General features: G+C 37.9%; 2 protein-coding genes across 5 annotated transcripts; one reads left to right on the top strand and one right to left on the bottom strand.

Moving 5' to 3' along the window:
- The first annotated feature begins 28,512 nt into the window (after window positions 1-28,512).
- LOC149823504 (ERBB-3 BINDING PROTEIN 1) lies at window positions 28,513-63,188 on the top strand. Of its 4 annotated transcripts, none has more exons than XM_090018890.1 (10): window positions 28,513-28,624; window positions 28,699-28,825; window positions 29,353-29,437; window positions 29,810-29,959; window positions 30,305-30,458; window positions 61,708-61,923; window positions 62,147-62,283; window positions 62,399-62,490; window positions 62,601-62,783; window positions 62,867-63,188. In XM_090018890.1, the coding sequence occupies exons 2-10, from the start codon at window positions 28,732-28,734 to the stop codon at window positions 62,950-62,952; spliced, it is 1,197 nt and encodes a 398-aa protein (XP_089875016.1). In that variant the 5' UTR covers window positions 28,513-28,624; window positions 28,699-28,731; the 3' UTR covers window positions 62,953-63,188. The 4 variants fall into 4 exon arrangements, with proteins under 4 accessions (XP_089875016.1, XP_089875018.1, XP_089875019.1 ...); XM_090018891.1 differs by having other exon boundaries at window positions 28,537-28,624; window positions 62,870-63,188; XM_090018892.1 differs by lacking the exon at window positions 28,699-28,825 and having other exon boundaries at window positions 28,531-28,624.
- Window positions 39,757-42,897, bottom strand: LOC149823505 (uncharacterized). Its single transcript, XM_090018889.1, has 2 exons — window positions 40,403-42,897; window positions 39,757-40,291 (listed from the first exon to the last, which is right to left on the bottom strand). Exons 1-2 carry the CDS (start codon window positions 42,165-42,167, stop codon window positions 39,903-39,905), a joined length of 2,154 nt encoding a protein of 717 aa, XP_089875015.1. The 5' UTR covers window positions 42,168-42,897; the 3' UTR covers window positions 39,757-39,902.
- Window positions 63,189-72,089: the final 8,901 nt, after the last annotated feature.

Genomic DNA, 72,089 nt, shown 5'->3' with positions numbered 1-72,089 from the left:
TAAAACACATAAACGAGAAATGAGGAAGGAATGAAAATGCTCAAATTGCAAGCCAAGGTAGAACCTTGCTTCAACGAAATCCACAATAGGCATAGGGAGGGAGGTGTCTCACCTTCGCAGCTTTGACTCAACTACAGAGATGGAGAAGAAGGTGCTCACGGCTGGAGCTGCACCACACTCACACTCACAAACTCGGTTTAGAAGAAGAAGAAAAGGGAGGAGAGAGAGGCTCCTCCAAGAAAATTGCCCAAGAGAGGGCTCTCTTCTCTCTCTTCAAGGGTTAAGTAGGTAGGGTTAAAAACATTGGATGGCTAGGATTTACCCAGCCTAGCTGGAGTGCTTCACGCCCCTCCCCTAGGAATCCACTTCCAATGCATGTCCATCTTTTGAAATCCCCAACTTTTCTTTCAAAAACGCCATTTAAGAAGACCTTTAATGTTTAAAAGTTTTACAAAAGAGCCACCCCAACTCACCCAATCAGCATTGGTTATTTGAATCACTTTGAAACAATTACAAAAGCACCATGGGGTGCCAACCCCATGGTCCCCTTTATGGAAAAACGCCTTTCATGATGAGTTTCAAGGCTCATCATGAATTTCAAAAAGAAGAAAGTGGTCAATCGTGGCCTATATTTTAAAACTCATGCAATTCTTTTAAAAAGTGCCACCCAGCTGGTCAAATCTTGACCAGCTGGTCAACCATGTCTAAAATGGTCCTCAAGAGGGGTCGCCCATAGGGTTTGGGTCCTCTAGTTGACCCGGATCCAAGATCCAAAATCGTCAATTTATAAGTTTCAAAACAATACTTATTTAATGCCTTAAAATATCAAATAAACTCTGATAAATCATTTAGTGCTATGCTAAACACCAATTAATACGAAATGCATGAAGCTTTATAAGAAAATTCTCATCCGATTGCGAGAATTTAGCGTATCACGATTCGGGTTCAAACTCGTAATTCACATGCACTGACGAGGTTTTTACATCGTATAAGTCCCAAATTCGGGGAAAAACCATAAAAATATATTATAAACTAAACCCTTAAATATTCAGAAGCTAATTCGTCCAGAATTCGATACTTCTTACTTGTATAATATATTTATGTGATCTTCGGGTCGCGCGTACAAGGCAGGAGTACAAAGCACACTAAAATCTCATCAAATCGTGTGCTACATCTCAAAAATACACACAAGCATACATTCGAACTCAAATCAAATAGTAAAGCACTCAGAAATTTGTAAGTTTTACAGTTATGGACTGTCGAGGAATTTGGAACTCGTGTAGTAGGCACTCATGCAGCCCCTAAGGCTGCAGTCCGGAGGTTCGCTAACAAGGCCTAGAGCGCGGCGATAAAGATGGAAAAATACATATAATGCAGCTGCTGTGATCACAGACCACCCGGTGCCATGTGGCACCCTGCGCACACATGCATGCCCGATTCGGGCAATGTTGCACAACCGAAGAGGCAGCACCAATCAGCGAGGTGACAGCAAGTTGCTTGCTGCTGGTGCTGAACCACTGGGACCAAAAGAGTTTGGTCAAGGGAAGACTACCCGCATGGGTTGCGGCCATCGTGAAGACCCAGGTCTGGACCGATTGGTCCAGACCCACAACGATTGCACTCAGTCTTGACAAGGTCTGGACCATGTGTCCAGACCCCACATGGTTTGGCTACCAACAAATGAAAGGTCGCAGGCCTATCAGCCTGCACTCGGAGGCGACCCCACCTGCTGCAACGCGGTTGTAGCAGGCCCACCAAACACGGTCCAGGTCTGAAGCAACTGGTCCAGACCCAAGTTGGCTTCAGCCAACGGTCAAGGAAGGTGTGCAGGCCCTCCAGCCTACACCTGGACGCAGCCCAGCTGCAGCAACAACCACAGCACGACCGAGAACCCAACTGGAAGACAAAAAAAAGGTTTGACGCCCAACTAATCCAAAGTGGGACAAACCTTTGACAGGTCTGGACCACATGCGGTCCAGACCCTGTCAGGTCAGGGAACGAAACAGACCACACCCACCCGGGTATTGGGTGCGGCCCTGGCTCACGCTGAACCGAAAAGAGAAGGACAAGGGGAGGTACCCACGCTGGGTGTAGGTCTAGGTCGACACTGCTGGACACGTCCAAGATGTCTGGACCGACTCAACTGAAATAAAACATTGGCCCAAACCTCTATGGTCAGACGAAAAAACGCAACAAAAAGGAAAAGAGATAACGGTGCTCTCCACCATTGGCTCGGCCTATTTGGTTCAAGCCAGCAGCACCCGGCAAGGGGCTAACCCGAATGAGCAGGGTTGCTGGACTTGTACCAAAAATGTGGCCTCTTTGCCAACCCAATGACTCCTTAGTGGCCTAGATTCGCTGCCATGGCTGGGCAGTAAATATAGGCTACATCGAGGCAGCAACAATAGCGGATAATGCATTGCAATGGAAAACAAGGCTTAATGCATGCAAACATTAAAATCCACCATCATAAAACGATCCTACCACTACTTTGCACAGCAAACATATATGCACGCATGCTTAAATAAAATCCGCAAATACCATGCATGCAAATGTACTTAATGAAATCAACAAACATGAGATAGAAACCGAAAAACAAATGCATGAAGACACCCTTAACTGAAAAATTATAGTCTTGCACATGTGTAATGGAAACTCACAAAATGCATGAACACAACGAACTTGCTCTAATCGAAATCCACGATAGGTGTAGGGAAAAGGTGTCTCATCTTCGAGGCTTTCACAACGGAGGAGGTGGAGGTGTTGCTCATGGTTGAGAAGCTCCACCCAATGTGCTGCTACACTCTCTAACTCTCTCTCACACTCTCTCACATTTTGGAGAAGGAAAGGGGGAAGGGGAGAGAGAAGCTCCATGGAAAAACGTCCAAGAGAGAGACCCCTTTCTCTCTCTTCAAGTCTTAAATAAGTAGGGTTTTTAAGTTGGACGGTTAGGATTAAGTGAGGATAGATGGAAGGCTGGGGTGCTCCACGCCCCCCCCCTCCCCCCCCCCCCCCCCATAGCCAATGCATGTTTAGCTTTTGAACTTTTTAGAAAACCTTTCAAAAACGCCCTTGAAAAAGGGTTTCAAGAAAGCCTTTAAAATTTGAACTTTTTACATGAGCTGCCGCCCAAGCTAGCCACTTGATTTCTAGCATTTGAAAACTTTCAAAATGTTTGCAAAAATGCCATGGGGCACCAGCCCCATGCCTCTCTTTTATGAAAAGACGCCCCTCATGATGGGCTCTAGGCTTCATCATGAGGTTTTGGAAAGAAACAATGGCCAATAGTGGCCTTCTTTTTCAAAACCATGCAAAATCTTTCAAAAATGCCACCCAGCTGGTCTACCCTTGACCAGCTGGTCAACCAAGGACAAAAACGTCCACTAGAGGGGTCGCCTAATGGGTTTGGGTCCTCCTCTAGTTAACCCGGATCCAAATCCAAAATCGCCTATTGTAATGTTTCAAAACAACGCTTATTTTATGCGTTTAAATATTAATTTAACGTCAACAAATCATTTAGTTCTTTTCATAATCTCAATTAACTTAGAATGTTCGATGCCTCTTTAGAAAATTCTCTTTCATTTGCAAGAATTAAGCGTATTACGATTTGTGTCCAATCGTAGAGCAAAACTCGTAATTCACATGCACTCACGAGGTTTTTAAGTCGTATAGGTCCCAAGTTCGGGGACAAGCTATACAAATATATTATAAATTAGCCCTTAAAGTTTTAAAAGCTAATTCGTCCAGAATTAGGCTCTTCTTACTTACATAGTGTATTTACGCAATTTTTGGGTCGCGCGCACAAAGCTAAAATACAAAGCATCATCAATTTAGAGCTAATTATGCGATATAACCTCGTATACACACGAAAGCATACATATCAACACTAAGTAAGCAGTAATTTCCTCAGAAAATTCACGAGTCTTACATCCTACCCTCCTTAAAAAGGATTTCGTCCGCGAAATCACAAAACAGCAGTCAACAACAAAATGGTTGGATCTCGTCTGACAGCGCCTAATCGGCCACAACTAAGTCTCTCGTAGACTTCTAAGTCATCTATCATGACAAAAAGACACAATAATCAATCGATAGGTCTGACAACCATACTTGCGAAACGATAATCGCAGCAATCAAACAAAAAAATCATGAGCACACAACACATAATTCAGACAAGAGCCATGTAACAACTCAATCATGCAGCAACAACACGACAAATAAGCACGTTCTACAAACGAACTCAAACGACACCATCCCAGGCCACTGTCGCTAGAAAGACAAACATATAGCATCATAACTGGCCATATCAATCAATATCAGAAGATCAATACTGCTCACCATAACTCTTTATGGAAATCAAAATCACACAAGCTCCCCGCTGGATCGCCTGATCTGAGAAACGTACGACCTCACTAGGATTTACCGCCCTAGATGGTATACCTGGTCTTGGACAGTATACTTCCTCACAGTTCACCGTCTTCGCGGCTACCCGGTCTTGGACAATGCATACCCTCACAGAGATTCTACCACTCTAGCCGGATTACCTGGTCTTGATCATACCTACCCTCATAGAGAATCCTTTGGGAAACCAATCCTCAACAAAGGCCATAATCAATGAAAATTACTATGATACTCATATCATCACAAATGACCGCTCACAGGGTCAATAGTCACTCATATGATTAACAAGATCCACGCCGGATCACTTGGTCTGAGAAACGTACGACCTCACGACGATTTGCCGCCCTAGATGGTTTACCTAGTCTTGGACAATACACTTCCTCACAGTTCACCATCTCCGCGGCTACCCGATCTTGGACAGTGTATATCTTCACAGAGATTCGCCACGCTAGTCGGGTTACCTAATCTTGGTCATACACCCCCTCGCAGATACTCTATTAGAGATCAAATCCTCAATCGATACTATACACAGTGATACATGCATCAACACAATCGACTGATCAAAACAATTGACCACACTCAGGGTCAGAAGCCACCAATATGGGCACAAACACGTATACCAGCAATGTGTATCGTATCACTTCACATGGCAAAACAAAACACAGAATCACACATTCTTCCAACAAGGTTTCACGAACCATAATCATATATCAAATCAAAACATTCATCGCATGCTCTCGATAATTCCATTCAGGAGACAAGACAATCACATCACATAAAAGATTTACGCTACGCAACTCATACATAATTCGATAATTTCACAAGATCCAAGTTATATGTGTCATTATCCAGATCATTGCATCATCATATGCATTCACAATTCTTACTTCAAAGCACATCACATTCAACCACTTCAGCATAAAACATACGCATATATCTACAAGACATTTTAGTCCAATACTCATGATATATCAATCGTCTCCAACTCTCACAGGAGTCTACTCGAATCGGCTTGGGAAACAAGATCCACAAGCGCGAACGAACTCTTAGGTTCCGACAATCAATACATCAAGCCAAAAGCACAAGGCTAAAACACAAAATTGTGTCTCATATCGGAAGACACCCGAAAAACACAATTCTTCCAAACATACAAGATAAGCAATTTAAACAACAAAACTGAATTAGGAATACTTACAGTGCGATGGTCGATGCGTGCAGAGACTTGAACTACACTTCTGTAACTCTTTTTAAAACACTGCTCTGATACCAATTGCGATGCCCCCGGAATTTTCGACTTGTAAAATCCTTTGAAATCCTTTAGATTTTTAGGTAATTTTTTTTTTTTTGAAAACAAGTGCGTAAGTGTTGAAGAACCGAAAAGGAAACATGCGGCGAACTCCAGAGTAGGTCGCAGGAGTGAAACAACAGGGTTTGAAACAGCTCTATTTAATACATTTATAAATAGTACGAATCATTTCCCTTATACAAAACCAACAAACTACCAAGATTTCAAAGTTTCCAGAAGTGTGGGTTTGCGTCCGCTGCCGCACATCGAGCTCCATCGCACACCTAAGTAGAACACCTGTATCCCTATAAAATGGGGTCAGTACTCTTTTGAGCTGGTGAGACAAACCAAAACACGATATACCGATGTGTGGAAATCGAAAGCAAGCTATACCGGACATACATAGCATGCTTATTTACAATAATTAAGAAGTTACCATATGAGCAAGTATTAAGCAGTGATAAAACTACACATGGAGCAATAAGTGATAACTGCTAACACTAACATGGTATGCATCACAGAACATATTAAACCAATAATATGCAAGACTGGTAAAGTATTGTGAGCTGAAAAGTAACATGTTGAAGTAACTGTAAAGCAAGTACTCAAAGTAGTGACAAGTGTTGTACAAGTAAAGTAACTAAAGTAACAGCTAAAACAAATAAAGTAACTGAAGTAAAGACTACAGAACCAGTAAAGTAGCACTATAGTAAGTCAGTTGTTTGGTCAGATCTTAAGTTCTTCTGATTACTCCTTCGGGTATGTGAAGGAACCTCGCATTTTGTGAGACATGCACCCGGCGTCTGTTATTCAATTCTAATGTGATAACCGGGGAAGCTACAGACCGAGTCAACCCCATGCGAGCAGCACGCGGCTGGAAGAAAACACTCGCATAGGCAAGGATTGCAATCCATACTACTGCAGTAGTGAGATCCTAAAAAGGCAACCTCAACCTCCCTGACTCTGAGTGACTGGAGGCCAAAGGACGCTACAGTTCCTGTCAAACACGTATCGTAGTAACGACAAGTCACTCAGGGTTGTACCATCCACCCTCTCCCAAGGTGAACCGTTTTGTGAATAGGGCGAAACAGGTTTATCTTTCTTAGGCTCATTGTTCAATCATACCTCTCAACGAGGGTTTTGCCTCGTGGTCTCCGCAGGGTATGCAAAATGAGGACTTGGCTTGCCCATTCACGTGCTCAGCCTCACGCGACCAACAAAGCACACTGCTCGTGAAAGCAGTCACAACACCAGATTATTTATTTCTGATTCAGGGTATATCACATAAGAGTTCGTTTACAACACAAGTGCCACTGCCCAAGGACTCCAACTGAGCCCACAACAAGTCATTTTCATTTATACTCTATGGTGTTCAGATTTTAGTCTTTTCATTTCATGAAGGAAGTGCATCTTGTGCACTTGCCAATGCCTCAAGCAATGTACCTCCTCAAGGTACGCACTACTCTGTGTCTGTGTCAGGATGTGCCACGTGCAAAGTATAAAAGTACCACATGTTTACTAATTTTTGCACAAATATAAGTAACAGAGGCATTGCATAATCACGAGTGCGTACGAAATAATCAAGCATGCTATATAGTTCAATGCAATGATACAAACTAAACAAGTAAAGCAAAAGTGTGAGCGATCATGCATGTGCGTTATGCGACAAGTACGTGAACAAGCTATTTTGACATTACAGAGCAAAGCGCCTCACGATGAGACAGTTAGAAACATATAGCCATGGTAAAGCGTGACTCACAAGTGGTGTAAAAGTGCATAAACCATGTATCTCAACCATAAGCGAGCTCGTCTCGCGAAGTGGGTCCATTGCCCACAACAAAACTCGCCCAGGAGTTGTATAGGTCTCAAAAGACTGCAATCTCAAACATGAATCTCGAGAATCCCTACGTACTTAGGGAAAATACATGAAATTTGCCAAAGTGGTCCATGCAATCAAATTTAACAAGCACTACCATGAGACTACGTTCATTTGATGACATGCATCTTAGGTTTCGTAGTTATGTAAAAACCTTATTTTATAAAAAGCATTAACAAGGCATTAATTGCAACATTTTGTGATCTATGCATAAGCGGTCATACCAGCAACGAGGGTGAATCTACACCACACAATTTGACAGTGTACTATATTTTTGTGCCAACATAACTACGTATACATTTGTTTAACATATGATATAGGGTTCTTAATTACGAAAACTCTTTATTTTGAAAGCACTCGATAAGGAGTCATTTACACAAACTTTGTGTTCTATGCTGAAACGAACACATGCATAGAGATATGCATTCGCATTGTCCACATCGAGAGTGAAACAATACTACACCAATTGCTGGGTTTTATTATTACTTGTGCATGCATAACTACGTATGCATATATATATATATATATATATATATATATATATATATATATATATATATATATATATATATATATACTTTGGAACGATCGCAAGCTCATCGTCTTCGTCAAGGCAAGTCACTATTATGGACTGTCGGGGCATTTGGAACCCGTGTAGTAGGCACTCATGCAGCCCCTAAGGTTGCAGTCCGGAGGTTCGCTAACAAGGCTTAAAGCGCGGCGATAAAGATGGAAAAATACATATAATGCAGTTGTTGCGACCACAGGCCACCCGGTGCCATGTGGCACTCTGCGCACACATGCAGGCCCGATTCGGGCAATGTTGCACAACCGAAGAGGCAGCACCAATCAGCGAGGTGACAGCAAGTTGCTTGCTGCTGGTGCTGAACCACTGGGACCAAAAGTGTTTGGTCAAGGGAAGACTACCCGCACGGGTTGCGGCCATCGTGAAGACCCAGGTCTAGACCGATTGGTCCAGACCCACAACGATTGCACTCAGTCTTGACAAGGTCTGGACCATGTGTCCAGACCCCACGTGGTTCGGCTACCAACAAACGAAAGGGCACTGGCCTATCAGCCTGCACCCGGAGGCGACCTTACCTGCTGCAACTCGGTTGCAGCAGGCCCACCAAACACGGTCCAGGTCTGGACCGACTGGTCCAGACCCAAGTTGGCTTCAGCCAACGGTCAAGGAAGGTGTGCAGGCCCTCCAGCCTGCACCTGGACGCAGCCCAGCTACTGCAACAACCACAGCACGACCGAGAACCCAAACTGGAAGACAAAAAAAAGGGCTAATGCCCAACTTATCCAAAGTGGGACAGGCCTTTGACAGGTTTGGACCACATGCGGTCCAGACCCTATCAGGTCAGGGAACAAAACAGCCCACACCCACCCGGGTATTGGTTGCGGCCCTGGCTCACGCTGAACCGAAAAGAGAAGGACAAGGGGAGGTACCCACGCTGGGGGTAGGTTTAGGTCGACACTGCTGAACACGTCCAAGATGTCTGGACCGACTCAGCTGAAATAAAACATTGGCCCAAACCTCTATGGCCGGACGAAAAACCGCAACAAAAAGGAAAAGAGGTAACGGTGCTCTCCATTATTGGCTCGGCCTATTTGGCCCAAGCCAGCGGCACCCGGCACGGGGCTAACTCGAATGAGCAGGGTTGTTGGACTTGTACCAAAAATGTGGCCTCCTTGCCAACCCAACGACTCCTTAGTGGCCTAGATTCGTAGCCATGGCTGGGCAGGAAACATAGGCTACATCGAGGCAACAACAATAGCGGATAATGCATTGGAATGGAAAACAAGGCTTAATGCGTGCAAACATTAAAATCCACCATCATAAAACGATCCTACCACTACTTTGCACAGCAAACATATATGCACGCATGCTTAAATAAAATCCGCAAATACCATGCATGCAAATGTACTTAATGAAATCAACAAACATGAGATAGAAACCGAAAAACAAATGCATGAAGACACCCTTAACTGAAAAATTATAGTCTTGCACATGTGTAATGGAAACTCACAAAATGCATGAACACAACGAACTTGCTCTAATCGAAATCCACGATAGGTGTAGGGAAAAGGTGTCTCATCTTCGAGGCTTTCACAACGGAGGAGGTGGAGGTGTTGCTCATGGTTGAGAAGCTCCACCCAATGTGCTGCTACACTCTCTAACTCTCTCTCACACTCTCTCACATTTTGGAGAAGGAAAGGGGGAAGGGGAGAGAGAAGCTCCATGGAAAAACGTCCAAGAGAGAGACCCCTTTCTCTCTCTTCAAGTCTTAAATAAGTAGGGTTTTTAAGTTGGACGGTTAGGATTAAGTGAGGATAGATGGAAGGCTGGGGTGCTCCACGCTCCCCCCCCCCCCCCCCCCCATAGCCAATGCATGTTTAGCTTTTAAATTTTTTAGAAAACCTTTCAAAAACGCCATTGAAAAAGGGTTTCAAGAAAGCCTTTAAAATTTGAACTTTTTACATGAGCTGTCCCTTGGCTGCCGCCCAAGCTAGCCACTCGATTTCTAGCATTTGAAAACTTTCAAAATGTTTGCAAAAATGCCATGGGGTGCCAGCCCCATTCCTCTCTTTTATGAAAAGACGCCCCTCATGATGGGTGTTAAGCTTCATCATGAGGTTTTGGAAAGAAACAATGGCCAATAGTGGCCTTCTTTTTCAAAACCATGCAAAATCTTTCAAAAATGCCACCCAGCTGGTTAACCAAGGACAAAAATGTACACTACAGGGGTCGCCCAATGGGTTTAGGTCCTCCTCTAGTTAACCCGGATCCAAATCCAAAATCGCCTATTGTAATGTTTCAAAACAACGCTTATTTTATGCATTTAAATATTAATTTAACTTCAACAAATCATTTAGTTCTTTTCATAATCTAAATTAACATAGAATGTTCGATGCCTCTTTAGAAAGTTCTTTTTCGTTTGCAAGAATTAAGCGTATTATGATTTGTACTGACGAGATTTTTACGTCGTATAGGTCTCAAATTCGGGGACAAGCTATACAAATATAATATAAATTAACCTTTAAAGTTTTAGAAGCTAATTCATCCGGAATTAGGGTCTTCTTACTTACACAGTGTATTTACACGATTTTCGGGTCGCGCGCACAAAGCTAAAATACAGAGCATCATCAATTTAGAGTTTATTATGCGATATAACCTCGTATACACATGAAAGCATACATATCAACACTAAGTAAGCAGTAAATTCCTTAGAAAATTTGCGGGTCTTACAACTGTCAAATGCATGTTCAAGTGGTTGAAATATAGACAATTTGTGAGTTACAATTAATTGTTCATCATCATCATTACGAGGTGGGCATGTGTAACGTATTAAAATATGAGGTTCAAAGTACATAGATGAGAAATTTGAAATCTCTTCCAAGGTGTACGCCTCACAAATAGAGCCCTCTACTTTTGCTTTATTCCAAACTTTTTTTTGAGGTCAAACATGCATCTGTCAACAATATACATCTTGGATTATAATAAATTTCTCAATAGTATTGAAAAGAAAATTTTAATTAAACATATATCTTTCAAATGGGTACATCCACCGATATTGCACAAGTCCACCAACCCTAAGTTCACATGGCAAATGTATGACCACATGTTCCATAACATCAAAAAATATTGGTGGAAATATCTTCTCTATACACTTCTTTTGATCTTGTGCTACCATTTCCCTTTGTCTTTGCCTTGAACCGAGGATGTCCACATGATGGACATGATCTATTTTTTGTTTGATCTTTAAAATACAATATGCAGCGATTGGGACAAGCATCTATCTTTTGATACCCCATACCTAGAGCATTGACCATAACCTTCGCACGATAGAGATTTTGTGGCAATTTCTCATCTTTGGGCAACATACTCTTCACAATAGAGTACAGACGGTCAAAACATGATTGACTCAAATTAAACTCGCACTTCAAATTCAGTAGTTGAAGAACTGCAGACAGGATAGTGTGACTCTCGCAATCATTCCGTAGTGGTTCATCAACATCTCTAAGTAAGTCATAGAATGTACTAACTGCATCGTTTATTGTTTCTTCCTCTACCTCAGTTGGTGCATCACTATATCCCAAAGCAGAACCCATTTTCAGTCCTGTGGCATCAAATATCAGGTTCACATATGAATTATCGTGCACCACATCCACCCTTGCATCATAATTATTCCAAAATTCTTCATCATGAAGCATCCAATTTTGATAACCACTAACAAAACCCTTCTTGTATAGGTTATGTCTAATGCCATGAGGTTCTACAAATCAATTGTTCTTACACATCGTGCAGAGGCATCTGATCCGACCGGTAGGATCAACTGTACTGACACTTGCTGTTGCGAATTCAATAAAGTTGTCAACACCATCCATATATTCATGCGACACCTCATTATCAACTATCCTAAGATACATTCATTCACGATTTGCAGTAATTTTGTCCTAAAATATTATAGATATTTTCATCACCAGTTAAAAAAAATCTTAATAATTCTATGATAACACAAATATATTCATTTGAACATAAAATTCATGATACAATTTCACATAGAAGGCATAATCAAATAGAAAATAACTTCATGTAAGCATGGATACAGAAACATCAAATATTGCAATACATTCAAATCATTCATATCAAAATAATATCAAATATGTACTTGCAGCAAACACACTCCAATATCCCGCTAACTACTACCATGCCTAGCATGGAATTCATACTCCAAAAATAAGAACACTTCTATTCTCATATATTAAAGTCATGCTCAACATGATCTCCAAACTCCATCAAAGCAGTCCTAGATATCCACAACTAAGTGAGTGTGTGAACAGAAAAGTGTTGCATCTAATAAATTAAATAACATGTGATGCGCTTGCATCACTTACTCACCACGGGTATTTACCTGATTTGAATTATTTTTGCCTTTGTATTTTTTTCTTATTTCTTTTTGCATTGCATTTTTAGTCACATGTGATGCTTAGCACTAAGCATCGTGCAATTAGCTTAGCAACGTACATGCAAAACACATATATACAAAACAAAACAGGGAGAGGGCTCGACCCCTCCCTGGCGAAAAAAAAAGAGAGGGGCTTGGCCCCTTCTTCTCATCTCGTAAGACAGGGGGCAAAAAAAAAGGGAGGGGGCTCTGCCCCTCTCTGGGGAAAAATAAGGCAAAAAAGGGGGGGGGGGGGTCGAGCCTCTCCCGCGACTTCCGTAAGATAGAGAGGGGGCTCAGCCCCTCTCTGACAAAAAAAAATGGGAGGGGGTTGAGCCCCTTCCGCGACTCTCTTAACATAGGGAGGGGGCTCGACCCCTCCTTGACAAAAAAAACATAGGGAGGGGGGCGAGCCCCTCCCGCGACTCCCGTAACACAGGGACGGGGCTCAGACCCTCCCTGACAAAATAAACATAAGAAGGGGGTTGAGCCCCTCCCGCGACTCCCGTAACATAGGGAGGGGGCTCAGCCCCTCCCCGACGAAAAATGTAATGGTCGGCCTGAGCATCGAGCGTCGGCGAAGGGGGAGGTTGGCGAAAAGAGACAGGGGAGTCGGGGGTTACCTGAGCGTCGGGCGTCGGTGAAGGGGGAGGTCAGCAGAAAGTGGGGGGAGGTCGACGAAGGGGGCGCGTCGGGCGACGGCCAAGGGGCGGCGGGCCGGGGGGGACGGGCGACGGACCAAGGGGGCACAGAAGGTAGGCCGGGGGCGACAGAAGGAAGGTCGGGGGGGCGACGGGAGGCGGGTTGGGGGGCGATGGGAGGCGGGTCGGGGCGATGGGAGGCAGACCGGGGGGCGATGGGAGGCGGGCAGGGGGGTGATGGGAGACGGGTCGGGGAAACGCGACGGAGACGAAACAAAAAAGAGAAAGAATGGAGAAAATTAGGGATTCACGAGAAAAATAGTGACGGATTCGCGATGGCCAAATTTTGTCGCTAAGTCATCACTATTTAGCGATGACTTAGCGTCGCAATAGTTCTGTCGCTGATTCATCGCTAAGTTGCAACGGATATGGCGACATAATAAAATTCATCGCTAATCCGTCGCAACGTAGCGACGGATTATCGACAAAATATTTTATGTCGATAAAATCGCAAATAAACAATATTTTAGCGACAAATATCTTTCTCTCGCTACTTTGTCGCCAATTTGCAAAGGATTTTATCTGGCGCAAATGTATGTCGCTAATTAGCATTTTTCTTGTAGTGCGTGCACCATTCTAATAAGAGGTAAATAAGCCTAACTAGATGATTCAGAGTTGTGGCCATAGTCAAAATGCGAACAATACTTAGGATTTTTATCTTTTATGAAATAAAATTTGACCTACACTTTGGGTTCTTTTTTTAAAAAACATCATATTTTCTTCTTTATCAGAATTTAAAATAAATTAATTTGAAATGTATTTGTGACCATAGTCATGAATGTATTAAAGATTAATTTTTGTTTTAAATTCTGCAAAAATACAAAAAAAAAATCTTTATTAAATGCATTCATCATAAAATCATATCATTCTCATTTTCAAAGTATTTCAAATTTCAAAATATTCCAAATGATTTTCAAAATTTATTTTCAAAATTACTTTTTAAAATAAATTTTAGTTTGTTTTCGAAAATCAATTCCCATTTCAAAGTATTTTAAAAGGCCAAGTTTCAAATTTTGAATTTCAAAATATTCCTAAATTCAAAATATTTTCAAGATATCTTTCAAGTTGATTTCAATTATTTTCAATTTCAAAATCCTGAATTTCAATTTTAAATTCCAATTTCAATTCAATTCCAATTTTAAATTTCAATTTCCAATTCTGATTTCAATTCCAATTTCAAATCTAAATTCAATTTTATTTCAATTTCCATTTCCGTTTTCCATTTCAAATTTTATTTCAAATAAATTTCTAAAGTTACTTCAAAACACTTTTCAAAGTGTATTTTCAAATCTAATTTTGAGATTCATTTCGATTATAATTTTGAAGTATTTTCTCAATATTTTCAAAATCAAAATGATTTTAAAGCATACATCATATTTTAAACCATAATTTTCAAAGTTCATAGTACAAGTATGGTTCAATATGCATTTAGGATTTTAAAATAATTCCTTAGTCAAATTTAGGCAAAGCAAAAGGCATTGATTTGATCCTTGGTTTGATTACCCCTAGTAAAGGCGCCAGGAACGGTTGAACCTCATATCGATGAGTGAGTCCCTATTTCTTATATTTTTCAAAAACAGAGGTGAGTTAATTTTTATTTTTCAAAAATAAAGAGAAATGTCTGAAATGTGAAAAGATCCTGCTTAAAGAGAAAATTTTACAGGGATAACAAAGGGCTACGGTCTCGAGTTATAACTAGCATGCCTCAGACTTTCCAAGCTGTTGTGGCGGTATCTTCAAAGATGTAAATCGATTGGGAGCAATCAAAGGTGATCGTAGCAAAAAGGCTCATAGCGGATAGTGGGAACCGTAAGAGGATGTTTGCAGGTGGGCAGGTCGTGAGGTCGTCACCAAGGCAAGATACAACTCAAAATAGTCAGCAGTCTAACTCTAACTGCCAAAAGTGTCGAATGAACCACCCCGAAAGATCATGTCCTTGCTACACAGGTGGTTGCCTTTATTGTGGCAAAATGGGGCACTATATGAGGGATTGTGCCAAGAAGGTTGTAGATGAGTAGAAGAGGAACATCATATCAGTCGGACTCTCTCGACAAGTACAACAACTCCCTCAATTCCAATGACAACCACCAAGAGTAAAACAAAGACTTGTGGCATGTCATGTATATGTTGTAATGACTAAATAAGTCAAAAATGGTAACTTGATTGAAGGCATCGTACCTGTGAATGGATATGTTGCTTACATCTTGTTTGATTGTGGTGCTACTCATACCTTTATCTCCAATGATTTCACGAAAAAACTCTACGCTTTGGTGCAATCGATTAATAAAATAATTGAAATATACAATCCTTTAGGTTCACGCACCAAATGTATCAAGTGTGTAAAGAACCTAGATATAGAGATAGCTGGACAGCATTTACCTATTAATATTGTCCTACTAGATATGGTGCAGTACGATGTCATTCTAGAAATGAATTGGTTAGCTCAGAACCATGCCAAGATTTTATGCCACGAGGGCAGGGTTTTACTATCTCGACCGGGTTTACCTAAGGTGGAATACCAGTTATCCAAACTTGTTCCGCAGAAATGACTCATTTTAGAGCTTAAGGCACAAAAATACCTTAGAAAGGGTTGTGTAGCCTTCCTAGTGAGTCTCTCGGCAAAAAGCTCAACTGCCAAGCCTCTTAAGAGTTTAGAAGTGGTGCAAGAGTTTACCGATGTGTTTTCTAACGAATTGTCAGGACTCCCTCCACTTTGTGAGGTTGAATTTAGAATTCAATTTTTACCTGAAACTGCATCAATATCAAATGCCCCTTATCGAATCGTGCCAAAAGAGCTCAGTTAGCTGAAACGTTAGTTGAAAGAACTGATGAAACATGGATTCATCCATTCGAGTGTGTCATCGTGGGGAGCACCGGTGCTATTTATAAAGAAGAATGATGAATCCATACGTTTATGCATCGATTATAGGATGCTAAACCAGACAACTATTAAGAACAAATATTTGTTGCCTCAGATTAAAGACTTATTCGATTAACTCAGAACAACGAGAGTATTCTCCAAGATTGACCTCAGGTCTGGGTATCATCAACTCAGAGTTAAGAAGGAGGATATACCCAAGACAGCCTTCAGAACGAGATATGGTCATTATGAGTTTGCAGTAATGCCATTCGGACTCACTAATGCGTCTGTAGTCTTTATGGACCTGATGAATCGAGTGTTCAGACACTATTTGGACACATTTGTCATTATCTTTATTGATGACATTCTTGTTTATTTAGATAACAAGGAACAACACAAGGAGCACTTGAGAATTTTTTTGAAGACCCTTCAAGATAATCAACTCTATGCTAAGTTTTCAAAATGTGAATTCTGGCTAAATAAAGTGATGCTCATTGGTCATGTAATCTCAAATAAGGGAATTGCAATAGATCCTGCGAAAGTCAAAGTTGTGATAGATTGAAAATAGCCAGAGAATATCATTGATGACCGCAACTTCTTGGGACTTGTCGAATACTACTGAAAGTTCATTCACGACTTCTCCTGAATCACCTTACTTTTGACCAAACTGTTGAAAAAGAGAGTTAGGTTCAAATGGAACGACTAGTGTAAGGAGTGCTTTGAGATTCTGAAACAGAGGCTTACTACGGCCCCTGTCCTTACCTTACCTTCTTGTCAAGGATGCTTTGTGACTTATATTGATACTTTAAGAACGGGTCTGGGTTGCGTGTTGATGCAACACGACAAAGTGATCACATGTGCATCATGACCAAGGTTGTTAAGTGTGATGAGGCGAAGCGAGGCGTAAGCCTCGAGGCGTTGGAGCGTAAGCTTTATGATCAAAATAATAAAATAAGCTTCAAGACCACTGTCCTCTCACACATACCGTCAAACACTTGGCGTGCGTGGCGTCAATAGCTCTGCGAGCTCGATTGGCGATCTATAAGGTCATTTGGCAAGAAGATTAAGTTGGCAATATTTTTTTGTTAAGTCCAGCTTTTTCAATCTTATCGACTTCCAATAATTAATAACATATTAATCAGACTCACATTTCTACGCACCACTCCATTCATGAGTAATTGGTTGTCCTTTCTGGGGTTTCTCATCATCCAGATTACTTATGGCTCTAATGTAGTGCTTTGATCAGAGTCCCAACAGAGAATCAGTTCGAATTATCTATTCTTTGTTTGATGGTTCAATGAAAACATTGAGATGATAAGAAACATTACGCCAACATGCAGGGTGGCCTTCTATTATAGGACATGAACTGTTAAGGTTGTATCTAGATAACTCATCCAAACCTCAAGAAATATGATTACAAGCACAAGCAGAGCATGTGAGTTGAAAAGAAAAACGATATACAAGGAAAAAAGCGGTCTATAACAGAAAGATGGCATTCACAATAAGTGATACTTGCGGACACCCATCCAATACTACAACAGATCCATGATAATACTGCATGGTTCTGAAGCAAATTGTCAATGCAACAAGGTGTATAATTTTAAATACAGTTAAAATCATTCAAACAACAAAGGTTATGGCAGAATTCTTAAAATATGGTTTGCTGCCAATAAAAAAGGTCACACCAATTTCACGATCATAGTACCACTACAAAGTGTAAAGAAAATAGCTGGAAAATTAAACTGAACTCACATGATTGTTGGTTGTAAGAACAGATGCAATACATAAATCATCTAGCTCGTGAATTTCCTCCATGTTATACTATTTCATCTTATTAGTACATCAGCAAGTGCATATCCCAAAAATATTTGCTTTAACAGGAAAATATGGATGATGCACGGATAATCTGAATGTTACAAAAAGCACAAAGTGGTAAACGCCTCACTGCAACGCCTCAGTACCTTGAGCATGCGCTTCGCCTCTGAGGCGTACGCTTCAGGTACTGAGGCATACGCCTCTCACAACACTGATCATGACAGTTCATGATACATGAAAAGAATTATCCAACCCACGACCTGGTGGTTGTTGCGGTAGTGTTTGCACTCAAAATTTGGCGACAATACCTGTATGCGAAAAAGTTTGAGGTCATGTCAGACCATAAAAGCTTGAAATACCTTTTCTCTCGAAAAGAGCTAAATATGTGCCAACGACGATGTTTGAAATTCCTCAAAGACTACGAATTCATATTTTTCTATTATCTTGGAAAGGCAAATGTTGTAGCTAATGCTCTTAGTCGCAAGACTATCGGCACTCTAGCTTGCCTCACAAGACAATGGAAGTTGATGGAAAATTCCATCAACTAGAAGTCATTTTTTACTGATCCAAGCAAGATTCGATTGTCAAGTCTGACAATGTAGCCTGAGATCCTTGATCGTATCGTAGCTGAGCAATTCAAAGACCACCAGTACGTTGAACTAAAAGCAAGGACCAAAAATGATGATGCCTTCTTCCACGCAAAAGAAGATGGAGGAATATGATTAAAGAAAGGATATGGGTTCCAAATAACCCTGAGCTAAGAGAAGAGATACTCCAGAAAGTGCATAATAGCAAGTACATGATCCACCCTTAAGGTACAAAAATGTTCTGAGATTTGCAGATAAAATACTGTTGGAGGGGCATGAAGTGAGATATGGCTATGTTTGTCTCAAAGTGTTTAACATGCCAGGAAGTCAAAATAGAACATCAGTGACCTGGAGGTAAAATGCAACAGATCAAAATTCCACAATGAAGATGGGAGGGTATTAGGATGAATTTTATTGTAGGATTAACTCAACCTAAGAGACGACACGATTCAATATGGGTGAGTGTGGACAGGCTTACCAAGTCTGCTCACTTCTTGCCAATCAACATTAGATATTCAACAGAAAGATTGGCAAAAATCTATGTTCGGGAAATCGTCAGACTCCATGAAGTATCGATATCTATCATATCTGGCCATGACCCGAAGTTTACCTCTCACTTCTGGGAGCAGATGCAGATAGCTCTGGGGACAAAACTCAAGTTCAGTATGGCATTTCATCCTTAAACTAATGGGCAATCTCAGCAAATCATACATACTCTTAAAGATATGCTAAGAGCTTGTATGTTGGAATGAAAAGGGGATTCGGATTCCTACTTAGCGTTGGTTGAATTCGCTTACAATAATAGTCATTATGATAGCATTGGAATGACACCGTATAAAGCCCTGTACGAAATACCTTGCCGATTATCAATCCATTGGGGTGAGGTGGGTGAGCAAACCTTAGACTCACTTATTATACTACAACATTACACTGAGCATGTCTATATGATCAGAAATAAGCTACTAACTGCTCAGAGCTGATAGAAGAGCTACGCAGATAAACGGTGTAGGTAGCTCACTTTTTTTATTAGAGACGGATTTCATAAAGGTCTCCCCAACCAAGAGTGTGTTTCATTTTGGAAACAAGGGGAAGCTTAGCCCTAGATTCCTTGGTCCCTTCAAGGTTTTGAACTGGATCAGAGAGACAACGTATAAAGTAGCATTGTCACCACAGTATACACAAATGCATAATGTATTCTATGTGTCAATGCTTAGAAAATACGTTCACGACCCTTACCACATCATTCAATATGAAGATATTGACATTCGAGAAGATATGACGGTAGAAGAAAGACCAGTTGAAATCATGGACCATCAGAAACACGTGCTAAAAACCAAGGTCATTCTACTTGTTAACGTGAGATGACAACATCACAACAACGATGATTGCACTTGGGAACCTGAATCCAACATGTAGGATAAGTATCCTGAGCTATTCACATAGTACTCTTAATGAAATTTTGGGGACAAAATTCTTTTAAGGGGGTAATGATGTAAGACTCACAATTTTTTAGCAAAAGTTTTGAATAAATTTATAAGACATTTTTATTTAAAAAATATCATATGAACCTGAAATGTGAATCAAATTGATTTCAATGAACCAGTTATACTTAGGTATACGTATCTTCGCGAATATATGCTCAAACAGTCAGGGAGACATAACTTCCTCCCTGAGTAAAATTAGGAGATTTGTACAAGATAACTTTCTTACTTTAGTCAATATAAAGAGAATGACGTACTAAAAAAATGTTGAACAAAAAATCAATGAAAACCCAAAATTTTTGCGAGACCCATAAAAATATTGGTGGGACCTACGAAAATATTTTTCAGAAAATATCTTATGGGACCCACATAATATTCCATGGAATATTCCATGTGGGCCCTACACCAAAGGAACCTCTTAGAATCTTTTTAAAGCCAAGGGCAAAAAAGGAAAATGATTTCCTAGAAATTTCTAGAAAAGCGGTGGCCTTTGGCTATAAATAGCCCTCCCCTCTCTCTCTCTTCTCATATTTTTGACCCCCTCTCTCTCTTGCTCTCCTTCTCTCTCTAGAACCTTCCCTACCTAGCTCACTTGGTTTGAGTCTGCCTGACCTAGTCTGAAACTACCTGACCTTGTCCAAACTCACTGGACTTGGCTTGAGCTCAGTTGAGTCCAGTTAAAGTCAGAGTCCCTTTTGGTCCTAAACCCAAGTTTGATTCACTTGACCTAGACCTAGCCTACTTGGGCTAAGTTTAAACCTACTTCACCCAGTTGACTTAGACCGAACTCAGTTTTGTCCAAAGTACTTAGGTTCAGCAGTTTGACCTGCTCTTCCTCTTTCTCAACTAAATCAAATTCATCTGACTGAATTTGACCTCTTAAAGAAAGGTTTGAACCCAGTTCAAAGCAGACAGAGCACACCAAAATCGTTCTTCACCAGTCAGAATGTAAGTTTGATTTGACGATCACTCTCTCTCAAGTATTTGTGTTGTGATACATATATCATATATGTTCTGATATCTGACCCTACTCCTTGATTTACACTCTCTAAGACACTTTGGTCTTCACGCACGTCTCCGTGCGACTATTGTTGGATATATTACGATAAAAGCAACTGCTTAAGGCAGTATATATGTATTTGAGATTGTCATTGCGTTGAATGATGCCAAGACTTCTGCTTTCTGTAATTTAAATTATGCTTTTAAGATTGCCATTGTGTTGAACGATGCTAAAACTCTTACTTTCTATAATTTAAATTATGCTTTTAAGATGGTCGCTGCGTCGAAGATATCAATGCTCTTAGTTTTTGCAATTTAAATTATACTTTTAAGATTGTCATCGCGCCGAATGATGCCAAGGCTCCTGCTTTATGCAATTTAAATGATGCATTTAAGATTGTCGTCGCGTAGAGACTCAATTCCATATTACAGACCCATATCTCACAAGGTGGAACCAAGCCTCATTTTACGGATGACAGTCACTAGGTTATTGAGAGTCTTTAGTAGGAATCCCTACGTGTGCTCAAATAGTCAGGGAGCCATAACTTCCTCCTTTCGTAAAATTAAGAGATTTGTACAAGCCAACTTTCTTAGTTTCGTTAATATGAAGAGAATGTCGTACTCAATTTTTTTTGAAAAAAAAAGAGCATCAAAAACCTAAAATTTTAGCGGGACCCACAAAAATGTTGGTGGGACCCACAAAAATATTCCTCAAAAAATATCTTGTGGGACCCACAGAATATTTCATGGAATATTCCATGTGGTCCCTACACCAAAGGAACCTCTTAGAAATTTTTTAAAGCCAAGAGCAAGAAAGAAAAAAGTTTTTTTAGAAATTTCTAGAAAAGAGGTGACCTTGGGCTATAAATAGCCCTCCTCTCTCTCTCACTTCTCATGTTTTTGACCCCCTCTCTCTCTTGCTCTCCTTCTCTCTCTAGAACCTCTCCTACCTAGCCCACTTGGTCTGAGCCTGCTTGACCTTGTGTGAGCTTGCCTGACCTAGTTTGAACCTACCTGACCTAGTCTAAACCCACTTGACTTAGCTTGAGCCAAGCTGGGTCTAGTTAAAGTCAAAGTCTATTTTGGTCCTAAACCCAGGTTTGATTCACTTGACCTAGACCTAGTCTACTTGGGCTAAGTCTGAACCTACCTGACCTAGTTGACTTGAACCAAACCTAGTTTTGTCCAAACCACTTGGGTTCAACAACTTGACCTGTTCTTCCTCTTTCTCAACTAGGTCAAACTCATCTAACCTAGGTTGACCTCTCAAAGAAAGGTTCGAACCAAGTTTGAAGCAAACAAATCTCACCAAAGGCGTTCTTCACCGATCAGAATGTAAGTTTGTTTCGTCGATCACTCTCTCTCAAGTATTTGTTGATTTGTGTTGTGATATATATATATATATATATATATATATCATATACATTCTGAAGTAATATTTGACCCTACTCTTTGATTTATGCTCTCTAGGACATTTTGGTGTTCACACGCATCTCCCTGCAACTACCGTTGGATATATTATGATAAAAGCAACTGCTTAAGGTAGTATATATGTACTTAAGATTGTCGTTGTGTCGAACAATGTCGAGGCTCCTACTTTCTGCAATTTAAATTATGCTTTTAAGATTGTCATTGTGTCGAACAATGCTAAGGCTCCTACTTTCTACAATTTAAAGTATGCTTTTAAGATTATCATTGCGTTGAATGATAAAAAGGCTCCTAGTTTCTGCAATTTAAAATATGTTTTTAAGGTTGTCATCGCGTTGAACGATGCCAAGGCTTATGCTTTCTGCAATTTAAATTATGCATTTAAGATTATCGTCGCGTCAAATAATGCCAAAGCTTTTGCTTTCTTCAAATATATATGTATTTGTTTTCTGCAAGTTATTTAGTTTGGTTTCTCCCATAAAACATTAAATATGTCTTCATTTATGTCATCGCACTCTAAACCATAGTCTTTTGCTTATATTATATATAGTGCACATAAATGAGCATTCAAGTGGAGATCAACTCCAAATCGTCAATGTGATTCCATATACCGCTCATCAATCAAGATTCTACTTAATGAACGAAGCACCTATTATAAAGGCTTTGCTTTTGTGCAAAACCTCTTTTTCGTAAAAACCTAAGTCACTTGTGCATGGCTTGACTAAGGCTCAAGGTTCCAATGAACCTCGATAGATATGAAGTACACACAACGGTGCGCATCTATCCCCAAATTAAGCATAATGATTTCTCCGTTAAAGAGGAAAAATGCTATTGAAATTTTTGAAAAGATGCTCATAGAGCTTAAAAGAAATACACGCTTTCTATGTCACAGAGAGGAAGTGCTGCCAATATTTCTGAAGAAGCTCAACAAAGCTCAGAAAAAATGTAGTATGATACTCTATCATACAGAGGAGGTGTTGCCAAAATTATGTCAAATACTTTCTATAAAGTAGAAAGGGTCATCACACTTCTGCCATCAAAGTAGGGGAAGTGTTGTCGAAATGGTTGGCAAAAGAATTGCATAAACTAGTTGAATGGTACGATGATGCTCTATTGTCTGAACGCTACCAGAATGACTCGTTCATATGTTCGCCTATAAAGGCACTTTACTCGTAAGGGCCGAAGAGCCAAAGTAGTTGTTGTGCCTTGAATAAGCCAAGTACTCGTTGCAGTGATATACACTGAACAATCGATCCATTGAGATCGTATCATATCATGCTCATGAAAAATATTGTTGCACAACTAGACTCATAAGGGTTAGAGAGCGAGAGTTCTATGTTCACTTGAAAGAGGTGAGGTGCTCATGATGACCGTAGATGCTGAGAGCATAGTCAAGCATGCATATGAATAAAACTTAATGTCATAGCAACCTCACAGTTGGAATACTGATTGGGGTCGGGTATATATTTTCTCAGTGCGGGATGCACTGGCTTACCCGAATAGCATTTGAATATCCGACAATTAATGGTTAGACTGTCGAACCCCTTCTGCACTATTGCTCACCTTGGCAGACATTGATGGTACAACCACGAGTGACATGTATTTGATTATGAACCAAAGAGTTCAAGGGGTCTCCCATCACTCAAGAGGTTTGGAGATCATGGTTATCCTTAAATATCTAAGGATTGAACCCAACTACTGCAGTAGAGAATGCATCTGAACTAGCCTGGTATGAGTGCTACTGCCCTATCATGGACAGGGTCAACAGGTCTATGTGGTATCTAAAATACATAGAATAATCAACCCCAAGAACATCACATTGATGCCAATATTATAGCTTCTCCCATGTATTAGGGGTAAACAAGTTGATATCGAAATAATGCATTAGTTCTAGGTTTAGCGATATATGAATGTATAAGTGAATGAACATTGTTCTGTCAAGTCCTGTATAATCTTGAGAAATATGTCATGATCGATATACTACTGGACTGATAAGGCAAAAAGTCATGTGATATCCGCATGACTAAGCTAAGCTCGAGGAGCTCGCGCTTAGATTCATGGGATACAAATGTGCTAAGTCATGAAGACTTGAGCTTGATGTTCCAATTAAGACTCGAAAGAGTTCAATTGAGGCCTTGAAGAGGTCTACGTTAGGTCATGAAGACTTAAGCGAGATGTTCAATCATAGTCCTGATAAAGCTCTCACGATATACGCTAACTTGCGAAAACTTGAGCATCACTGTTGTGAATTGTGACCCTGAGTGGTCTGTGCATTCCATATTCTTGATTGAATGTGTTAATGAATGCTTTCTTAGCAGACCAACAATGGTTCTAACCCCGTTTAATGGAGATTACATGTATTGAATCTGCGATGCAATATGCGGAGCAAGGTGGCATCGAGTTCTAGGGTTTCTTCAGACATTATTGTATTGTTTCCATTATAAAACTAAATATTGTTTTTCTAAGTAGTGATGTTTGTAATAAACAAGTTGTTTTGATAAATGGAACACCATAGTGGTCAATGAGTACTTGGCCACATACTTGTGACTTGCCTGAAGTTTTTTAAAATCGACGACTCATTATTGTTCATTTTCGCTGCAAAAACTTTTTCTAAATTTCGTTGCAAAGAAAAAAAAATTCATGAAATTTTCAACTCAATTTTGTTTTAAAAATTCGGGGTGTTATAATTGGTTTACCATACTTTAGCGAGTTTGACCTCATTTTATAGGGGACAGGTAATGCAGGTAAAGTACGATGAATAGTTGGAGTGAAGGACTGGTCGAGTTGAATCCTCAAGGGTCCACTCTTAACTTGTGATCTTGGTAGACATATCTTTTTATTTTAAGTACTTGATCATGTAGAGACTGAACTATTATTTTTATACTCTGATTTGAAATAAAATTATAACTCTTCATATTCAGTCTTATATTGTACGTTGTTTGAAATGTGTATATCCCGTGCATTTTTATTTGATTGTTACCTTTAGTATAACCCCGCCCAAAGTCTTAACCATTTTTTAAAATTATTTTCGCATTATAAGATCTGATTTACTTATACTTATCAAAAAATATTTGGTATCAAAATTTTAATATTTAAACAATAATTAAAGTTAAAATTTTGGAGGCGCTACAAAAACACAACCCAATCAACTTAGACTCTCGAAATTCACCTGAATTTAAAACATATTTTAAATTAAATTTAAAATTTTAACCTAAATCAAAATTACAAGTGTTACAAGATTAATGTAACTAATTAGGTAAATAATAATAGTTACTATTTTTGTAATTTTTATATTATTAAAAAAAAATCAGGGCCATCAGGCCAGCTCAATAGTCTGCGAGTCGACCCAAGCCCAGTCCGGTAGCCTACGGGTCAGCCCAGGCCCGACTATGTATATAACAGGCCCGAGTTTAAGCCTGATACCTAATGGGCCCGGGCCTAAAACATTAGCCCAAACCCAGCCCATGGTGGGCTGGGTCGGCTTGGCCCATTGAACCGCCTGATCCGTTGCTAACCCCTTTTCCTCACCACTTTGCATAGCTACTCTAATTGCCCACTTGGCTATATCATTGAACCCGAACCCAATATTAGTCGTGAACCTCATGATGCTATTGGTCCTAGGTACGACAAACTTGATCCACAGGGTGCGGTAAGAAGCAAGTTGCGTGACTTTCGTAGCTATAAAAATCCAGAGCAGATCACTTAAAAGAAGGTGATTTGACATCTTCACTATTCACGTCATCCCACTAGGACCGACGATCTTTATGCAATTTGTGGGTTGTGAGGATGCCAATTCATTTTTTTAAGTGATTTGTCTGATCACTTGATCTGCTCTCCATATGGTTACGTTTCCAAGTAAGATGAACGGTGGGAAATGAATATAACCGACCATGGGTAGTACATATAATATGACATAACTGCTCTACTCTACATTCCCATTTTTTGTACCGGACAGTCGCCAAAATACTCATGTTTTTTCCCCTGTCTTCTAGGAAAGTGGCTTCCGTGAAGTCAAAGTATCAAAGTCCAACCCTGCTAGTATTCCCAGAGAGAGAGAGGGTGGTGTATGTTCTCCCCCAAAGATACACTGAATCCCACATCTCGTGTTCGGGGGTCCGAATGAGTGCCACGTATGTAAGCAATGGGGCTCGTATTCTTGTGTATGTTGGCATCACTTAGTATCAGAGTATGGTGCACTTGCAAAGACTTAAGTACCCATTCTTGCTATTATTGTCATGAAACGATGATTTAAGAAAATGAAAAAAATATCCTTTATTCAAAAAAAGGAAAAACAACGGTTCAAAAAAATGATAAAAATATCCTCCATCTAGAAAGTCGAGGATGATGTTGACTCTTCAAAGTCTAAACAACGAAACGAACCTGAAGCACTCTCTCTTTCTTTTCTGTTTGAACTTTTCGTCGTATCTTCCTCTTCTTTCTTCTCCGTGAAACACTGTAAAACCCTCTCTCTCTCTCTAGAGAATAAATCAAGGGAGGCAAAGAGTCGGCGATCCGATGGTGATCGTCATCCTCTTTCTTCTAGCAGTGGCCGGAATGCTGCCCTCGTCCAGCGAGCAACTGACTGCGGCAACCCCTCCGCCACCTTCAAGGGACACCTACAATGGAATCTTCCTCCAGCATACCTACAACGGAGTCTTTCTAAGTATAATCCATCTACCCCTATGTCTACAATACTTCCGATCAGGGTTATGCCTTCTAGGCTACCCTGACTCTGCTCAACACGGGCGTTCGCACCCTCAGGTCTTGATGGGCATTCGTCGGGTTCTGACACCGCGAGGTCCTCATCTCGACCTCCGGCGCCGTGCTCTCCGACAAAACCCACCTCTCCACCAAATCAATGGCAAATCGCTATACAATTTTCATAAATCGCTATATCGAGTAGCGATTCATGAAAACCGCGTAGCGAAAATAAATAACAAATCACTATGCAATTTTTGTAAATCGCTAAATCGAGTAGCGATTTATGAAAATCGCATAGAAAAAAAACATAAAAAACAGCTAAATCGAGTAGCGATTTACGAAAATCACGTAGCAAAAAAAAATAGAAAATTGCTAAATCAAGTAGCGATTTATGAAAATTGCGTAGCGAAAAAAAAAATAACAAAAAAGGGTGTTACAAAAACCTCGAGCAAAAAACAATCAAAGGAAACATATGAGCGCCACGATCAAACAAAACACTTTATTGTTCTTTTTCGACAGTTACAAAAGGAAAAAGAAAGAAAGAAAGAATTTATACAAGGCCCATTTTTTTTTTTGTTATGGGGGGCATTGCCCCCTAGAGACCCCCCCTGGACCCCCGCTCGCTGACCGCGCAGGGGACCCACGCCGGGGGGAGTCCCTGGACCCCCCTCATATAAGGGAAAAAACTTTGAATCAGGCTCCACAACTCATCAAGTTGAACCATGCTACAGTCAGTGTGCAGGTCAGTCGGTGTTTGATGGAGCAACGTATGATCGTCTGCTGGATGTGCAGAGAGAGAGAGAGTTGATGTTCATGGCCTTCTTCAGGGAGATTCCTTTCTTGGATAATCCTGCAGTGCAGGGATTGAGTCTTAAATAATCATCTTCGGGATACTTAAGTCTTTGCAAACACTCATTTTCTAGACTCATCGTTTTTATGTCACCAATGAAGGAAATGATACTCAAGTCTTTGCAACCTTATCGAACTCCGACGCTAAGTGATGTTGACAAACATGAAGATACGAGCCACACATGCTTACATAAGTGGCGCTTAGTGGGACTTCCGAACACGAGATGTAGCTAACGACCGTCTTTGGGGGGTGCACATATTTTCGGTAGTCCCAAGATGGTTAGCGCAATGCTCTCTTAAAGGATGGTTTACCAATTGTGCATACAATAGGACCAACAGGTTTTCTTTTGTTCGGCAGGAGCAGTTAGTACACGTCACCTTTGTGTTGGGACGTTGCAAGTTAGAATCCCAATAATATGGTTGATTAACTGGATTTCGTATTAGTTTTTCACCATCTGAATCCGAATCCGTTTAAGGCACCAGTCCACCCGATTGATCGTATCTGGTATCAGCCAGTCCCGATCCAAATCCGAACGGTTTTACTTGCCCACCCGGGCCGGGCATATAAAAAAGGAAGGTTGGTGCCCTAAACTTTTGAGCGAGGAGGAGGAGAAACCCTTAGCTCCGAGGCCGCCATTGATTGCTTGCTTCTTCTGCCCTTCCTTTTTCTCCTTCATCTTCTGTTTCTGGTACCCTCTCTTCCTTTTTTTTTTCTTTTAGACTTTCCGTTTGTAATTCATTGGTTGGGTGATTAATGGTTTAGGGAGTGAGGGGTCTGATCATCCAGCGCGCGAGTATGTCGGACGACGAAGCCAAAGAGGAGAAGGAGTTGGATCTCACTTCTCCGGAGGTAGTCACCAAATACAAGAGCGCCGCGGAAATCGTCAACAGTACGCCCCTCCCAACCTGCCTCGTTAGCCTTTCCGCTTTTGCTTTTCTTCCACTGAAGAAAACCCCGGGAGCGCAACGACGATTCCTCTCTTTCTTGCTTTCTTTCTTTCCTTCTATAGTCACGAATGCCCGCGGGGGGGATTTCGCTTCCAACTTTTCTTTTTTTCTTTTTTGGGTGGGTTGCTGGTGAGGGGGAAGTTTGGGTTGGCTTCTGATATCATGGGATAATATCAAGGGGTTCATGTATTAGATTGCATGTACATGTCCAGGTGCAGGAGATATACAAATTACCACGCGTTCTTAGTGTGTAATTTTTATTCGTTAAGATGCAAAGGGATGGGGAGGGAACCACCCTGTGCTTCCATCTCTTTTGTCATTACTTGGGGTTAACTTACGTCTTCTTCCTCTTCTCGGTGTTCTGGTCGACAATGATAAGATTGATGAGCCCGATTTCTTGATGTTATGTCGTTATGTTTATCTCTCTCTCTCTCTCTCTTCGTGTTATGATCTTATCTGGCACCTGCAGAGGCTTTGCACTTGGTTTTGTCCGGATGCAAACCCAAAACGAAGATTGTGGACTTATGCGAGAAAGGCGACACTTTTATCAGAGAGTAAGTGTTAGAAATAACTTTTGTTCCTTCATGTAACTTCCCTTTTCTTCACTTCCGTCTTTTCTTTCTTTTTTCTGATGCATATAAAGGGACACATGACTTAAATTCTTAACGAACTTGGCATCTCTGCATCTTTGTCATGGTGGTGTTTTGGAGGGTTATTGTTAATTCATAAGAGTCTGAAGTCTCACTTCTAGATGCTTCCATTTTTTGACTCATAGCTATATTTAAATTTGTATTCATTTATTCATGCATTATATGTCTCAGAGACTTCCATTCAGTTGTGCCTTCAATAAATTGGCTTTATGTTATCCACTTCTTTCTGCTGCTTTGCAGCAAGTTGCTGTGCTGATATGGCAGTTTCAATTGCAGGCAAACTGGAAACATGTACAAGAGCGTCAAGAAGAAGATAGAAAGGGGTGTTGCATTCCCAACATGCATATCAGTCAATAACACTGTGTGCCATTTCTCTCCTCTTGCAAGCGACACAAGCACTCTGGAAGAGAATGATATCATAAAAATGTATGGCAGTTGCATGGTTTGGGGCATTTTGTGTTGGCATTGTTTATTTCATTTCCTTGTACTGGTTCTATTTAGTGCAATGCCCCTTCTTGCATTTCACTTTGTTTTCAGCAGCACTTCATGCATGGATTGACATGACTCATCTCTTATTATTAATATCCAATCATATGAAGTGGAAAGGACACAATGTTGTTTTTCTCTTGTTTGGTACCCTTAAGACAGTGGAGAATGTTTGTTCTGTGTCATGTGCAGCAAAAGTAAATTTTGTATCTATTAAGTATTATTCCAATTACTTAAATTTGACCAGTTTGTCTCAAGTGGTGATCTTTTTAAATCTTTTGACAGTGACATGGGATGCCATATCGATGGATTCATTGCAGTGGTAGCACATACACATGTTATTATAGAAGAACCTGTTAAAGGGAGAGCTGCAGATGTAATTGCAGCTGCTAACGCTGCAGCAGAGGTTGCGTTAAGGCTTGTTAGGCCTGGAAAAAAGGTATCACATATGTCATGTACATGTTTCTATTTGAGAAAATGTATTACTGAGTCTTCAATATATGATAACAGTTTATCACTTAGTGTGCATGCCATGTTCAATCTTCAACATAGCAATATATCATTTTAATAATTTTATGAAATGATAGATTACAAGCATCCAGCCTCCTTAATATTTAACAAGAACAACTAGCTTGTAGGTTCACCATTAGAAAAATAAAATATGAGAGGTTAAATTAAACCATCATATTAATCCTCAAAGATAAACTTTACCACATCTTTATTGACTATGTGGAGCAATGAAGGGATCATCCAATTCACATTTTATTTGTGTTATAGTTCTATAACAGCATGATTTGTATGTATTTCATGACTGGTGTTCTCTATATCTCTTCCATTTAGAAAAGATATTTGTTTGTGCCAAATATTTTACAAACACATAGGATCATTGCACTTGTATTTCTAAGTGCACACACAGAGACTACATGAATTATATATAGTTATAGATACATATCATAGTCACCTATATTGTTATTATCTAGATGAAGGTATTTCTCGAAGAGATTTTCAAAAGTTGAAAAATCAAATATAAATAATTATAACGACCCCAATTGACCCTCATAAAAATAGTAGATTTTTTTTTAAACAATTGTGGAAACTATCCCAAAGATTCGGGGTCTCACAAATTTAATATACCAAACCACAACAAGACTATGCATTGAATAAAAAAAGAATAAATCAAACTTTATTAATCTATAAATAAATGTCAAATAGACTCAAAACAAAAATTGTTTATCACATAAGAGCCACTTTGTCAGAGAACCCAGAAACTAGTCACACAAGGCTCACAGTGTAATATCGTGTGTTTTTTCATGATTTATAACTTCAAAAATTATGAAAATTTGGCTAAGTATTTAATGAAAATGATAAAAATTGTGGGAAAATATATTTATATGTGGTGATGTCAGCTGGGTATGGGCGTAGCCCAGAGCTCACTGACAAGATCTAAATGAGCCAATTAAAGTTTTTGAATTTGTTTGTTTTCAACCTTTAAATTCGAGCAAAAATTGAGTGAAATTTAGGTTAAATTCAGGCGAAATTCAGAGGCAAAAATCAGGTAAGTATACTGTTAGATGCATCTCGTAATTCTGAGAACGTTGGTACCTTATTTTTTTGAAATCGGGTTATGGTTGGCTCAAAAATCATGTTTTTAAAAAATGACCCACCTCTATTTTTACCTTTTTCTTGATTGGATTGGACCGGATCTGCTCCATTTGATCCATGTTGATATGGATCTGGACCTAGTCCAGGAACCATATTGACTAGGATCTGGACCAGGTTGGATCCATATGGATTTTGACATGTATTTGGATCTTGGATCCAAATTTGGATCCGAAATTCATCCATGACAATTTTAAAATTACTTTGAATTTAAAGTTTAAAAACAACCTTAAAATAGAATAAGGATGTAGAACTCTTCCTCGTATGGGCTTCTAGAACTCCTTGGAATATTCCTTGAGAATATTAATTTAAATAAAATAAAAGAGATAAGATCTAGATGTATAAGGCCTCTCTAGAAGTCCTAAAAAAATTATATAGGGTTTAGCTCATCTCTCTCTAGATCTTGTTTTCTAGAGAGAGAGAGGGAGGGAGAGAAAAAGGGAAAAAAGAGAGAAAGAAAAGGAAGAAGAAAAAGAAGAGAAAAGAGGAAAAATCCATCATTCTCATCCCACATCCGATGATTTTTGATCTCTCTACACATTCAAACTAAGGTACGAGTTCCTCTTTAGATTCGAACGGGGAGAAACAATTTTAAATATAATTCATGTCAAATTTTAGATGGGAAAAGGGAAATCTGATTAAAAAACATGTATAAATATATCCTTTGATTCACAATTTCATGTATTTTGACTTGATGAAAGCATGCCATCGATTTTTCCCTGTTTAAGCATGTATTAATCTATGTTCAAACGGTCGATCTCTTCTTTTTAGCAAAGTATGCTGAATACATATATATGTATGGAACGACCATGATTTTTTGGATGATCCATCTATGTTCTTGAAAGAAAAACAAATGTTTATGGTTTGAGATCAATTTTGATCCAAACTAGGCATGTCGATTGGCATATAGTTATTTTTTTTTATATTTTTGGCTTATCAGATCGTCACCCTGTGTGGGTGCGGTCTGGTCAGACTTGGCGTGTGTGCATAGTCTGATTCAACCTGCCGACATGCATACACGATGCTTTTTATGGCTGAATCAGTTTTACTTTCATATTTTGATGTAGACATGTAGCAGATAAATTTTTTATGTTATCAAAAGTGAATTGCCTACATGTTATTTCGGTGGTCTGTTATAGAATTTTTTTTTTTCAAGTGGTTATGTTGGTTGTGATTAAATTAGATTTTTACATATTGTTTTTCCTTGTGATTAAATCGAAATACGCGTGTTCCCTATTATCAGATTTAGCGACACGTCAATTGATAGACTGTCATCATATTCACGAACATGTTGAATTTGTTGACTGCTATAAAATTGGTTTTTCTCTGCATTGTATTGACTGTTATCAGCTACTTTGCTTGGAGGTGTTGTTGTTGACTCAGTTATAGTTATTGGTACACTAAGAAAGTAACGTTAATTGATGTTGATTTTCTTGTCGTCCCGATATTAGGCGATGATTCCTAATGTTCCGATAGAAGGTGAGGATTCCTGATATCGGTCGAGGAACAAGTGTGGAACCCAATACAAATTGTGTTAAGATACTATTGAAAACCTAACTTGGAATTCGAGAATTTGTGCTCATTTTGAGTATCCGTGGGTTTAATAAAAAGTGAAAACTAAAATTGTGTGCATTTAATAGGGACATGCATGCAAAAGCATAAATAACTTAATAAGTTATTCATGTACTTGTTTAAATGCTTGAATGATAAGTTGATTATGAAAATTATTGTGATATTCGTTTGAAATTATGCATGAATTTGGTTTATATTTTTATTACTGTTTGAATTTTAGAGAAGTTCGTACAAAGGACTTTGGTTCTTACCCGTTTAAAAAAAAAACTGTTTTACAGATCCGGGTGCTCAATAATGGTTTGACTTGTTAGCTGGAGACTATGACGTACCCTTGCGTGACTAGTTCTGGGTTCTTGACAGAGTGGCTCCTTGTGATAGACGATTTTACTATTTCAACTTATTTGACATTTATTCAATTGATTAATAAAGTTGATTATTCTTCGTTGATTCAATGCATTGTCTGGTTGTGGCTTGGTATATTAAATCAGTGACACCCCGAATCCTTGAGTTTTGTTTTCACAATTGTTTAAAAAACAATTTTTCACTTTATACGAGGATAAGTTGGGGTCGTTACACGCAGTCTCCATCCGGTAAGTCCAAAAATCACTGAGTACCCTAACCTGTAAAATAGTTTTATGAAAACGGGTAAGAACCAAGTCTTTTGTACGAATTTTTATAATAATCCAAATAATAAGAAAATAACATAAACCAGATTTATGCATAAATTTAAGAGGAATATCACATTAATAATTTACCATAATCAACTTACCATTTAAACATTTAAACATGATATCAAACAATAACAATTATCATGGAAAATAGAATAAGAGTTGCTTATTACGTTAATATGCATGATTCACTGCACCTGCATGAATAACTTATTACGTTATTTATCAGAGTTGCTTTTGTATGCATGTCCCTATTAAATGCACACAATTTTAGTTTTCACTTTTTTAAACCCGCAGATACTCAAAATGGGCATAAAATTCTCAAAGTCCAAATTTAGTTATAAGTTGTAGCTTAATACACAATTTGTATTTTATTATTAGGTTCTACACTTGTTTTTCAACCGATATCAGAAATTAACATCATCCATCGAAACATTAGAAATCAACATCTAATGCAGGGAAATCAACATCCACTTGGTATACCAATAACTACAACTGAGTCAACAATACCACTCCCAGACAAAGTTGTTAAATCCCCCTAAAACCGTGGACGTGAGGTAAACAACCATATCGAGTTCAGAGGCATAATCACACACGGAGTTTTAGTATCCTCACGATTTTCTCAAAATTGCCCTCCAAGATTTTCACACTGTGGAAGGGACATCAAGGAAGATATTAATTATATTGTTTGGTGTATTTTACCTTTCAAATAATTTCAAGTTCTTTATGTAAGAACCGTTTTGCAAATAACATGCAAAATCAATTGATTTTGGAAAAACCATTAATTTTCAGAATTAAATTTTGCAATGCATAAATAAAATCAACAATAAGTAGAGCAACACTTGGTCCTGGCTTACACGACTTGCAGTGGTTCACATTCAACAACCAAAGCATCTCTAAAGTGATTTATGCATATTTTGCAAAATTTCAATGAACATGCAAGAAACCTTGTTTTAAACCATGTTCACAATGCATGTTCAAACACACAATGAATGCACATAAAGCCGAATGCATACACATGCGAACAAATGCTTGCAACACACATTTTCATGAATAATTTCATGCATAAATACCCAAACATTCATATGATCATATTGATGCAAACATGGTATTCGAATGCATAAGCATACATAACCAATAAATATGTAAACAAATACATAAGCCTACATCCAACATGAATGTGAGCCTGAACACCTATGTCACATAGGTGCGAGTGTGGGTACGGGTGCGAAGACTTTAAAAAAACTTGGGTGCGGGGGTGCGGGGGTGCGAGGGTGCGAGGAGGATATATATTTAACAATTTTAAGTTAACATTATGTTTATGTGTATGTGTGTGCATTAATGTATTTATATATATAATATATATAAAAATGGACTTGACTAGGGTTAACTGAATCTACTTTTGGATAGAAATGGACCGCAGTGTGGTTGACTTCACCTAACACAAAGGAAGTTGTGTCCAAGTGTTGCACCTGCCTGGGTGCGACGTGGGTGCGGTGCCCTTTTAGAAGAGTCTGTGTTACATAGCTGAACACAGTAAACTTGTTCAGATTAACACCCAACACACTACCAATTTGGTCAGATTGCAAACACCCAACATATCGGCAACCTGATCAGATTGCTCATGCTCAAACCGTGGCTAACAGATTACACATGTATACACGACCTGCCAAATCTGATCCGATTGCACAAGCACAAGATATTAGCAAATTTGATCAAAATGCGTAGGCACACACATAGGCAATCTGATTAGATTGCACATGTACGCACACCAATCATCAGACCAGATTGCACATGTATACACGAACTACCAAATCTGATCAGATTGCATAAGCACAAGATATTGGCAAATCTGATTAGAATGCGCAGACACACACATAGGCAGGCTGATCAGATTGCACATTCCTGCACACTTCGACGATTTGGTTAGATTGCACGTGTATTGGCAGTATGGTCAGATTGCATAGAAAAATACATTGGCAGCCTGATCGGATTGCACATCAACATACATTGGCAGTCTGATCAAATCGCCCATGTGCAAAATACATTGACAAATCTGATCAGATTGCACATCAACATACATTGGCAGTCTGATCAGATTGCACATGTACAAAATACATTGGCAAATCTGATCAGATTGCTCATGCACAAAATACATTGGCAAATCTGATCAGATTGCTCATGCATAGACACTGACAGATTAGATTGCACGAGAATACACATATCAATATATCTAAAACAACATAAAAAAACTCATATGGGCATATATGAAAACAATCCTAAAAAACAACATACTTGCATATATGCTAATTAGCACCAAAACAACATATTTGGCAAGTTTGATAGTAGTCATCCAAAATAATATGTAGTCAAGTCTGATCAACATTAAAATAGCATATAATCAAGTCTAAAAACAACATAAAAAATAACATATAGTTAAATTTGATAACAATCATAAAAACACTAGCATATAGAAAAGTCTGATAACAACATCAAAACTCACCTATTGCAGGTTTGATCAGACTACATTCACATGGCAAGTCTGATCAGACTGTACACACAACACATAGTGGCCGATTTGATCGGATTGCTCATGCTCACACAGATCGACATGCAAACACATCGGTAGCCTGATCAGATGCTCTTAAAAGATCAACAGGTCTGATAAGCCTGCTCCCATACCAAAACTGTTAAATCAATAAATTTCCAGGAAAGTCATCAAATAGCAAGATTGACCATGGCAATATATATATATATATATATATATATATATATATATATATATATATATCATGCTTGAAAATAAATTGACAACATGTATCTATTCATATAAAAAATCAACAAAAATTGAGCACATGCTTAAGCAGGGAAAAATTGCTGGCATGCTCATATCAAAACAAGTAAAATCGATATTTATGAATACCAAAAACCATGATTTTTCAGAACTTATTATTTTAGGGAAATCGATACCTCAAGAAATAATCACATACATGTATATATGCATGAAAATGTAATATTTTTTGAATAAGATTTTTTTTCCATCTGAACTTACACATAAAATTAGTTTATACATATTTTTTCCCGTACGAACTTATAGAGAACCCCATACCTTATGAATGGTGAGAAAAAATGTTTTTCTTCCTCTCCTTCCTCTTTTTCTTCTTCTCTTTTTTTTTTCTTTTTTAAATTGGCCATATATGGATTTTGAATCCAGATCCAAATCCATATGGATCCTACCTGAATCAGATTCTAGTTAATATGGGTCATGGATTAGGTCCATATCTATATTAACTTGGATCAAACAGAGCAGATCCAGTTCGTTCCAATCTAGAAAAAGGCAAAAATAGAGGCCTATTATTTTTGAAAAACGCAATTTTTGGGCCAACCATAACTCAATTTCAGAAAAATAGGGCACCAATGTGCTTAGACTTACGAGACATAAATACCTGATTTTCACCTTTGAATTTTGCCTGAATTTAACCTTAATTTTGCTCAAATTTAAAGGTTAAAAACAATTTTTTTCTCAAACTTTAATTGACTCATCAAGGTCTTGCCTAGACCCAGTTGATGTCACCTATTTTTAAAGATATTTTCTCACGATTTTATTGTTTTCATTAAATACTTAGTTTAAAAATCATAAAAAGATACATGATATTACAATAATAGCCAAAAAGATAAGAAAATAATAAGTTTTGCATTATTTTTCTTCCAAAAATATAAAGAAACAAGTTTAAAAATATAAGAGAAACAGAAAAATAGGAAATGCAAACTTAAAATATAATTTTTTTTCTCAAAAATATTGTGATATTATTGCGATATTTTGAAAATATTGCGAGATATTTCCTTTAATATCAACTACCTTAAAATATCTGTATTTTTCGTGATATTCTCAAAATATCACTGATATAGATATAGATATGGGTCTAAGATACTGTGACATGGCACTTTGGGTGCCGTACCCGTGTCAACACAGATACGGGTATCTGACACGACATTTCGCATGTCCAATATTATATTATATTATATATATAATTTATATTTTCAATATATAATATATATTTTAGATATATAATTTATATTTTTCAGTATATATTTAGCCATGTCCCCATACCCACAATTTTTTTGGAATTGCCGTGTCTCCGTACCTGCACCTGCACCCGTACCCAGGTGACATAGAATTGTGGGTTTACCTAACATTAAACTAGTTGTATTTAACATTAATTGCATTCAACTGGTTGAAATGACCAAAATACCAAAAGCAAACTTTTTTTGGATAACATAAGTCTTTTGATTTGGAGGGAAACAAAAAGTCAAACACCTTTATCAAGAAAGTAAAAAGTTGTACTTGCAAATTTGAATTTGAAAAGTGAAAGTTTTTGTACTCGAAAAGTGATCATGTATTTTTTAAAATACTGTTGCTTTTAAGGGTATTTTGATTATTTCAGTCAGTTGATTGCAGCTAATGCTAAATACAATTAAACTAATGTCAGATGAACCCTCTCTCTCTCTATTTATATATGTGTGTATGTATACATGCATCTATGTATGTGTATGTATAAATGCATGTGGGGTTAGCATTTGGTCATGTTTCCATTACATACAAATGAGTGTTCTTTTTCTTTCTTTTTTTTTCATTTTTGGTTGTTTTTATAATATGTGTGTGTTGTGCATAACGATATCAATGAGTTGAAATTCATAAGTGCAAGTTGTTTGACTCAATCTGTCTTTGGAAATGTGTGTGCATAACGATATCAATGAGTTGAAATTCATAAGTGCAAGTTTGACTCAATCCGTCTTTGGAAATGTGTTTATCATGGTCAATTTGTTTGGAATCAGCCCTTCTATCATGTTTTCTTGACAAAAGATTGAATTCATACTGTCATGTCGAAAAGAGTTAAAGATTTTGTTTTATTTCATTTTAATTTTCAATTTTTAATTAAGAGTGGATCGTTTGGATATTGGGACCAGAGTTGCCAGTCGAGGAAGCGGGAGCGGGAAGCGATACGGGAAGCGGAAGCGGGAAGCGAGGCACTTTCAAAAATTTAGGAAGCGGGAAGCGTGGGACCACTTAGGAGCGAACCGGGAAGCGTCTCGGAAGCGACATAGGAAGCGTCTCGGAAGCGACATAGGAAGCGAACCGGAAGCGACCTAAGAAACTATAAATTTCTAAATTATAAATTATAAGCTACAATGTTCTAAACTCTAAGTCTAACCTTAAAATTAACATAATCCACTACTTCACTTCATCATGCAAGATTCAAAATAAAAGTATACCAAAAAAATATTATAAGACCATGACAAAAAAGTAACATAAAAGTTTTTAAGTTGGACAACTCCAACTACATCATAAAAAAAAAATAATAATTCAAGAGTTCATTAATCTGTCATCTTTCTCTTCCCCTTCAAGTCAGCAATAGATCGCGAACTTTCTGCATCATCACGTGCATCTTGTCCTCCACGTCCATGTCTTCTGCTCCTTCCTTCATTTCCTATAATGAATACGTTAAAAAGTTAAAATGTTCAAAAACCATAATTTAAAATATAAAAAACACAATATCAACATACCTTGCCTAGGTCTCCGGCTAAAGAAACGATCAATCCGACCATGAGGAACTGATGGTCGCTCTTGTATATCTGCAGTTCTACTAGCTCTGATGGATTGATTTGTATCCTCTTGAACTTCATTTGTACGTATAATTATTGGAGGTAATGGAGCTCTTGGTTGTGCATCTTTATGTTTGGATTTGGAAATAGTGCTTGATTGTTGTGCACTATCATCCAAATCTCTCCATCGCATATCCTCTAATCTCAACGTATTTTCTTCTACAATAGGAAGTTCTGGATTGATATCCCATTTTCGACTAGGCCCTTCTTTATAGCGATTGTTGCACCTTTTATAACAAGAATATAAAATATGAATGCTAATAAACAATCAATGATAAAAAAAGAGAAAAAAAAATACCAAAACAAAAGTACAACACAGTTTAATTATACCTGTCAATCAATCGAAGATTGGAATGAATATACACTAAGGTATCAGCACGATCTTCATTGAGCCTATTTCTTTTAACATTGTGAATGTAACTATAGGTGCTCCACACTCTTTCTGCAGAAGATGTGCTAATAGGTTGAGATAAAACCTTAATGGCTAATGCTCTCAACTCCGGTGTATCACCACCATAAAAACGCCACCAATTAAGCACTGACATTGTAGGATTCAGTGCATCTATTCGTGCTGCATTTCGGCTAAATCTTCCACTTCTTGATGAAAAAGCCATAAGTTGTGACCTATAAAGTGTAGATAACTCTTCATTTCCAGAAGATATGACTTCAAGCGCAAGCATTGCACCGTCTAAGATATCATTATCCTTTTCTGCAAAAAAAAATGTTTAGTAACTATAACAAGAGAAATGCAAATGAAATAATAAAATAATTAAATCATTTAACTTTAAACTTTATTAAATAGATAGAATTAATTTTTTACCAGGAGAAACTCGTTTGACCCCTCCTGCTGCTGGGATTTTGAGATACTCCGACTCGTAATATTTTGGAGTAAGCATGTGGGCTAGACTATGGAGAGGCACATTCATTCTGTCCCATCTATTTGAGACAATCTTATGAATCTTTTCATATAAATCTGGTTGTCCTTTTAGATTGTCTTTGATTTCCCCCAACATGTTGTCCATGCCTTCATACACTTCACCAATTATAGGGCCTTCCTGATCACAAAATTTAATCATCTTGTAGATGGGTTTTGTAATCAATAATGCTAAACGTACAGAATCCCAATATTCTTCATCAAGAACAGTTGTTTCTGTTGTAAAAGCCCTTTTTTTCATAATTTCATCTGTGCATGATTGCTTCCAATCACTCCATCTATCTGAAATTACTGTGAGCCTTAAGCTCTCCCTCACATCAAGCAAGCGTTTCAAAGTAGTATAATGTGAAGCAAACCTTGTTTTTGCAATCTTTATTAATTCTAATTTTTCATTGCTTCTAAAGATTGCTAGTGCTTTTGAATGATTTGTGATATACTTCACAATTTCTTTACTCTGCAAATATGTTTCTCCCAACCAATGAAACTCATGTGCCAAATCCTTGAAGATCAAATTAAGTGTGTGCACAACACAAGGTGACCAAAAAATATACTTGTACGTTTGTTTTAATTCTTCACCTGCTAACTTGCAATTTGCTGCTTTGTCTGTAATCACTTGCACTACATTAGAAGGCCCCACAAGTTTAAATCCCGTCTTCAAAAACTCGGCAATGTTTGCAGCTGACTGTTGCACATTAGAAAAATCGCTTGCATATAAGAACATCGAACCAAAACAGTTTGAGGCAAGTATATTTATCAAGTGTTTGTTCTTGATATTTGTCCAACCGTCTGAGACAATGGAAACTCCAAACTCCTCAAACTTTTCTCGAAATTCATTTAACTCCCTGTGAACACACTCTTTCTCACTGTCAAGCAACGTTGTTCGCGCTTTTTCATATGATGGGGGTTTATATCCGGGCACTTTACTAACTGCAGATATCATCTCTTCCCAATATGGTGATCGAAGCACATTGAAAGGTATGCCATTTGCACACAAAAATCTGATAATTTTGTGATCTACATCATCTCTTTCTACCTTTTTAAAGGTATCACGAATATCAACTGTTTTTTGGCTTCCACTAGATGATGTAGTCATACTAATAGGCTTCTTCGGAGTATCAATTCTTGATCTCCTCAACTCAAATGCACTTGATGAAACCTCCACTCGACGAACTTGCCTCTTAATTTTTTTTGCCAATTCTGCATTTTTTGCAACTTCAGGGCAAAAGGCAATCCCAACACTTTGTCCCTTTGGAGATCCCATGAGATGTGCAAAAACTCGAGTATATGACCCATGATAAATATTTTTGCAGTGCCTGCACATAAAAACTTGGGTTCCACCTTGCTTTCCTTGCCCACTCTTCTTTTGTTTCAATACATGGCGCCATAGCACTGTTGTTTTATGCATGCTAGGCGGTTCATCATCTTGGTCATCTTCAAAATAGTAGTCATCCAAGTCATATTCTTCTTCATCTTCCTCATCAAAAAAATTTTCGTTTCGGTCCTCAAACTGATATGGACAAGCAGAAGATCTCTTCTCGCCCTTCCCAACACCACTAGATGATTCATGCTCCAAATTGTACAAAGAATCGTCATCGTCATCAGAATTATCGTGATCATAGCTTGAGATGGTCATTAATGAAGCAAAGAACATGCAAATATATCTGCATCATAAAAGTATCAGAATCAACCTAAAACACTTAAAAAAAGCTATTATTAACAGTAAATAATGGAGAGTGAAGAACACAAAGCATGGGGATGTAAACAAAAGACTAAGCTAAAAAAGGGGGGGAAATTACGTGCAATCTGACTATCACTGAACTAAATACTCAAACAGGCACTTCAAGTTCTAATAAGAAACAAGCAACATAAATAACTGAGAATATAGAGAGAGAGAATAGTTTGATTGAACTGCTAAATCAGATCAAGAACATATAAATCCAGTTTTCTTTCAGGACTCCACTAAAGTTCAATACCCGACTCATTGGGAAATTCTCCAAGTACCCATCAACTTAATTTTGCACAAATGGAGAACATTAAAGTGCTACCAGCCTTGGCAAACATTGATCTCTGAGACAATAGACTTAGAACTGAGGTTCTAAATCATTACGGTTATCTTCTTCATGATAATGTTCATTTACTATTTGTACCAGCTCACATCCTCCAGCAGCTCTCAGCCTCTCACTGTACGTCGGACTGAATAAATAGCTTTTAAAATGTGGGAACAGCACACTCAAATGCTCTCCAATAAAACAATAATATTGCATATTATACCCGTTATACACCAATTAGCAAAAAAATTATTCATCAGTGTAGAATAGTTAAGATCATTAAAACCATCAACAATATCATGTTATCTCTAATGATACTTCCACCCCATCCGGTGCACTGATTTTCTTTGCCAACTGATGAAGTATAAAATGAACTTCCACATACACTATCACCATCATATCATAAACAACTGAAGAGTTAAATAAGAAGCTACAACACATAATGGCCAATGCAAATTAACAATCCATCAGCCAGCTATATCAGAAAAGTTTTGTGACGAATGCATACCATCTGTTTAGATAAGAAGTTAATATTACATTTCTTACGCTATCAATAGACTAGTATCATGGAGACAATAAAAAACAACCCACTGCTTCATGCAGAATGAATAAAAAAAACGGCTGCGATAATGAATTAGAAACTAAAAAAACTACAAACAAACCCTTGATCTACAGGAACAAAAAAACCCTTGATAGTTATGAGAAATAGACGAGTCAAAAACCACAGTGGTTGTCAACATCGTCTGAAAAAAGGGAGAAAGGGGGGAGGACATAGGGCCACCCTCTGTCCCTATCGCCCACTGTGAGGAAAAGAGGGGGCGGAAGATAGAGGGTGTTCCTCTGTCTCCACCCGGCACCAGCACCAGCACCAGCACCATGAAGAAAATAGTCATTGCCTCAATTTTCCATATTTTTTTGTTTTTATTTTTATTATTTTTTTCTTTTGACCACACTCGGTTTGGGTCACACCCAGATCAAGTTGGTCTGGGTGCAAACCCGCCAGACCTGGACTGAGTGGCAAACCTATCATATTTTTAAAGGTCATCTAAAAGGCTGCCAAGCTGATAAACCTTACTGTTTAGGGAGTGTTGAAAACAGTAAGATAGAATGTATAAAAGCTGTCGCTATTCTTGACAAAACATAATACACAGCCTCCTGTTTTCTTCTCCGTGGACGTAAGTTCCTTTGAACCGAACCACGTATACCTTTGTGTTTTCTGTTCTTGTTTTTTGTTTATGGTTTCAGAGCGATCTGTGTAAGAGTTGTGTCAGCACCATGGCCGCATCTTCATCACCTTCAAACCTTTACCCATATCCCTTCAATCTAAACATCTTTAACTTCGTTTTTCATAAACTCACCCAAGACAACTTTCTCTTGTGGAAGACTCAAGTTATGGCTCTTGTTGAAAGCCAAGACCTTCAAGGGTTTTTGACCGGTGAAGTTCCTATGTCGTCGGCCACTGTCTAAGAGAACAGTGAAGGAACAATTAAGAGTGCGTTGAATCCTACATATGTCGCATGGAGGCGTTCTGATCGGCTGTTGAAGGGCTGCATTACGAGTACATTGTCGGTTTGGGTCACACCCAGATCAAGTTGGTCTGGGTGCAAACCCGCCAGACCTGGACTGAGTGGCCTTGGTCGACTCAGTCTGGTTCAGAGTCTTCAGAGTTCAGACCCACACCAAGTTGGTCAGTGGTCTTTAAATGGCTAAGACAAAGGTCATGACCTCTGTCCGTGGACTCTCTCTTCCTCTCTCATGGCTGCTGGTGGCTGAGGCAAGGGCACCCCCCATGTTTCGCACTTCTTCTTCATGGTGCTGGTGCTGGTGCCGGGTGGAGACAGAGGAACCCTGATATACACCCTGAAAAAAAAACCCTGCGATAGATCTACACCGAGAGTGTTGCTGACTGGAGGGGAGCTCGCACGACAGAGAGATAGAGAGAGTGACAGAGCGTGAGAGAGGGGGATAGCGTACCTGAAGGTGAACATCTTCATCTTCGGAAGTCGGTGGAGGCCACCGGAATTTTTTGAGGTCGCCGGAACTCGGAGCTCGCCGAAAACTCGAGAGAGAGAGAGAGAGAGAGAGAGAGAGAGAGAGAGAGAGGAGTCGGAACGCGTGAAAAAACAAAACCCTAAGCCCCTTTTGATTTTATTTTTTCACGGGTTTTATAAAATACCCATTTTAACCTCGGTAAAAAATATATTCATGTTTAAAAAAAAAAAATTTTAAGGGCAAACACGACCTTTCCATAATAGCGTCCCCCTTTAAAGGGGTACGCGTCCCCCTTTAAAGGGATACGCGTACCCCTTTAAAGGGGGACGCGCTTCCCTTTAAAGGGGTACGCGTACCACTTTAAAGAGGTACGCGTACCCCTTTAAAGAGGTACGCGTACCCCTTTAAAGGGGGACGCGCTTCCCTTTAAAGGGGGACGCGCTTCCTCAATTGAACCTGCGCTTCCCCTCGCGTTTCGGAAGCGCTGCGTTTCGCGCTTCCGAAACGCGTCCCGGGGAAGCGCGCTTCCCCTATTCTATAGGCGTTTCCGGTAACTCTGATTGGGACATCCATAAATGAAGTTTGACATTAGCTGACACTTGATCCTAAGTTGGTCTTTTTTTTTTCAATAATGTCACAACATAATGATGATTGACTTTAGTTTAAGGCTTCTTTCTCATTTTAGGATTAAGAGAAATTTTGTTTAGTTTTATTATTGTCTAATGTTATGCTATGACATCTTGATTTATTTTGAATTTGTATAATTACTTTTTATATTTGAATGATGAGTTAGGGAAGAAAAATATGTTAAATACTCCTCAAAAGAAGTGAAATGCTTTTGTGTTTTGATTTTTCTTTTAGTTATATGCCCGTGTACTGAGCACTTTAAGGCTTTGCATGCATGATGCTCTATAGTCATCTATGTCATATGGATGCGGATTGCGGGAGCGGGACATGATGTGGATATTCTTGGTACATTAATTTTAAAAAATTAGGTCATGGAGGCTCATCCGTTGCTGTACACACACATAGATGCATCTATGTATCTGAGTGTGCATATAAAACCACAATTCTAAATCACTATAATTAGGAACATCAACTAATAAAATTAAGTTGAAATCTATGTCACATGGGTGCGGGTGCGGCACAATTTAAAAAATTTTGGACACGGGGACTCGGCTATATATATATATATATATATATATATATATATAAGACTCGGTCAAAGTTGTGCCTATTAGGGGACAGGTGATGAGTTGTGAAGCCTGATTCAGGGTTTTTTTCCTTACAGGAGGGGGGGGGGGGGGGGTTCCCCCCCCCCCTGATTTTTTTTTTAAATTCTGTAGCCCAGAATTAAAAAAAAAATCCAAAAAAATGGATCAAAATGACCCTGGGTGCGTTGACCACACCCAGGGTCGGACCGAGTCCGAGCCGCACCCGTGTCGGTGCGTGTTGACGCGGGTGCGTCGACCTTGGAGCCGAGTCCGTGTGACATAGGTTGAAATTGAAATGTAATGTAATTGATGACAAATTTAAAAAAACTCAAGTGCAAAATAAATAAATAAGATCATAAAAGAACATAGATAAGGCTGTTGACTGTGTGAAACTGGGTTAACTATGTTCATGATGTCGTATTCTGGAAGCGTCCCAATGTTGTGTAGTGTTGACATGGGATACACATGCTAAGCGAAGCATCTGTGTGACATAGATAGTTATGTTTGACACTTTTAACCTATGTCACACTAATAGTCCTATTTTACTCCCGTACTGTATCCCCTTATATACTTGTCATACTGGAAAACTTCATAAAAGTATCTATAGCCATATCCATATGACAGTCTTCATAGTATGCTCATGACTTTGATGTCTTTGTAGTTGACATGACACTAGTTTTATGCTTAGTCCAAGTTGGGCATGGCCTTTTTTCCTTTATAAACATCATTGTCTGAACCTGAATGCTCTGTTTTCCTTCATTCTTGCTATGGCTGTTGCCATATTTATGGGACTTGACCAATCATTTCATTATTATGTTCTCTTTCTTGATTTACTTCATTTCTCTATTCATAACTTAATGAGTCATAAAGTACTTTTCATACATGTCACTATGATCCTTTGGTATCTATCCATATCATCCTTGATATCCTTAGCTTCCATTTGACTAATGATCCTATAGTTGATGACTTTTCTTGTGTTCCTGTTTTGTTAACTTATAGCTTTCAATGTCTATTTAATATTTTTCCTTGTTCTTGAAGTTTGCATTTTATCCTTTACATGTTTCTGTCTTTTTTATCCACTAGCAAGTCTTGCAATATATGGCATTCACCTTCATAACTGTGCATTTAAGCTGAGTTGTGCCCTTGCTTGTGGTTCAAGATTGGATTGATAACTGGTTTAGTCGACCTCAGTCTTGGTCAGTCTAGATAGAACTTTTTGCAAATGTAATAAAAAGGTGCACTAAAGCTTGATGATCTATGACTTTCCATATGATAGATCAATGCAAATGCTGCAGCAATAATATTACATCTTATGTCAAAATATTAAAAGGCAACTCCATGTTTCTTATTTTATTTGTTTAATGAGATTGGAAATCATATATTGCATTCAGTAGCATTCATTAATTAATAAACACAAATATCATGATTTATAAATGTAATTAATAATATTGTGAAGTATATTTGTATTTTAACTTGGGTTTTTTTGTTGATGAGCATATTGAGCTTTTGGTAAGCCTACTTTCAAACTTGATCTTGGCTTGAGCAAGCCTGAGCCAAGCCTTGATTGAGCTTGCTGGAGCTTATCGCCACCTATACTTGTCTTTGCAATCTGTAAATACATCCCATCCTTTCAAATCATCTTGGTATTTTTAACCAAGTTTATTAACTACATTATAATCTGATGTTTTGATAAAAGTTCCAAGAAATTTGCTATACTATCTCCCTTAATGTTTTGCGTCATTCAATTACAATAAAAATGTCTGGTGGTGTGAATTTTATGAAAACGATTTTTAAAGCAATATTTTATGTAAAAACAATATGAAAGCCAGACACCAAATAAATAAAAACCGACTTGCACGAGTGGTGGAGACCGGGTCGAACTCAAGGAACGGGAAAAATACTTTGTATTCCACAAATAATTGAGCTACTTTTTATTGCTTTGAAAAATAAAAGAATTAATTAAATAAATAAACCAAGAGTACGACCCTCTGCAGAGGGCTTAAACAAATAAATAAATGGTTTTATTATAGACACAGTGAATTAAATAAAAGAAATACTAATCTAAAAATGAAAGCAAAAGTCTTTAGTGCTTGGGCTTTAGTCCCTTCCTTTCATTTGGTTTTCTTTTAGTCTTTTTGGGATTGTTTCTTGAGGGCTCCCTGAGGGGTTCTTTGAGGACCTGAAGGGCCTTTTGGGTACCTCAAAGGGCTCTTCGGGGGTACTTTCGAGGACTCACCACACAATCAAACACTTCCCTGCAAAAACAAAAAGACGAAACACAAAACAAAACACAAAAACTTACGGAAATTCAATGTTAGTTTCAGCCAAAAATCACAAAAACATGAATTAAGCTGACATGAAATAAACTTAAACTAACTACATGTAACAAAAGATGAACTAACTTGGAACAAACTAAAATGCTAAAAGATAAAATAGCAAAACTAACCATGAACAAACAAGAATCTAATTTGTAACAACTACTATAACTTAAGCAAGAAATCAAGAAACTAAGTTAACCAAAAATCAAGAAAGAAATCAGCCTAATATGGCTAACTAATTAACTAATCTAACCTTACTAAGTAGCAAAACTAACAAGAACTAAAGCACAAAAACGTTAACTAACAAAAAAACCTTAACTAAATTGTACTAATCACTAAAACAAAAACTAACTATCAAACAAAACATAAGCTTAATAACTACTAGCAAACAAATGACAAATAAGAAAGCATGCTGTACAAATTCAAGATTGAACTAAGCTAACTAACAAACTTTGAAATAATATAATACCCTAACCTAATCTTTTTAATCGAAAAAAATGAACGAAAAAACACAACACGGCTCGGCTATTAACATTCAACGACTAACTTAACTCTAAATCTCAGATTGAAGTAAAAACTAAGTAACCTTAACATGAATTAAAAAATCACAGCTGACTAAATAAATTAAAAACTGTGTTTAACCTACAGCCAGAACATTAACACCAGCTACATTAATTAAAGGAAACTCACTAATTGAAAGAACGCCTAACTCGGCTAAACACAAAAAAAAAAAAGAAAAAATATTTTAATCTAATCTAAGCAATGAATTAAAACTTCTGAAACTAAAAAAAAATAGTAATTCAACTGATAAAAAATGAGAAACATTTAGTTTACGTTATGTGGCTGAGTAAAAAAAATGAAGAAACACTAGTCTATGTTTTACCGTTTTTTCTTATTCTAATAAACAAGCTAACTAAAAAAAAACTAATTTAATATTAATGAAAGCTTAATGACATACATTGAACAATAACTAACTAACCTAGGACTGGGTTTAAATAAATAAAATAAAATAAATATGCTCTACTTGACGCAAATACAAAAAAGATTTCGGAAAGCCATGAAAACCCTAATCGACTAACATATATATATATATTAAGTCATTTAACAAATATCGAGAATAAAAAAGATCTGATCTAAACCTAAACCTAACCTAGATTTGACATAATCTGAAGTAAAACTCACGAAAACATAAGAAAACGTTCTACTAAATGTACCGATTTGAATAAAATATTATTATCCTATGCGAAAATCAAGAAATCAACTAAACTAAATTAAGCTATGTATTTTTTTCTTTTTATATTTTTAGATGATGAAAAATATAATGAATCTAAACTAGATGTGATACCTATGCTATGAATAAACAAAAACTAGATGCAATGATATGATATATGCTATGCAAAAGCAAAAACTACAAAACTACGGTGAAACGGGGGAGAAGAAGCAAATCGTGCGATTTACCTCCGATGGAAGGGTTGAGAGAAAGATGGCTTTTTCTTGAGCTGCAGACAACTCCCCGACGAGTAAAGATCGAAAATACTGACGATAAATGGGTTTAGAAGAAGAGAAGAAGAGAAAGAAGAAAGGAAGAACAAGAAATGAACCAGTAGGTAGAGAGAAGAGAGGGGGGCGTTTGTCTCATAGGCAAAAACGTTTGATTTGGTTGAAAACATACTATTTATATTGAAAATATTAAGTTTACACGATTTCTATTGAAGTTCGGATGATTTTCAAAAATTTCAAAAGAGGTCTCCTCTAGAAAACGTGTTTTTCAAAAAGTAAAACTTCTAATCTAACTAAAATTGATTAATTAACTCCTAATCTAATTAAACTATAAGTTAGAAAAAAATCCTAAACTAAACAAAACATTGAAAAATGTAGCGTATGTTTTGAAATATGCAATTTTTCTGTATTTTTTATTTTAAAGTGATTTCTCGAAACTAATGATAAAAATAGGTTTTTAATGAGATTTTTCTATGGATCATGCATAAAATAGTATGAATAAAATGTAAAAAATATATGCACGATCAAATTCCCCCATGCTTATTGTTTGCTAAGCCTGAGCAAATTGAAGCAAAAATAAAAAATAACAAACTAACAAAGACAAAAGCCTAACTCACTTTCGTAGGAATCACAGTTGCATTTAGCGTATGCAATAAGCCCTTTAAACCCCTGGGTTACCCCAGTGGACGAGTAAGGTCTTTTGAGGGTTTGCACTGATGCTACCCACAAACATCTCTGTCATGTATTCATAAAGATTTCAATTCAAGAAGCATTAGTCCACTAAGAAGTTTGTTTTCACGAATATTTCATGCCATTATACTTTTAAAACATAATTAGAGTCTTTTATATGCCACCACAGAGTAAAACTATTTCTTTTAATTTTCTAAATATCATAATCATTTATGCTTTATTCTTAGAAAATCAAATGTATACATGTCATCATTTTCTTATCCTCACTTATGTGCTTTCTGGACACAGGTTTTCTTAATACTTATTCTTAAGCAGTGAACTTTTTCTTTCTTGCTCTTAATTTTTTTTCTTCAGATTTTCAATTTTTTCATACTTTTTCTTTCTTTTTGTTAAGCATTATTTCAAATTTTCAGTTTCGTGACCCATTTAACGAGCTTTGGGTCAGTGACTCCCAGGCCAGACGACCTTAGGGCACCAGATACAGCGTTTCCCTCGAACTTAATTACTTTGAGTCACTAAACCTTCCATTTTCATAGTTCACGTATAGCTTGCTTCTTGTCATGTGCAATGTCAACATCTATTAGGTTCTCTATAAAGTTCATGTAACGGGCTTTCGGGACGGTGACTCCCAAACCAGATGACTTTAGGGCCCTAGGTGTAAACACCTCTAAGGCTCTACTTGCTCGAACAAAATAGGCCACAGATATTAACTTAGACAAAAAAATGACTTCCTTCATTATCCTTTTTGACATGGGAATCAAATACTTCAACTTGTGTCTGAGCTTAGCTACTGGGGAATACGAAGAGATCAAACAGCTAAACGTATGATCTTTTTCACTTTTGAGCTCTTCTTTTTCAATGTTGTTCATTTGCTTAGTTTTCAAAAATAAACCATGCATATTCATACTTATGATTCAAAATAAACTCCAGCGTCCATCTATCGCCATTTCTTTGAAATCCACATAAATAACCAAATTTTTTCTAGATCAGTATCAGAAATTTTTTTGTGGGGTTTAAAAATTCTCTAAAAACATTAGATTATGTAAAGCATTTATATAAGATCAAACTCATTCCTTAAAAACCCAAATTTTTATGAGTTTTCATCAATGTGCAAGTACAAAGATAGAAAAACTTTGGGTGTGCAAACTACACTGTCCCCGGTGGCACTCCCCTATGCTTGCATTCGTACATGAGAAACAAAAGGAATAGGAGAAAGTCACCTAATATGCACTGTGGAATCGTACTTGATGCTGCCCTCGACTGGCTCTGTGAAGATTCCACATGTCTGAATGCATAAAAATGCTTACATGATTGAACATTCACTCATGAACAAATAAATAAACAAATGCATCCTAAGAAAACTACGAAAGAACAAAAAATCTAATCCTAAGAATACAACATACAAACACTGTGTACTGCCTCACTCATCAACGAGGTCAATGACCTTAATGTCCTGACTAACCACAACATCAGAAATATAGGGCTTCAGCCGTTTCCCATTGACCTTGAAAATACTGCCCGTTTGAGGGTCCAAAATATCAATAGCTCCATGTGGAAAAACTGTGGACTATGAACGGGCCATCCCATCTGGACTTCAGCTTCCCTTGAAAAAGATGGAGACACGAATTATAAAGCCAAGATCCTCTCACCAGGCTCAAACTGTTTCCTCAAAATGTGTTGATCATGAAAATGCTTCGTTTGAGCCTTGTAGATCTTGGCACTCTCGTAAGCATCATTTTACAACTCCTCAAGCTCACTCATCTGTAGTTTAGGCTCTGCGTCAGCTTGTTCTATATCAAAATTAAACTTCTTAATCGCCTAATATGCCTTGTGCTCCAACTCAACGGGGAGATGACATGGCTTCCCAAAAACCAATCGGTATGGGGACATGGCAATCAGAGTCTTGAAAGCAGTCCTCTATGCCCATAAGGCATCGTTAAGGCGCTGGGACCTGTCCTTTTAGTTTGGTTGGACTGTCTTTTTAAGAATTCGCTTGATCTCCCTGTTGGAGACCTCGACCTGGCCACTCGTCTGTGGATGGTATGGTGTAGCAATCCAGTGATGTACTGAATACTTCCTGAGTAAGGAAGCAACATCCACATTCTTAAAGTGCTTACCCCCATCACTAATCATCGCTCTCGGGACACTGAACCTACTAAACATATTGTGCTTGATAAATTGAAGCACCTCTTTATGATCATTGGTCCGGGTGGCCACGACCTCGACCCACTTGGACACATAATCGATCACCACTAAAATGTAAACAAAATCGAACGATGGCGGGAAGGGACCCATAAAGTCGATACCCCACACATAAAAAATCTCAATGACAAGAATGGGAAGAAGGAAACATCATATCGCGCTTGGAAATGCTCCCTGTCTGCTGAAAGAGTAACCACCTCCGACAAAAATCATAAGCATCTCTATGAAGTGTCAGCCACCAAAATCTAGACTGGAGGACATTCACAGCGGTCTTCTGGCTAGAAAAGTGGCCTCCACATGCCACGAACTCCTCGGGGACGCACTATCGAATCACCTGATCGGGACATAATCAAAACAACTCTGGATCCTTCCAGAAATAATGTTTCACTTGCGTCAGAAAACGATCTCGCTTATTCCTGTTCCAATGCGCAGGGAACTCTCTGGTCACCAAGAAGTTGATGATATGCCTGAATCAGAGCAGATGCTTGACATGAAGAAGCTGCTCATCCGGGAAGGAATCATCAATCTGTCCCTCTGATAAGTGGATGCCTCCACGGTTAGTCTGGACAGATGATCTGCTACAAGATTCTCGCATCCACTCTTATCTTGAATCTCAAGATCAAATTCTTGTAGCAAGAGGATCCAACAGATGAGTCGCTGCTTGGCATCCTTTTTACTCATCAAGTACCGCAGGTCCGCAGGGCGGCATGATACAAGTAAACGATGACCTTGGAGCCCAATAAATACGTATAGAACTTCTCAAGGGCAAATATTATAGCTAGCAATTCCTTCTCAATGGCCGTATAGTTCATCTAAGCATCAGAGAGGGTCTTGGTAGCATAATAAATGACATGGGATTTCTGTTCGATCTTCTGGTCAATAATGACTCCAACCTCGTAATCGAAAACGCCACACATGATCTCAAATGACACTGACCAATCGGGGGAACGAAGGATGGGACTTGTGGTCAGGGCCTCCTTCAAAGATAGAAATGCTTTCAGACAGGCATCATCAAAACAAAACGACTGGTTTTTTTAGAGCAGGTTGCATAACGGTCTAAAATTCTTGATAAAATCCTTGATGACCGCCTATAGAAACCTGCATGCCCTAAGAATGAACGTACTTGTCGCACAGAGGTCGGTGGAGATAATTTGGCAATCGACTCTACTTTGGCCTTATCGATCTCAATCCCTTTCTCAGACACAATATGTTTAGGAACAATCCCCTGTTGTACCATAAAATGACTCTTTTCTCAGCTAAGCACAAAATTTGTTTCCATACAACGCTTCAGCACTCTCGATAACTTCTGGAGACAATCGTCAAATGAAGAGCCATAAACCGAAAAGTCGTCCATGAAAATCTTAAGGATGTCATCTACCATGTGAGAAAAGATCGCCATCATACATCGCTGAAATGTTGCCGGGGCATTGCAAAGCCCGAACAACATTCTCCTAAATGCAAAAGTGCCATATGGGCAGGTGAACGTCTTCTTCTCCTGGTTCTCGGGGTGAACGACCACCTGATTGTATCCTGAATAACCATCCAGGAAGCAGAAATAATGTTGGCCGGCGAGTTTCTCCAAAATTTGATCGATGAACGACAACGGGAAGTGACCCTTCCACGTTGTACTGCTCAACTTCTTATAATCAATGCATACTCGCTACCCTGTGGTAGTCTTCATGGGCACGCTCTCTCCTTTCTCATTCAGCGCAACGGTGAGCCCTAACTTTTTGGGGACAACGTGGGTGAGGCTCACCCACTGACTATCGGAGATGGATAAATGATCCTTGCATCCAACCATTTGACTACCTCCTTCATGTAGGGATTCTACCACTTTTTCATCTCTCTGGAGGGCTTGGCACCCTCGTCCATGATAATCCGATGCATGCAAAAGGAGGGGTCTATACCCTTCAGATCTGCCACCGACCATCCAATCGCCTCCTTATGCTCATGCAAGACCTGCAGAAGCTGACACTCCTGAGTGCCAGTCAGGTCTGCGGAAACGATGATGGCGAGAGTCCGATCCTTGCCTAAAAAGGCATACTTAAGCGAGGTTGGTAAGGGCTTTAACTCAAGTTCGGGCAGACTCTCAATGGAAGGTTGGGCAGGCTTCTCCGCCAACTCAGGGAGTGGGTCAAAATGCCAGGTTCAATTCAGCTCATCGGACCGTCTATCAATCAATTTCAGGCTCTCTCCCTTGAGTGATTCATCAACCTCCTCCTGAGGTGGATCACTCAATGTCCAAACATGTTCCGCTTCCATGAGGTCCTGAATGAGATTGACCTCGAAAGAAGCCTCATCATCTGTAGGGCCCATCATGGCGTGAAAAATGTTCAACTTCATCTTCCTGTTGCCGAATGAAACATTCATTGCGCCTGTGCGGCAATTGATGCACACATTGGCGGTGGCCAGGAAGGGGCGACCTAAAATGATGGGGGTCTGCCTCATATCATCCACTCCCTCCATATCCAAGTTGATAAAGTCAACAGGGAAGTTGAAGTCTTCTACCTTGACCAGAACATCTTCAAGAATCTCTCGCGGGACCTTGATCGATCTGTCTGCCAGCTGCATAGTCATAGGTATCTGCTTCATCTCCTTTAGTCTGAATTTGTTATAAAAGAAACCCGACAAGATATTCACACTTGCCCCAAGGTCGAGCATGACACACTCAACATTGATGTCTCCGAGAAATAATGGGAGTCCCTGGGTCCTTGAGCTTTGGTGGGGTTTGGTGCTATAACACCACACTCACTTGCGCAGTTAAATAAATCTTTTTCGGCACATGGGACCTCAACTTCCTCTTCTGCGTACAAAGCTCATTAAGGAACTTTGCGTATGCAGGGACTTGCTGGATGACATCTAGCAAGGGGAGGTTTATCTGAACGTGCTTGAAAATTTCAAGCATCTCTTGCATGTTCACTCCCTGCTTGCCGAATGACTTCGGTCTCTCTAACGCCTCAGGAAAGAGGGCTTTGGGGATATAGGACTTGGAAGGCTTAGATGGAGAAGCCTTCTCGCTTTTCTGACGTATGTCAGTAGGGACTGACTGTTTTTCACTAGATCTCTCGCTTCTGCAGCCTCCCTCGCTCTATATTGCTTCCTGCTCCTGAGGGTTATAGTCGCTTGAGCCTGCTGTTGATGAGCGTATGTCATGTGCAGGCCATGCATTAGCTCCTTACCCCTAGGGTTAACCAACGGTTGGCTAGGTAACACCCCTTCGCTTCGCCTGCTAAGCGCTTCGGCGAGCTGCCCTATCTGTGTCTCAAGTTTCGCAATGGAGTGCGTGTGGGAACTCAAGTTCGCCTTGAGGTCCGAGAAAGCCTGCAACATCTTGTCCTCGAAGGATTGGCTAGAAGCAAGCTCTTGGGACAAAGGCTGACTATAGGAAGGCTGGGCTAGGGGTAGCTAGATCTTTGAAAACCATGCGCATAACCGCCTTGCCTGGGTTGGTTTTGAGAAAGGGATGGAGGGTTTGACTTGTGAATTTCTCCGCGAGAAATTGGGATGGTTATGCCAGCCCGGATTATAGGTGTTGGAAAAAGGGTTGGGTGCGGACTTGGCGAAACCGTGCGCTATCTGAGCTTGCTCATGGACAAACTCAGGGTACTGTGGCGCCATGGGACAGTCAAAGACATGGTGTGCTGGGCTAGCACACAACGCACACACCTGCATGACTGAGGAGAGATTCGACAACAACTGATCCAATTTCTGGGTTAGCAAGTCGACCTTGTTATGCAACTTAAGGTTTGTCCCTAATTCGAATATACCAGCCTTCTTGGCTCCAAAAGGGGCAGGTGTAACCCTCTCAGATCGTGAGGCTGAAGCGTGGTGCATTGATTTCTCACTAAAGGTCTTAAACAGGGCTCACATATCATCCTCACTCTTCAGCATGAAAGTGCCCCCACAGGCAACATCAACCATTTGACTGTTCTTTTCAGTCAACCCGTCAATTGCACCAGTTGCCAACGGGGCACCTGGTGTTGGGGACACTTCCGGAGAAGATCTTTTATCCTCACCCACGCCTTATGAAACCGTTCTCCTCAATATGTGAAAAACTGGTGATAGTCTTTCGATACTGATCGATACTGATTTGTCTTACCAATTGAAAAATATTTTTTTGAGGAACTTGCGCAGTATGCGTTCCCAAGTGGTAATCTGAACAGTGTCTAGGGCTTCAAGTTAGTGCTTGACTTTGGCCTTGAGGGAGAACGAGAACAACGTCAACCTCAACGCGTCATCTCCAAAATTGTTGATCTGCACGGTGGAGCAGATCTCGAAGAACTCATCGAGATAACGGTAAGAGTATTCATTTCTTGGGCCATTAAATGATGGTAGCATTTGGATGATACTGGCCTTTATCTCAAAATGAGGGACTCTTACAGCGGGTCTAGTGATGCAAGAGTATATTCATTAGGAACGAAATACTCCTTCAGGAGATGAGTGTACTGATGATCTTTTGCCATAGGGTCGGATCGACGAGCTCTCCTAATAAGGGACTCAGGGTCCTCAACTAACTCAGCAAGCTCGGAGTCAAGCGAGCGTCACCCTTGCATGCACCTAAGGGTAGACCAGTGCAACAACCGTTCTAAGGAACTGATTTTCTATCTACCTAACGTGCAGAGCAGCCAAACCACAAAGAGGTAAAGAAAAATAAAACTAAAAAGTGGTAAAAACACCACACGCTTGCACCCAACAGATATCTTACAAAAATAAAATAAACTAAGAGCACGATACCAATCGTGCGCAGTCACCTCCTAGGAGAAGCCTAATAAGTAGGTCGTGTAAAAAAGGTAAGCTGATATCTAGCGTTTGCAAACACGTGGTTCTAGATCCTAAGTACTGAAAGAAACTAGCAATCCTAAACAATTAAACAGGGCAAGAAACTAGCAATCCTAAGCAAATAACAGAAAATAAACTAGCAACCTAAGTAAATGAGCACATACAATGGCAATAAAGTGCATACTCGTATTTTAATCATCGTACCTCGGCGACAACGCCAAAAATTTGATGCATCTTTTTCAATAAAGAATTTTAAAAATATATTTTCAATAAAAATGTTTGTGCAAACCGTGCATCAAATCATAAAAACCGGTTCACACTAGTGGTGAAATCCGGGTCAAACTCAGGGAAAGAGAAAAATACTTTGTATTCCACAAATAACTAAGCTACTCTTTATTGCTTTGAAAATTAAATAATTAATTAAATAAATAAACTAAGAGTACAACCCTCTGCAGGGGGCTTAAACAAATAAATAAATGGTTTTATTATAGACCTAATGAATTAAATAAAAGTAATCCTAATATAAAAATAAAAACAAGTCTTCAGTGTTTGAGCTTTAGTCCTCTCCTTTCATTTGGTTTTCTTTTAGTCTTTTGGGATTGTTTCTTGAGGGCTCTATGAGGGGTTCTTCGAGGGCCTGAAGGGCCTTTTGAGGGGACCTTTTGGGTACCTCAGAGGGCTCTTCAGGGGTACTTTCGAGGGCTCACCGCACAATCAAACGAACGCTTCCTTGCAAAAGCAAAAAAATGAAACACAAAACAAAACACAAAAACTCACGTAAATTCAATGTTAGTTTCAGCCAAAAATCATGAAAACATGAATTAAGTTAACATGAAATAAACTAACCACATGTGACAAAAGCTGAACTAACGTGGAACAAACTAAAGTGCTAAACGACAAAATAGCAAAACCAACTATGAACAAACAAGAATCTAATTTGTAACAACTAACTATAACTTAAGCAAGAAATCAAGAAACTAAGTTAACCAAAAATCAAGAAAGAAATCAGCCTAATATGGTTGACTAACTAATTAACTAATCTAACCTTACTAAGTAGCAAAACTAACAAGAACTAAAGCACAAAAATGTTAAGTAACAAAAAAACCTTAACTAAATTGCACTAATCACTAAAACAAAAACTAGTTATCAAACGAAGCATAAGCTTAATAACTACTAGCAAACAAATGACAAATAAGAAAGCATGTTCTACGAAATTCAAGATTGAACTAAGCTAACTAACAAACTTTGAAATAATATAATACCTAACCTAATCTATTTAATCTAAAAAAAATGAACGAAAGAACACAACACGGCTCGACTATTTCCATTCAACGACTAACTTAACTCTAAATCATAGATTGAAGTAAAAACTAAGTAACCTTAACATGAATTAAAAACTCACAGCTGACTAAATAAATTAAAAACTGAGTTTAACCTACTGCCAGAACATTAACATCAGCTACATTAATTAAAGGAAAGTCACTAATTGAAAGAACGTCTAACTCGGCTAAACACCAAAAAAGAAAAGAAAAATTATTTTAATCTAATCTAAGCAATGAATTAAAACTTTTGAAACTAAACAAAATAGTTATTCAACTGATAAAAGATGACAAACATTAAGTTTACGTTATGTGGCTGAGCAAAAAAAGAAGAAGAAGAATCGCTAGTCTATGTTTTACCGATTTTTCCTAATCTAATAAACAAGCTAACTAAAAAAACTAATTTAATATTAATGAAAGCTTAATGACATACGTTGAACAATAACTAACCTAAGATTGGGTTTAAAAAAATAAAATAAAATAAATACGCTCTACTTGACGCAAATACGAAAAAGATTTCAAAAAGCCACAAAAATCCTAATTGACTAACACACACACATATATATATATATATTAATTAAGTCATTTAACAAATATCGAGAATAAAAAAATCTGATCTAAACCTAAACCTAACCTAACCTAGATCTGACATAAACTGAAGTAAAACTCACGAAAACATAAGAAAACGTTCTACTATACCGATTTGAATAAAATATTATTATCCTTTGCAAAAATCATGAAAATCGGCTGAACTAAATTAAGTTATGTATTTTTTCTTTTTATATTTTTAGATGATGAAAAATATGGTGAATCTAAACTAGATGTGATGCGTATGCCATAAATAAACAAAAACTACATGCAATGATATGATATGCGAAAATGAAAACTACAAAAATACGGTGAAACGGAGGAGAAGAAGCAAATCGTGCGATTTACCTCCGATGGAAGGGTTGAGAGAAAGAAGATGGCTTTTCCTTGAGCTGCAGTGATGAATAAAGAACAAAAATACGGACGATGAAAGGGTTTGGAAGAAGAGAAAGAAGAAAGGAAGAAAAGGAACCAGTAGGAAGAGGGAGAGAAGAAAGAGAGGCAGAAGAGGGGGGCGTTTTTCTCAGAGTTTAAAACGTCCGATCTGGTTGAAAACATACTATATTGAAAATATTAGGTTTACACGATTTCTATGAAAGTCTGGATTGTTTTCAAAATTCCAAAAGAGGTCTCCTCTGGAAAACATATTTTTTCAAAAAGTAAAACTTCTAATCTAACTAAAATTGATTAATTAACTCCTAATCTAATTAAACTACAAGTAAGAAAAAATCCTAAATTAAACAAAACACTGAAAAACATAGGGTAAGCTTTGAAATGTGCGATTTTCCTGTATTTTTCATTTTAAAGCAATGTTTTGAAACTAACGATAAAAATGAGTTTTTAATGCGATTTTTCTATGGATCATGCATAAAATAGTATGAATAAAATGTAAAAATATATGCATGATCATCTAGAACTAATAATCTATGTTACATTATCAGTTTCTTTTTTGAATGTTTTACTGTTTATACAAGTTCTATCATCTCTTCATCTCTGTTTGGAAATTAGCAGCTGGGATGGGAATTTATACATTTGGTAGATACATGGTCAAACTACCTTTGTGCTGGGTGTTCGGCAACTGGTAGCTGGTATGGGAGTTTATGCATTTGAGGAAGTGACAGCCTTTCCTTTATATTTGCACTAAATAGTGGATTTGGCAGCTACCACTTTTCCAAATCCATAAACTCCCTCGGAATACCAGTTTCCAAACAGAGCCTTTATCTTAAATTCTTAAATGATGAAAATCTAGCCATAAAAACTAGGACAAATAATCTTGATACATGGTGTTCTTCTTTCATCTTTAGGTACATGATAGCTATATGCGGTTAATAGACTATAGGCTAAGGCCTAGTGCTTATCCGTATGCCTGTGAGTTTTTTGGTAAAGGTTGGGCAGTAGGCTAGTTGTTATGGAGAAATTGAGTACTGTAACACATTGAAAGGGTCTAAGTTACACGTTTAACCTATTATATTGCACTATAAGTCTATAACATATAAAAACTATTAAAAATACAATATTCAAAATTTAAGCCTAAACTTGAATAATATTAAAAAAAAGTGTATTCATCACTTTTGCCACAAGAAAGAAGCTGAATGCACATAAGCGAAAAATTATTGTAATAAGTTAAAGCACAATGTTGACTAGGTACCTGCTGCGTTGGATATGGGTCAGATTAGGCTTAACCAGAACTACATCTGTTTGTTTGCAATGGTTTTGGTCCATTATAAAAAAAGGGGACCTAGATTTGTCACCTACATTTTCCTTCTCTCAAGTTAAAATGTTATATTTGTGCATAATCGAGACAAAAACCTTCTCTCTCTTGGTCAATTATCACAAGAAAATATTGTTTTTTTATGGAAAAAATGTGGAAAAAGTAATATTTTGTCAATTAGATACCTTTTCTACTTTTTTATCTTTTAATTAATCTTTTGTTAATACTTTGCTGATAAAAATAAAAATTTCAATTTCTCGCAATATAAAGGTTGCCACTATTTTCTTGTTTTTAAACTTTGGTCCGCAAATCTGAACTGCTCCAAAACTCTTGTTTCCTTTCTTAATTCATCAGACTTACAAACAATGAAGGTGATGGGATATGGCTGTACTAAAACTTGTATTTTTGAGTGTCCATTTTGTTGATTCGGTGAACATCTTTGGAGGACCTTGTTTCCTTTCACGGTCCACCTGGTGACTAGGTCCACAAACCGTCTATTCTTTTTATAATGCACAAAACAATGAATTTATTATATTGGGTTGATAAAGATACTTAACAGCCTGAATTGTTTTGGTTCAATGGTTCTTGATAGTCCCTTTAACTTGGAAATTCCTTTTATGACACTCTTTCATGCACTTTGTGATTCATCTGTTTTCACGCAGAATCTATTTCTAACCTAATTTATCTACTGTTTCTACTTTCTAGTTGATGTGTGTGTGTTCCTCATTTGTTTGCTTAATCTGGAATCAATGAGAAAATTCAACGCTTTAGTCCATTTTTTCCCCTATGAGTCCTTGAAGTTCTCTCCAACTGTCTATTCATTGTTGCAGAATAAAGATGTTACAGAAGCTATCCAAAAGGTTGCTGCTGCATATGATTGCAAAGTTGTTGAAGGTGTGCTCAGTCACCAACTGAAGCAGTTTGTCATTGATGGGAACAAAGTCATACTAAGTGTAAGCAATCCAGAGACGAGAGTTGACGATGCAGAATTTGAAGAGAATGAAGTATATGCAGTTGATATAGTTGCTAGCACAGGTGATGGGAAGGTAAGGTGGAAATCTTTTACATGTAATTGGATTGAATTTAACCGGCATTCTTTATTGCTTTTCTTGAGGAACTCACTAATTTTAATTGATTTTTGTTTGATGAAATGGGATTGCCATAGCTACTTGTTTTTTTGATCAGCTGCTTCTTTGACATAAGACTTTGGCCTTTTATTTTCTAGGTGTCTTAATCGAGTTTCTTTTACGATGATGTTGATAATTACAGCCTAAACTTCTTGATGAGAGGCAAACAACCATCTACAAGAGGGCCGTGGACAAGAACTACCACCTAAAAATGAAATCATCAAGATTCATCTTCAGTGAAATTAGTCAGAGATTTCCTATAATGCCATTCACTGCAAGGTAGATCTTCCCTTCCATTTCAAGTTGCACTACATGCCGGATATGATATTTTCCTTAACATTTTTGTTGCAATTTTTTGCTACTCTGAAATTATTTTTGCCTCTTTTGTGAGCAGAGCTTTTGAAGAGAAGCGGGCTCGACTGGGACTAGTGGAGTGTGTAAATCATGAACTTCTGCAGCCATATCCTGTTCTTCATGAAAAGCCTGGTGAATTCAAGTTTCTATTTTTTATTTTTTATAAAGTTTGAACATGAAGCACTTTTTGCAAGCAGCTTACACTAACTTAATTGCTTTAAATGTGTGGAGCCACATTGTAGGAGACCTTGTTGCTCATATCAAATTCACAGTTTTGTTAATGCCCAACGGATCAGATAGAATCACTTCACATCCTCTGCAGGAGTTGCAGCCTACAAAATCAATTGATGACGATCAAGAAATCAAGGCGTGGCTGTCATTGGGGATGAAAACCAAGAAGAAAGGAGGTGGAAAGAAGAAGAAAGGTCTGATCTCTCCTTCCTTTCATTTTTGTTTATGTTTGAAAGATGACTCATTTACTAAAAGCACTCGGCTCAATTATGTGCAGCAGGCAAGAAAGGAGATGCTTTGGAACCTGAACTTGTTGATGGAACCTCAAATGGTGCTGCTGGCCAGGAAGCATCTCAAGAATAAGGATTCCAGTTCCAGTTTTTTTGTTTTTTTGTTTTTTTAATATAATCCCTTTCTTTATCAAAGAAGAAAATTGATGATTCCAACGGAAATTGGTCAGCTGGTAGTTGTAACGGGTCGCATGGTTTGTGTTCTGTTCAGAGGAGCTATTTAGATGACGTTGAGGAAGTGACTGTTTTGTTTGTTTTGCTTTTTATATTTAATGATGATGGTGAAGCTCTGAGAGCCCGTGATTCGAACCTGACTCTCCTTGGCTATGATAGTGTTGACCTAACCATCCAGCTTTCTCATTCTAACCCCGTTGTTTTGCATGTTGTCTAACATGTCTTTGCTGTGTGTTTGCCTTTGTTTGTATGGGTTTCTTCAACCTTAGTTGTCTGCTTCTGGGGTGGAACATGCTTCTCTGTTCCTTTTTCCTTCTGCCTAAATCCCCTCTCAGAAATGGACCATCGTCCTTATTTGCTGTAAAATTTCGTGTGGCTCAAAAGGGTACTTTTCTTTCTTACCACTCGCGTGAATTGATCTCAGCTTCAATAAGGATAGAGTATCGTTAACAGTTGGATGCCGACTGCTTCAAGCCATTCCTTTCAGTCTTGATTTCTGGTTGGTCAGTTAGTGAGTTGCTTCTAATCTTGGATCTAAAACATAGAGGTCCCAAAACATTCATTTCCGTTGAAGAGTGCTGAATTTGATCTTGGCCTTTAAGAAGGAAAAGTATCCTTCCAAAATTGATTAGTGAACAGAGAATTTCGGTGGCAAATTATGCTTTTAATCATTCCATATGGTTTTCTTATTATTAAAGGGCCTTAACTATGGTTTAGGTGAAATATTTCTTGGGAAGTTTTACCAAGTGGGAAAATTTGGTCAGCCTATCTACAACATAAATGGTTTCCTTTCGATTTGAGGAAAGTATGTACTCAATAAAATTCAGGGAGATGTATGTTCAGACTCAAAATTTTGGATCTGGCCTTGCATTTTGGCCCAATAGAGCTTGCCTCGAATTCTTTGGTATGTTTTGAACGGCCACCTATGGGTGAAGAGTGGTAGTGTTGGAGGAGATCCGAAATGATCTCGATATCTTTGGGAAGCACAAATCACTTTTTTTTAGATCATGTCTTCACCCTTTGCTTGGTAGTAAGGGTGACTATTCGGGTCTCTTTCAAGGTACCGACTTAGTTTTTGGATTTCTTTACTATTTTTATTAGTATTACATGCCTGACCGCATAATTTGCAAATTACAATGGAGAGTATATTTAACTTGCTGTCCTTATGGCACCGGGAGAGAGCATCCGCCACGCAATTTTCAAGCCCCATTTTGTATTATAGATCAAAATTATACCTTATCATCTTGGCTACCCACTTTTGTTGAAGTGGAGTGGATATGCGTTGGTCCATGACGTCTTTTTAAACTATTGTGATCAGTTTGAACCACAAAGTAACGTCCCAACAAGTCCTTTTCATATGTCAAAATTGACTTGGCCCTTTGTGAAAGAGGCTTGCTCAGGAAGGCCAAGGGGTGATCTTCTTTCATTAGTATGGCTCCTAGGCCAGCATCACACACATTAGTCTCTACGAGTACTTTAGAAAAACTTGTAATGCTACATTGCTTGCTTGAGCTCTTGGAACGTCTTTTCGGCTTTGGCCGTCCAACCCCATGAATTATTTTTCACCAAGGTGGACAATGGAGCAGCTATGACCCCATAGTTCTTGATGAACCTTCTATAATACCCGGTGATATCGAGGAAACCTCTAAAGGCCTTCAAGGTAATTGGTGTGGGTCATATCCTCATTTCTTCAATTTTTTCAGATTGTGTTAACTCTTCTATGATCTATGATATGCCCAAGGTAGGACACCTTTGATTGCCCAAAGCTGAAGTTACTCCTTTTTTCATAGAGTTTGTGCCCTCTTAGGGAGGAGAGAACAACCTTTTACATGTCCCAAGCGATCTTCCAAGTTTTGGCTATAAACCAAGATATCATCTAAGAACACAAGCATGAATTGATGAAGCATGTGTCGAAATACATCATTCATGATTCTTTGTAATGCAGCAAGGGAATTAGTGAGTCTAAATAGTATAACTAAAAATTCATATTGTCCATCATGGGTTCTAAAGGCCATTTAAAGAATGTCTTTATTGGTCATCCTAAATTGATGGTATCCCGCCCTTAGGTCAATCTTGGTGAAGTATTTTGCCCCATTCAATTCACCCCTATAACTGGTATGGGATGCTTATCTTTGATGGTTACTGCATTAAGGGTTCTATAATTTACACAAAACCTTCATGTCCCATCTTTTTTTCATATTAAGAATATCAAAGAAGATAATGGGCTGAAACTTGGTCTTATAACCCCACTTTTTTACATTTTCTTAACCAATCCCTCAATTTTTTCTTTTTGGGAATGGCCATATCTAATACCCCAAATTTTTTAGCAAAAAATACATAGAATTTTATTTATAAATATGAGGTCTCATCTATAGCATTGTCTTAACCAAATAGAACTCTAAAGAGTCAGCTTGTGCAAGCACTAGTGTTTAATAGCTCTCTAAAACCGAATTCGAGGGAAGACGTCCAAGTGATAAAACTTTTTATTTCGAAATCACATATACTTTAAAATTCACAACAGAAACATTATTTTGAAAATGGTTCAACATACAGGTAGTTAAAACAACGCTAACATATCATGAACTAACCTAAATCATTCATTTCACAATTAAATGGTTCATATCAATTATCCAATTATCAATAAAAAGTTATCTGAGTAAAAATATAATCCATGATATCTAAATAAAATAAATGAATGGTTCATATGGTGCCCCTGCAACATCACACAACCACTCTTCAGCTCACTCATTATCTATGCATTGTAAATGGTGTCAGGCTTTCAACCAAGTCTCAGTAGGACACACATTATTATTGCATGCATACACAATACCAAGCATACATAAGCATGTATCAATAATCACACACAACACAAAACAATAGGCATTCAATTGAATCTCTACAACAATTAAATTCAGGAACGTATCATCATAACATGTTATCATTAAATAATATATCATCATATACATGCTTTCAATATAAACAATAAAAATAGACATATTACATAAAAGTAAAGCGATCCTAATCTTCTAATTAATTGTTTCTCTTTCTTAATCTTTGCGGGTATGCATAAGCAAAATCATCATTTCAGTCGAGACCATAATAGCTTTTATTATACTATGTTTTATTATAACTTGAATGACTAACTGAATAAAAACCTATAAGGGGATGGTCCACAACTAAGAGAGATTTTTTGTAAGGCATACAATAATTAGATCGATCTAAGAAAGACTTTGCAAGTCAATGGAATTATCACCTAGGTCACACGGTAGTCCCGACCCCCTTAATTTATAGGACTGGAGACTAATGAGATGCCTCACGCTCAAAACAACACATGGTTCAATGAAGTTTTGTATCACCTACCCTCTACAATGTAGATCAAGGAGCACTGGTAACATACACCTTCAAAGGTATACCCAGGTCCAGGATATCCGGTATCATATACCTCCTTAGTGTACCCAAAAAGCCATAAATTTATCTGATAACATACACTCTCAAAGTGTACCCAGATCCACCAATAAGGTTATCTTTATTAAGGCCACAAGTAATTGATATTCATTCATAAATTGGTGCACAGTCAACACTTCATGGGTTCTCAACAACCCCTTGCTCAGACTTGAGCGGTCATGTGTGCTTGCATTTCACATACACACCTTACAATACAAGAATATCATTTGGCTTCATCCACACTGCACACAAGGCACATGCACATGAGCACATGCAACACATCAATTCGAGCTCTCAAGCACCGACCAATTTTTTAAACCATAAGCTCACACACGAGCAAACAATCATGCATAATGCATCATAGCATGTAATAATAATAATTATTCAGCATGATGCATGATCATAAATCATGTCATAATATACATTGCATATCATACTTATGTAAGCACATAAACAGATCATGCATTCATTTAACTGTGCAAATATCATTCAACATATGCATAATCATAACATGACATATCATAAACATTATTTGAAATATACATTGGTCTCAAACTATTAGTGTATCCATCTGGTCTAGTTCTAAAATTGAGACATGTCCAACTGGTCCTCTTTTAGAATCAAGACACATGTATCACAAGAGTTCTAACTCAAAACTGCAAGGAATGAATATTTATTGGCTAGTATAAATTCTATTATGACCATATTACAGTGAGTAAAACTATACTTTTTTTTATTGTAGATGCATGAATGTGTTAGCTAAACATAGCCATAAACTTTGCCTTAATTAAAGTTTGGAGCAGGAAAAAATATTTTTTTTACTAAAACTGGCTTTCTGTTCATCAAACATATATGTCTTATTCAGTCTCTCTGAAGAAGTATCAATCCAACAATTTACATAAGATTTTTTTTTATAAAAATTATCGTAACTAGATGGACAAGTCTAAAATAATCTCATATAGAGATCAGGTCCAAACTCTATCTGAGTTTTGAATTAAAATTCATGAACCGTAGCCTGTTCAAGCTCTTAGATAGACCATGCTACAAAAATTTTCAAGTTTCAGAGCCAACTTCCATGATTTTTAACTCAAAGACCGTAACAAATCTACACAACAATTTTTTTATTAAGAGTTAATCATGTAATCTAACACATAAATTTTTTTTAGTCATATTCATACAACAGATTAAGAGAAATAAAATCCACAAGAAAGTGCAGTTGTATATAGAATTTTGTTAGGACAAAAATTCTGTTTCGACTTCTGGAGGTCATATTTTCTCATATGGAGCTCGAACAGTGCCAATTTTTCCTTTGGGGCTTCCTCAATGAATTTGAAACATCCCTCTAAAATTTGAATTTTTTTTGCTATACTGTTTGAGCATACAATAAGTTCTTTAAAAGTATTTGAGCCCGTAAAAACAATACATGTTATTTACACAAAAAATCATGTATAATTAGTATTTTTTTATAAAATAAAGCATATAAACATTAATTTCATGATTCAATTCATCATAATTTGATCAATATTAGTTTAGACAAGCATAAACATAATTTAATGTTGCATACAAATTAATCCAACACATAAAAATGAATCTGAAGGACACCAGAAAGTGTTTTATTCAAAACAAGTAATCATATACCAAAATACGTATTGAAAAAATAGAATTAAATTTTGAATAGAATATGTATCATGCACATGTATATCAGATCTAACATAATGAACAAATTTATCATGAATTGATCAAACATAAATCACAAATAAAATCATATAAATCATATTTTTTTAAAAAAGGCTCCTATAAACCCTAATCAATATGACCTATATAAATTTATTTATGATATTTAATTTTAGCCGTTTGTAAATCATGCATCTTACATGAATATAGTTTGGATTATACAGTACATGAATTACAATATGAAACATAACATCAATACATCCTTGAAACCTTATTTTCCCCAAAAGAAACCCCGAGTCATAAAAAACGATTTTCACTATTCAGGTTCTTTTGTTTTTTTTTTGAGTTTTTTTTTTATTTTACACCATGAATATTCATTTAAATAGGGTTTACACATGCTAATCACACTAAATTCTCATCCATCATGATTTAAAAATATTGAACAAGATTTTTACGAAGAATAAATGTAATTTAAGGTTTTTCCCAAAACATATTTTTGGTAAAACCCCATTCAGACTCGTAGTCCTCCGAATCATGGGATATCAACCCAAACACGTATATAGATCTAAAATTTAATCTGGTATGCATATGCACCCTTGGTGCTATGCACACACAAGTCAATAAAATCCTATCTCAAGCCATCAAAATACAAAATAGAAATATAAATCGAAACTGTAGGGATGATGTTCCTCCTTCTCTAGCTACACCAGCAATGGAGGATTTTTACACTAGCTCCAGACCTTCCAAAAATCCTTAAGGAGAATATGGGAGAGGTAGAAGAAGAGAAAAAATGAGAAGGAGAATAGAGAGAGATAGAAGAATAATGGAGGGGGAATTTTTTGCCTCTTTTTATAGTTTTTTCCATACGAGATTCCCATCCCATGTGGAGTCCCACTCCAATTTGGTGTGGGGGTGTGGGAGACTCCCAAATGGGTAGGTCTTCAACCCCCAATTGAATTCCTAATTGGCTTGAGCCAATTAGGACTCCCAATCCCTTTTGGTATCCATTTTTTTTTTACTTTTACTTGCATTAATAACTATGGACTCTTAACTAAAGTAAACTCCTAACCATCTAGACTTTGGGAGATATAATTTTAGTCAAGGAGGATGTACCCACCTAGGTCCCACCCTCTTGGTTGCCTATTTGATTAATTATATTAATTATTTAATTAATTTACTAATTAAATCCAATTAATTCTCTATTTTAGATTTCAAATCAAATACTAGTTTCAATTTAGTTTAGATCTTATATCCAATCCAAATTGTTTCCAAATCAATTTTAAATTTAAATTCAAAATCCAATTTGACACTTAATTAAATCCAAAGTCAATTTAAATTCTAATTCTAATTAAATTTAAATTCTATAAAAATCCCAATTCCCATGAGATTAAATTTTAAATTATCATACATATTCAAATGCACTTTCAACTATAATTAAATACATAATTTAACCATAAAATTCATCTTTATTGATTTTTAGTAAATGCAAAAAGTTTGCGAGTATTACAACATACCTATATGGTCTCTCTCAAGAGTACGTAATTTGGGTTTAGGACTATGTGGTGGTCTTGACTTCTAGAGTGAGGTAGGCCATTTGGTTCAATAAAGACATTCTCGTAATCAATAATGAGTTCTTCTTGATCGGTTTCCAAAGATTGGAACAAATACATGAGAGTCGTGTGGGTGGCTCTAAAGAGCCGAAGGGCTTCTTCATGGCTCACATCCTCACCCTTGGAAGGTAGGAGAGCCTTCAACTTGATGACCTTGCCACTTCTTTCAAACTGCATTTTGATTCTTGCAAAGTTTCAAGTGACTTTGCCTAACCCACGAAGCCAACTCATGCCCAACACAATATCACATCCTTTCATGGGCAGCACATATAGGTCAAGTTTAAACCATGTTCTTTAGAGATTGAGCTAAGCATCATCGCACATGTGAGTGCATTTGAGGTGGCTATCGTCGCCCACCATTACAGTGAAGAGGGGGTGTTCCTTTGTTTGCACTCGAGGGAGTGCACAAGTTCTCTAATGAAATTATGTTGATCTTGTGCCAATAAGCACATTAACCTTGCATCCTCTTAAAAAACCGTATACCCTCATGGATTTTGGGACTGTAGCACCAATTAAGGTATGGTATGAAATGTCATGGTCCAACCCTTTGTCCTCTTCTAGTTTCAATTCAGAAACTGGTTCCTCGTCTTCTTAATCACTTTCACAAGTCAAACATCTTTAGGACTTTGCATTTGTGGTATGAGGCCCATTTTTCATGGAATGTGCTTTCTTCCTACATTTGGCATTTTGCGCATTGGATATGTACTTAGTCCTAACATTAGTAGTAGCAGCTCTCTTGCACACAACATCCTTGTTTGGACCCATTTTGCATCCACTGTACCCATTAGGGGCCGATTTGGCTTCCTTGCAAAGTTCAGACTTTTGTTTCGTTCTTCAATCACCCTAGCTTTTAGGAAGCATTCTTACAAGAATTGATGATCCATGGACAACAAATCGATACGAAGATCCTTTCTAAGTCCTCAAATGAAGACATCTATTAAAGCATTTTCATGACAATCCCCGCACATAGTGTGCAAATCTTCAAACCTGGCTTGGCATTTGGATATGGTCCCCCTATTGTTTGATGTTCTTCATCTCCACACTTTGGTTAGTGTAGGGAGACAAACCAAATCTCTTAAGAAGCTCACGTTCGAATTCAAACCAGTTTGGGTGCCCATGACAAACTTCGCACCATCTAAACCACATAAGAGCCTCACCTTCAAGGTGGGCTATAGCGCAACCTATCCTACTTTCATTATTTATATTTCGGCTTACTGTGAACACCCCAATTTTTTCAAAAAATTCAAAAAATTTTCTTTTTGCCCTTGTCCCCATCCTCTGAATAAATTGGGTCAACTTCTGATCAACTTCTAATCATTTCTCGGATTCATTTGGAGATTCAGAATACAATTTCATCTTCTGTGCTTGATTTAACTTCAGATCCGGATCAAATATCCAAATCCAATTCTGACTCAATCCTCCTGTTTTCAAAATTTAAAAAATACAAAATCAATTTTCTGAATGGCCCAGACAGTTCATCCAATATCTATTTGGATCCATTAATTTCATTTCCTAAATTTTGAGATCCAAACTCGAATGTTTACTAAAAACCTCTGATCCAGATCCGTTTTAAAACCCAATTTTAAAATTAAAACTCTTTTATTTCAAAATATCTCTTTTTATAAAATTCTCAAGATTTCAAATTAAACATTTTTCAAAAACCTTATATGGATCCCATTTCCTAAATTCCTCATATTTCCCTCATATTTTTAGGTTTTCTTTCAAAAACATAAAAAGATTTCAGAAAAAATAGCTTTCACACTATTTTGAAAAACCTTGTAAATTACAACAACCTTTCCAAAAATTTTTGAAAAAAAGAGGGACCACTTTCAAAAATTTTCCTAACGGCTTTCTGTTATAAGAACAGCCACAGGAGGTCGATGAAATCATCTGTCTTCACCCCACCAAGCTCATCCATCCGTCTTCACCCTTCCACCCTTCTCACATCCACTATTCATTTTTCACCCCATCGATCGATCTCTTCTTCTTCCCCTTCTTCTCCTCTTTTCTTTCCTAAAGGAGCCAGATCCACCCAGCATTCAGAGGAAATACTTCCTTCCTCTAAAGCTCTATTACATTAAGAACTACATTCTTCCTCTCTTTGATATTCTGTGAGTGTATTCCTTTAGTTTTTCAAAGTTTTGCATTGTTAATTCCTTTCCTCCATCTCCCCTTCTTCATTGAAGCATCATATGCAATATTAGTATCGGTCTGCCTGTAGCAGTACCGGTTTGCATTTTGCAACAGAAATTTGACCCTCTTCTGGGTTACAACTCTTTCAGTGTTGTTTTACATATTTTTGATTTCC

The sequence above is a fragment of the Nuphar pumila genome, chromosome 10 (assembly GCF_984573655.1).
Source record: "Nuphar pumila chromosome 10, dmNupPumi1.hap1.1, whole genome shotgun sequence".
NCBI lineage: Eukaryota > Viridiplantae > Streptophyta > Magnoliopsida > Nymphaeales > Nymphaeaceae > Nuphar > Nuphar pumila.
This window is presented reverse-complemented; position numbering and strand designations above follow the sequence as displayed.

Coding starts and splice junctions, on each gene's coding strand:
- LOC149823504 (XM_090018890.1), top strand. CDS start 28,732: ATGTCGGACGACGAAGCCAAAGAGGAGAAGGAGTTGGATCTCACTTCT. Junction 28,826..29,352: donor CGCCGCGGAAATCGTCAACA/GTACGCCCCTCC, acceptor TGGCACCTGCAG/AGGCTTTGCACTTGGTTTTG. Junction 62,784..62,866: donor AGGTGGAAAGAAGAAGAAAG/GTCTGATCTCTC, acceptor AATTATGTGCAG/CAGGCAAGAAAGGAGATGCT.
- LOC149823505 (XM_090018889.1), bottom strand. CDS start 42,167: ATGTTCTTTGCTTCATTAATGACCATCTCAAGCTATGATCACGATAAT. Junction 40,292..40,402: donor GGTCAAACGAGTTTCTCCTG/GTAAAAAATTAA, acceptor TTTTTTTTGCAG/AAAAGGATAATGATATCTTA.